This window comes from Lacerta agilis, chromosome 10 (assembly GCF_009819535.1).
Source record: "Lacerta agilis isolate rLacAgi1 chromosome 10, rLacAgi1.pri, whole genome shotgun sequence".
Taxonomy (NCBI): domain Eukaryota; kingdom Metazoa; phylum Chordata; class Lepidosauria; order Squamata; family Lacertidae; genus Lacerta; species Lacerta agilis.
This window is the reverse complement of record NC_046321.1, coordinates 1,167,357-1,238,864: the sequence shown is the minus strand read 5'-3', so window position 1 is coordinate 1,238,864 and position 71,508 is coordinate 1,167,357. Positions and strand designations below refer to the sequence as shown.

Here is a 71,508-nt window from a genome sequence, read left to right as displayed (position 1 = left end):
TCACCTGTGTGAGCCCGTTGGTGCATTCTAAGGTTCTTATTGAAACTGAAGCTCTTTCCACACTCCGTACATTTATATGGTTTCTCACCTGTGTGAGTCCGCTGGTGTAATTTAAGGTCACTATTGTGTCTGAAGCTCTTCCCACACTCCTTGCATTCATATGGTTTTTCACCTGTGTGAGTCCGTTGATGTTTATTGAGGTGACCACTCTGACTGAAGCTCTTTCCACACTCCATACATTTATATGGTTTTTCACCTGTGTGAGTCCGCTGGTGTAATTTAAGGACTCTATTCTGACTGAAGCTCTTTCCACACTCCTTGCATTCACATGGTTTCTCCCCGGTGTGAGTCCGATGATGATTATTGAGTTGTCCACTCTGACTGAAGCTCCTTCCACACTCCATACATTTATATGGTTTTTCTCCTGTGTGAATGCATTGATGTGATCTAAGGCTTGCACTGAAACTGAAGCTCTTTCCGCACTCCATGCATTTAAATGGTTTCACACCTGTGTGAGTCCGTTGATGTATATTGAGGTGTCCACTGTGACTGAAGCTCTTTCCGCACTCCATACATTTAAATGGTTTCTCTCCTGTGTGAGTCTGTTGATGTATATTGAGGTGTCCACTGTGACTGAAGCTCTTTCCACACTCCATACATTTAAATGGTTTCTCTCCTGTGTGAGTCCGTTGATGTATATTGAGCTGTCCAGTGTATCTGAAGCTCTTTCCACACTCCATACATTTATATGGTTTCTCACCCGTGTGAGTCCGTTGATGTATATTGAGGTGTCCACTCTGACTGAAGCTCTTTCCACACTCCATGCACTTAAATGGTTTCTCACCCGTGTGAGTCCGTTGATGTGAACTTAGGTTTCCACTCTGACTGAAGCTTTTTCCACACCGCATGCATTTAAAAGGTTTTTCATCCATGTGAGTCCGTTGATGTATATTGAGGTGTCCACTCTGACTGAAGCTTTTTCCACACTCCATGCATTTAAATGGTTTTTCCCCTGTGTGAGTCCGTTGATGTAAATTTAGGGTTCCACTCCGACTGAAGTTCTTCCCACACTCCCTGCATTGGAATCCTTTTTTGTCCATGTGAGTCCACTGATGTGTTCTAAGTTTTCCTCTATCAGTGATACCTTTTCCACTCTCCATACCTTTAAATGGTTTCTCCCTGTTGGAGGTCGTTGATGTGATCTATGTGTGCTCATTCAGGGAAGCATATTCCACATTTTAATTTCTGTTCCTAATTAAATGAAAGATGCCCCATCGCCTGGAATTCTGACTGTCTTCTCCATCACCTTCTTCTGTTTCGGAGGAAAGGAGATCTTTTCTGGGTTTCAAGAAAGAGAACAAAGGTATAAAGTACACATCAAGCACCATTAGCACCTTCTCTTATTTCAACATCTGCTGCATTCCCCCGCCTTGTACCCATGTTCCCAATTTTTAGGAAATGAAAGTGCAATGATTTAAAATCACAGTAATGCATCAGAAACCTTTCATAATCCTCAGTCATCAAAAAATAAATTGGCATGATCTTGCAGTACAGCCTTTAAAAATCAATTGTTTCCTCACAGAAAAGGCAGCTGCTCTGTCCATGAACAGGCCCTCTCTTTCTCCAGTTCATCATTCCTTTGGACATTTCCCATCCTCTGCATCATAATCCTCCATCCACCCCCGTTTCCACCTCTAGATGTTCATGAATCACCTGCACAGTCCCATTGGCCTCAGGAGGTCCATGTGGACAATTTTGGGTCACCCAGGTATACATCTTTTCCAGAGACTGTGGCCTGGGTCAGTCAGATAAGTAGTGACAAGGCTTAGTGCTTGGGGTCAGCTGAATGGGTGCTCAGGGAAGCTCCTGTTCTTGGAGATGGACCTCCGTCTACATGCCTCACATTGCATGGAGAGAGCAGGAGAACCAGAAGGAAAGCAGCTGCCACATGGGAATCCCAGACGGAAATACCCACCCCTATTGTTCTTTGTTATAATGATGTGCTGCCTAATCTTGTGCCTTTCTTCTGACATAGGACTACCCTAATCTGGAACTGAGAAAGCTGGAAATTCAAGGCAAATGGATAACTGTACTTAGTGAAAACGTCAAGTTTGAATATATAGTATTGATTTATTGATGGCCTTCAGTTGTGTTATTTTTGGAGCCATGAATTTATTCCTGTTCTTTCTCAAATATCATAATTATACGATGCCATGAGGTGTTAGGGGAGCGTTAGTACCTTTGGTGGGGGACATGTCATGCACCTTAAGGGGTAATTTATCCACCCTTGGTCCCCACCCTGCATTCAGCTCTCACCTGTGGCTTCCAGAAGCTGTCAACATGTAACGGGCGCCACAATCCCAGGAATGGCTTCATCCGGCTGGCTAAACTAGGTGAGGATAGCTGATGGCTCTCAAATACTTGGTGGGTTGGGGAATTCTGCTGCAGGTGAAGGCAAGCCCTGGTGGATGGAGAGGATGAGACCAAAAGTGAATCCCACAGTTTAGAAAGCAGATTCTGCCTATGCTGCAGAGGAAAGTGAAGGGTAGATGGGGCTCATCAACTGGGGAAGGGAGCCCATTGAGAAGAAAAACTCTGGTCCTAAACCTTTGCTGCCTCTTGAGTTATCTTCAGGAGAAGAAAAGGCTAGGAAGGAAACCTGCACAAATCCAGAGTGGAATCTCTAACATGATTGGATGGTGCCCTGCACACCTCCTTCCAGCAACTCCTGCAGCCAAGCTGGTGCCAAAGATACTGCTCTGCTTTCCTTGGGGCCATACCAGCCAGGCTGAAAAGGGGGTCTTGTTTTCTAGGCAGCCCAGGACCCCAAAACACACTGCCTGGGCTTCCATTGATGCTAACACAGCAGTTTCAGGCACAGAGATGAGCTCAGAGCTGTGTATCAAAGTCTCTCCGATGTGGAATAAGGAAAACAGAAGCACTATTTACATCATAGTCACTGTAAAGGTATTCAAAATATTTGTTTTTCAAAGAAAAGACCATCGAGTATCCAATGGCCCCTTGAAAGCTAATAAAAGTCTTGTGGCTGAAAATATATTATGAATCAGCTTGTATAGTCTGGTTAAGAGATTGGTTCAGACTTGACAATGCAGAGGTACTAGACTTGGAGGGGTTCGGAAACAGATATGGGTGGCATGCATACCTGTCGTATGACAAGGTCAGAGTACACAAAGATTTTCTGAACCACAGTATAAAAAGATCATTGTAGAAAGTGTGGTGCAAGTATTAGAACTGGTTCGAAGCACACTGGTGGCTGTCACCCCAAGAAGCAAATTCAGTTAAAAAATTAAACATGGAAGAGAAATGGCTAACCTACAAAGATGTACTAACAGAAGAAAATAACATACTCAAGATGCAGCCGTATGAGGAGGTAAAAGATAAATTATCAGGTTGGTGGGAATATCACCAATTTTGTTGTTGTTGTTGTTCAGTCGTTCAGTCGTGTCCGACTCTTCGTGACCCCATGGACCAGAGCACGCCAGGCATGCCTATCCTTCACTGCTTCTCGTAGTTTGGCCAAACTCATGTTAGTAGCTTCGAGAACACTGTCCAACCATCTCATCCTCTGTCATCCCCTTCTCCTTGTGCCCTCAATCTTTCCCAACATCAGGGTCTTTTCTAGGGAGTCTTCTCTTCTCATGAGGTGGCCAAAGTACTGGAGCCTCAACTTCAGGATCTGTCCTTCTAGTGAGCACTCAGGGCCGGTTTCCTTGAGAATGGATAGGTTTGATCTTCTTGCAGTCCATGGGACTCTCAAGAGTCTCCTCCAGCACCATAATTCAAAAGCATCAATTCTTCAGCGATCAGCCTTCTTGATGGTCCAGCTCTCACTTCCGTACATTACTACTGGGAAAACCATAGCTTTAACTATACGGACCTTTGTCGGCAAGGTGATGTCTTTGCTTTTTAAGATGCTGTCTAGGTTTGTCATTGCTTTTCTCCCAAGAAGCAGGCGTCTTCTAATTTCGTGACTGCTGTCACCATCTGCAGTGATCATGGAACCCAAGAAAGTGAAATCTCTCACTGCCTCCATTTCTTCCCCTTCTATTTGCCAGGAGGTGATGGGACCAGTGGCCATGATCTTAGTTTTTTTTTGATGTTGAGCTTCAGACCATATTTTGCGCTCTCCTCTTTCACCCTCATTAAAAGGTTCTTTAATTCCTCCTCACTTTCTGCCATCAAGGTAGTATCATCAGCATATCTGAGGTTGTTGATATTTTTTCTGGCAATCTTAATTCCGGTTTGGGATTCATCGAGTCCAGCCTTTCTCATGATGAATTCTGCATATAAGTTAAATAAGCAGGGAGACAATATACAGCCTTGTCGTACTCCTTTCCCAATTTTGAACCAATCAGTTTTTCCATATCCAGTTCTAACTGTAGCTTCTTGTCCCACATAGAGATTTCTCAGAAGACAAATGAGGTGATCAGGCACTCCCATTTCTTTAAGAACTTGCCATAGTTTGCTGTGGTCGACACAGTCAAATGCTTTTGCGTAGTCAATGAAGCAGAAGTAGATGTTTTTCTGGAACTCTCACCAATTACATAACATATTTATAAACAACAACAAAAAAAGGATTTGAACCAGATATACGAATTCTTACTAGAATGGCACACCAAGGATAAGGAAAATAAAGCTTAATGATTAAATGGGCAAAGGACCCAGAAAAATGGATTAAATTATGGAATTCAGGGATAAAATTTATGGCTTGTACATTATTGAAAGAAAATCTATTCACAATGATGTATAGATGGTACCTTACTCCGACTAAATGGACAAGAATGTATAAAACAGCTGGAAATGTGGTGTAGAGGAAGGTAATTTCATACAAATGTGGTGAAAGTGTGATAAGATCAAGAATTATTGGGAAGAAATTTTTAATGAGTTAAAAAAGGTCTTCAGGTACATGTTTAGGAAAAAAACCAGAGGCGTTCTTGTTGGGGATGGTTGGAGAGGATATTGTGATAAGCGACCAAAAACTGTTTATTTATGCAACAACAGGGGCGAGGATAATGTTGGCCCAGGTCTGGAAACAACAAATACCAACGGTGGAGGAATGGCAACAGAAAATCAATGATTTTATAAACAAAAGATTGTATATTTGGATTTATTCTATGTGTATATTATAATTTTACAATATACAGAAAGCAGAGATAAGCTATAATGAATGGAAAGAAGAGCGTGACTTGTCTGCCATCGCTCTCTCTCTGACCACATTTGTCAAAGAAGCAACATCTGCTTAGCCTAAGATGATTTGTCCAGCCGCGAAAGGACAAAGGAGCTATCTCCTTATGGGATAATTTCCAGTATATTACTTTTGTAACTTAAGTCTGCCTTCTGGGATCCATTTGTGAACAGAATGGGTGAGTAAACTCTTTTTATATTTTTATAGAAGACTGTGTCGTGTCTACCTTTTTATGAGGGAAATTAACAAGGAAACTTATTTTAGAGGTTTTAGCGAGCCTGAGCAAACGCATCCGCTGTGCAAGTTTCAAAAGGGGAATGTTACTCTGCTAAATTGTACAACTTGTTAACACAAGTTGGAAAGGATATAATCAAACAATATTTCCCCTCCTGCATCCCTGAACATTCCCACAGTCTCATGGTTGCATTTTTCAGGCATAGAAAAGTACGGATTTAATGTATAGCGATAATTCCTAACCTATTGGTTCACAAAGGTTCTGGTAGTTTTACTCTGTATTGTTCAAAGCTGGTGTGTTCTCGAGATCAGGGGTGGCCAACTCCCAAGAGACTGTGATCTACTCATAGAGTGATCTACCCCCTTTTGGGGGGTTCAGGTCAAAGTTGAGTTTTTTTTAGGAAGGAAGGAGGCCCATTTTTTTAGGGGAGCCACAGCTGTTCAGCTTCTTTGTGGGAAGTCAGTGATCTACCAGTCATCTACCGCAGACGTCCAGTGATCTACTGGTAGATCACGATCTACCTGTTGAACATGCCTGCTCTAGTTCAAAGTAAGGCCCAGGGGTATAAATGCTGTGATAATGATTATGATGTTCTTGTGGGGGTTTTTGAAAGTTAATTTGGAGTTCGTACTGCTATATCAGCTCATGAAATGTTATGGGTGGAGAAAATCACAGGGTTGCCATAAACTATAATCTCCCCCCCACAAACTCTCCTTCACATACAGTCTGTAAATTTGGGAAGGTGACACACCTCACCTGTGCTAATATGGGCAGTCTTAGGCCTGCATAGGCACACCCTTTGTTTAGAGCCTCCAGCCACAGGCACTGTCTTTGTGGGAATTTTACAATATACGGAAAGAAGAGATAAGCTATAATGAATGGAAAAGCACAATGCATCTTGTGGGGTAGCCTTCCGCTACCGAATGCCTTTCGTCTAGCGAGTTTTTCGTCCAGCGGGGCACCACTGGTTCAAGAAGGTTCTGGTAGTTTTACTCTGTATGGTTCAAATCTGGTGTGTTCTCTAGATCAGGGGTGGCCAACTCCCAAGAGACTGTGATCAACTCACAGGGGGTTCAGGTCAAAGTTGTTGACGATCTACCTGTTGAACATGCCTGCTCTAGATCATAGGTAAGCAAAGTAAGGCCCGGGGGTATAAATACTGTGATAATGATTATGATGATCTTGTGGGGTTTTTTTTAAGTTAATTTGCAGTTTGTACTGCTGTATCAGCTCATGAAATTTTATGGGTGGAGAAAATCACAGGGTAGCCGTAAACAATAATCCCCCCCCCACAAACTCTCCTTCACATACAGTCTGTAAATTTGGGGAGGTTACACACCTCACCTGTGCTAATACTGGCAGTCTTTGGCCTGCATAGGCACACCCTGTGTGTAGAGCCTCCAGCCACAAGCACAGTCTATCATGAAAATGGGTCCTTTGACACGAAAGATTCATGCAGTCGCTGTCATCAGATGCTGATGGATCTTATCTCAGCTTGTCAGTCACTCGGACGTTGCCTACAAAGAATAAGAGGAACAGAAATGCTTTTGAGGTGCAACTTCTACATCAGCACTGTGAGCCATCCCGCAGACTCTGCACCCCTTTTTCTGATGACAGGTTTACATTATCCTCATCCTCAGTGAACCAGGCAGTGGAGAAGACACTTAAAGATGGAAGCCTGAGAGAGGGGAAAAGGTTTCTGGCTGCTTCCTGGGTGGGATTGCGGAAACAAACAGCTGCTTCCGAGAAGTCCTCCTTGCTCCCCTCTTCCTCTCCTCCCCAGGAGGACCAATGGTTAGACGTGGCAGAATTGCTGCGTCTGGACAGGGGAGGGGCTTATGGGGTGGGGGGAAGAGGATAGAACTTGCAGGAAGGAGAGGTGGGGGGACTGGACCCCCCACTATCTAGGGATCTCTCTCGGGTCACCTGGAAAAGGTGGCAGATTCCTGGGCGGGAGAGAGAGGCCAAGGCTCTCCCACCGGAGAATCTCCGCAGCCGTCACGATGGAAAAGTTCCCTCCATGGACTGGTCTTCCTCTCCCCCACCCTACCATTGCTGCGATTCCTTGCCCCGGGGATGCTCCCCCCCACTGCTCCCCCCGGCTCCCCCATCATCTCTCCGTCCGGATTGCACTCCCCTAAACACGAGCAAGGGAGGGATTGGGGGGGGGGCGTGGGCCCCATCCAGGCGTCTCTCTCGCGCGTTAACCCTTTCATGTCCTGCATCTCTCCGCGCGGAGTCCACAGGGCCCCAGGGATGCCTGCGCGGGGGGAAAGGGGCCAGGGAGTCTTCGTGGGGACCCCGTGGGTTGGCGCCCCATGTCCCCCCTGTTAAGAAAGCCCCCTTCGCAGCACCGTGCGGGGATGCAGGCCCTGCAAACGGGGACCAAGAAAGGCGCTTTGGGGACCTGGCGGGGGGGGGGTCTCTGTGTCCTTCTCTACCCTCCCCTCCCGCCCCTTTACCTCTTTGTCCACGCTCGCTATTCCCCCTATCCTTTCCTGCAACATCCAGGGGGGTCCCCTTCCCTGACGCCCCTTCACCTTTCTGAAAGCGCGCTCCCCTAGAGCTACGCCGCAGAGCAGCAATCCGTGGTAGAAGTTCCACTTCCGAGAGAAGCAGGCAGTTTGGGAGGGGGCACTCCCCCCCATTTCCGGAACAGAAGCCGGATTGCGAGAAGGAGGAAGGGGAGGAGAAGGAATGAGTGCGCCGTATGGGGGCAGGATTTGGGGTTGTGGGGGGCGGGCTGTCAGAATGATGTGCCGGTAGGAGAGGGATTCATGGGGGGGGGGAGAGAGAGAAGAAGGTTTTCCCCTTCCATTTTCTTTCTGGGGATCAGGAGAGCGGGGGAGGGGCAGATCCAGGCAATCCAGCTGCAAAGTGCGGTTCCCCCCCACAACGATTATATTCCAAAATACTTCCCCACCCCACCCCACGCCATGAGGTTAGATCCGTCCGTGTTTTAGGTATTGGTGCACACACTGAGTAGAGGGTTGAACTCTGTGACTCCTGCGTTACGGAAAAAAATAGGGTTTTGGCTTTTGCACACACACACACCCGGCATCCAGGTAAGATTCATGGCTTGTGTCTCCGTCAGAGGTAACACAATGAGGCCGGGAAGAAAGCAATGTATCTGTTGATCTGTTTGCACGCAGAGCCCCCCCCCCCCCATGGAAGGAGGTGAAGCAGCCAGAACAAAAGATAGTAGCCCCGCCCCTGTCAGAGAGAGAGCAGCCCATAAACATCCCCGGTTACTTCACAAAATGAGTTGTACATGGAAATCAGATCACACTCCGAGTTCATGTTTTGGCAACGTTACAAGTCTGTCAGTCGGGATGCGTGACGATTCCTGCTCGCTGCCTTTTCCTGGCCAGCCTGAGAGATCATTGGAAAGGGTGGATTTCTTGACTCCAGAATCCACCATCGCAGTCGCATTTCATTCAGGCATAGAGATCTGTTCTTGGGACAAGTCTGATTGGATCATGTGCATCATCAATGTATCATATGGATAATGATTGGATCATCAATGATGTCATATCCATCTCACGGAGGTGGCGGGATTCAGGAAGAATCTCCTGCTCTGACTGGGGGAGTCAGGAGGCTGACGGGGGTCAGACAGGTGTGCTGTCTTGCTCCTTACTATTTCAGCTCAGTTTTACCGGCAGAAGTTATATTTCAACAAGAAATGAGTGGATTCATTGAGGGAACGGGGCTAAGCGAAAGCATCCGTTGTAAAGACGCAGGTTTATATACTTTGTTACCATCCAGTGAGTTGTGTTGCAAAGGCTATTTGCAGAAAGGCTCCTATTGTATCACCTGCGGCTACATGCCGGAGTTTGGGTCTGTTTGCGGAAATGTGTCTGTGTAAATCCCCGTGCATTTATAATGGCAAGACATTAAATCCCATGAGATCCACAAGCACCAAAACCATAAGCCCACATACGAGTCCAAAAGCACAGATCAAAGCAGCCCTTTATCCCTGTGTTTTTGGCTATCAAAAGATGGGTGTCTAACAACAACATGTTCTTTGTGCCCCACCCATCGGACTGGATTGCTGCAGTCACTCTGGGCAGCTTCCAAAAGAATAGAAGAAAACATAACCCAACATGAAATATTAAAAGCTTCCCAATGCAGAGCTGCTTTCAGTTGTCTATGGATCTTGCATAATGGTTTATCTCCTTGAAATTTGTGGGCGCGCATTCCACAGACCAGCCACGACAACCGAGAAGGCCCTCTGCCTGCTTCCCTGTAACTTCACTAATCGCAATAAGGGACCTGCCAAAAGACCCTTGCAGCTGGACCTCTGTCCAGGCTGCACGATGTGGGTCCCTTCTACCGGGCTGAGACCATTCAGGGCTTTCAAGGTCAGCAGCAAAACTTGGAATGGTGCTCTGAAACGGACCAGTCCATGACAGCAATAGCAGCCACAGCAGGAAAATCACTATGAATGTAATATGCACTGTGTTCCTCTGGTAGGAAAACTCCCTGGCAGCATGATTGATTAAAAAATTCTGGGACTATGGAAAAATACTATCTTCCCCAAACCCCAGAATAAGCAGGAGCTCTGGGTTTGCCCCATGGGGTTCAAGATGGGCCCACCAGGAGACTTCCCTGGTACCTACAGCCCCTCCTTCCCTCTCTTGAAATTAGGCTGGGGGGGGAGAATCTCCCATTAAATTACAGTATTTTAAGTTTTCCTCGGAACGTGCATGGGGCGGGGATGTAGTTCTGGTGAAGAAGTACAGTACTGGTAGTGTTTGGAGATCATGTGGTGGTGGTGGGGTGACAGAGTTTGGTGCAAAAAGCATCTTGAATTCTTGAGTACAGCAACTCCAGGGCATGAGCTAAGTATCAGCAGGGTAGGGGCCACGTGTAGAGCAATTCCCATGCTGAGGTCAAAAACACACACACACAGTCAGCAGGACGTCTTCAGTAACAGTTTACTGAGGTTTCAAAGGATACCATTCCCACTGGGTCCCCAGTGAGGCACAAAACTTAGCTCCTGACAGCAAAATCAGTTTCAGTAGTAAAAAAACCAACACACCGCACAAGATATCTAAGTTAGGCACACAAACCGGCAGAAGGGAGCAAGGGAGGAAAGAGGCTGGAACAACACAGGGCATTGTGTATTGTCAGGGAATGTTCTGAATCTGAATATGGGGAAGCCATTCTCTGTCCCCCCCCCCCCTTCTTTTTTATTTCAAAACCAAGGAGCAAAGTACAAACAACAAATCAAAAATCCACATTCTTATTCTGACATAAGCCTATTACATAGATTACCAAAATTGAAAGATACATAACTACTCTAGGCTTCCTTTTGCTATATGTACCTGTAACTACAACGCAGTTAGAAAAATTATATTATAAATAATATTATAGATTCCCACATGCTCCCCACTCCCCACATGCTCCCCACTGATGTGTGATCTCATTATTTTACTTCTTCCATCTTGTTGTGTTGCTATAGTTTAATAATTATTCAATTAATATTGTCTCCTGCACATTTTACCCATTATCTATTAATATTTCAATTCGGGAACAATATTTTTTCATGTATTCCTTCACACCATCCCACTCTTTGATTAATCTCTGATTCGCGTGGCCTCTAATAATCGCCATCAATTTTCCATTTCTACAAACTCAAAGAGTTTGTTTTGCCATTCTGAAAATGATGGTATTTTCTCCCCCTTCCAATTCTTTGCGATCAGTATTCTGCCCACTGCAGTTTCGTAAAGGAATACATTTTTCTTCTCTCTGGGGATGTCATTAGATATTAGGCCTAACAAAGAAGCCTCAGGCTTTTTGGTAAACGAAATCATAAATAAATTTTTCAGCTCCTCATATACCTCATTCCACAATCGTTTTACTATTTTACATCCCCACCATGTATGGTAAAAAGTTCCCACTTCCCTCTTACATCTCCAGAATAATTTGATTGCTTTTTATATATCTTAGCCAGTTCTTCCGGGGTGAGATACCAACGGTAAAACATCTTCACCATGTTCTCTTTCATCATGTAACGGGCCGTCAAGTTCATATCTACCTTCCACAACCTTTCCCAGCTTTCCAGTTGAATTGTATGGCCAAAGTCCTTCAGCGACTTTATAATTACTTCTTTGGTTGTTTCATCCTGCAGTTCCCACTCTAACAGCAGATTGTTCATACTGGAGATGGTCTTCTTTTTAGGTTGTATTAATTCACTTTGTAGTTTTGACACATTTTGCTCCAAACCTTTCTTTTTATCCTGATTAAATCTGTGTGCTACTTGATGATATTGTAACCAGCTCAGGTCCGGGAGACGAAATCCTTCTCTTTGAATTTTATCCGTTAATAACTTAAATTTTATCCGTGGCTTCTTCTTTTGCCATATTGATCTCATTATTTATCTTCTGCATTTCTCAAAGCAAGCAAGTTTGCCTATTATCGGTAGCTTTTGAAAAAGAAACATGAACTTTGGCAGGATATTCATATTCATATTAATCACCTAAATTTGCCCCCATATTGATAACTTTAACCTTTGCCAAATCTCTAATTGATTTTTAAGTTCTTTCCAGGTTGTATTATAATTATATTCAAACAAATTTATATTCTTCACTGTCAAATTTATCCCTAGATATTTTGCTTTTTGCACAATTTGTAATCCCGTTTCTTCCTCCAGTTTTTTTGCTCTGTTCGTCCATATTCTTCGTATTCCTTCCTATTGTTTCCTCTACCATTACAATCATATCATCGGCAAATGATCTTACTTTACATTTGACTCTTCCTAGTGGTTTAATTCTAATCTCCTCCTCTGACCTGATAACTTGATATAGTACCTCCACTATTAAAATAAATAACAAGGGAGATAGGGGACACCCTTGTCTTGCCCCCTTTTCTATTTTAAAGTATTCAGTCATCTCCCCATTAATTGTTAAATTTGCCTTTTGGTCTTGACACATTACTCTTAATCCAGCTGATGTCCTGGTTCCCACTTCCATCTTTTCAATTATCTTGTCTAAAAACCTCCAGGATACATTATCAAAGGCTTTCTCAGCATCCATAAAAACAAATGCTGCCTTCTTCCCTGGATTCCAGTCAAGATATTCAATAGCATCAATCACAAGTCTCATATGAGACTTGTGATTGATGCTATTGAATATCTTGACTGGAATCCAGGGAAGAAGGCAGCATTTGTTTTTATGGATGCTCATCTTCCTTCCCAGTAAGATTGTTTTTATGGATGCTCATCTTCCTTCCCAGTAAGATTCCTTTCTGATCTTGGCTAATAATTTTGTTCAACACTGTTATTAATCTGTGGGCCAGTATGTCCGCATATATCTTGTAGTCATTATGAAGTAAAGATATTGGTCTTTAATTATTTGTATTATCTTTGTTTTTATCTTGTTTAGGGATTACTGTTATAGGTGCTAATTGCCATGACTCCGAGATTCTTCCTTCCTCCATTATTTTATTTATGAGTATACTTTCAGCGGAGTTGCCACTGCTTCCTCCATTTTTTTTGGAATGCAAGGCAGTAAGGCCATTCGGGCCCCGCAACTTCCCCAACTTAGCTTTGGAAATAGCCTCGTGTACTTCCATCATAGAAACTGAAGCATTTAGATATGCAATTTTTTTAATCTCTTCTTTTGTTTATTTCTTCTGGTTTGTCTATTCTTTTCTCGCCGTCTTTGATGCTATCTGTTAATCTTTTCTTCTGTCTCTTCTTCAGTTGCCACGCCAGCATTTTCCTGGGCTTATTCGCAAATTCAAAGGATCTCTGTTTCATCCATCTTATATTATTTTGGATTTCAATGCTTAGCAACAACAACAAATGTGTTTGTAATAACTTGATTTTTTGTGCTACCTTATAATTTTTTGCTTCTTTCTCTAGTATTTATTCATTGCTCGCTATTTCTTCTATTAACCGCTCTAACTTCCTCTCATAAGTTCTCTTTTTCTTTGCAACAAATGCTCTACTGGCACCCCAAATTATTCTTGTATCAGTGTCTTGTGATTTATTGATTTCAAAGCATTCTTTCAACAATTCCTGTGCTTTAATCACCAAATTTTCATTGTTTAATAAATTTAATCCCCATCTTTAATTACCCTTTTGTTTATTTCCTAATTCTAATATCACTGGATTATGATCTGTTATTGTCTTTGGGTGAATCCCTGTTTTCATAGTTTTCTTTATTAAATTATTTGAGATCCAGATTGCATAACTTCTCCCTGTTGATTATTTGGCTTTTGAAAAGTGTGGAAGACGGATTTCCTCTGAGTTCATTGCTGTCAAGAAGAGGGGACTCTGAGAGGAACACATCCCGCTCTCCATACATATTAATGGGTTCTCCCCTTTGAAGGTCCCTTGATGTTTCTTTAACATTACATTATAACTAAAATACTTTCTGCAATCTTTCCTTTTAAAGTACTTCTCATAGAATAGAATAGAATCATAGAGTTGGAAGAGACCCCAAGGGCCATCCAATCCAACCTCCTGCCAAGCAGGAAACACCATCAAAGCATTCCTGACAGATGGCTGTCAAGCCTCCACTTAAAGACCTCCAAAGAAGGAGACTCCACCACACTCCTTGGCAGCAAGTTCCACTGTCGGACAGCTCTTACTGTCAGGAAGTTCTTCCTAATGTTGAGGTGGAATCTTCTTTCTTGTAGTTTGAATCCATTGCCCCGTGTCCGCTTCTCTGGAGCAGCAAAAAACCTTGAGTTCTTGATGGTATGTAGGGTGTCAACTCTTAAAGTTCTTCCTGGCCATGAGTCTGTTGATGTAGGACTTCCACTAGGACTGAGCCTCAATCTAATTACCTGATATTTATATTGCTTGTCTCTTGTGTGAATTTGCTGATGTAAATCAAGGGTTCCACTCTGACTGAAGCTCCTAGCTCATGCCATACATTTAAAACGTTACTTCCCTGTGTGTCTGCTGATGTTTTCCGAACTCTGTACATTTATATGGTTTCTCGCCTTTGTGAGTCTGCTGGTGTAATTTAAGTTCTCCATTCTGACAGAAACTCTTTCCGCACTCCATGCACTTAAATGGTTTCTCTCCTGTGTGATTCTTTTGATGTATATTGAGTTGTCCACTCTGCCTGAAGCTCTTTCCGCACTCCATACATTTATATGGTTTCTCTCCTGTGTGAGTCCGTTGGTGTATTCTAAGGCTTGCATTGAAACAGAAGCTCTTCCCACACTCCTTGCATTCATATGGTTTCTCCCCTGTGTGAGTCAGTTTATGTTGTCTAAGGGTTCCACTCTGCCTGAAGCTCTTTCCACAATCCATGCATTTATATGGTTTCTCTCCTGTGTGAGTCCGTTGGTGTATTCTAAGTTTTGCATTGAAACTGAAGCTCTTTTCACACTGCAAACATTTATATGGTTTCTCCCCTGTGTGAGTTCGCTGGTGTATATTGAGGTGTCCACTCTGACGGAAGCTCTTTCCACACTCCGTACATTTATATGGTTTCTCTCCTGTGTGAGTCCGTTGGTGTATTCTAAGTTTTGCATTGAAACTGAAGCTCTTTCCACACTGCATACATTTATATGGTTTCTCCCCTGTGTGAGTTCGCTGGTGTATATTGAGGTATCCACTCTGACGGAAGCTCTTTCCACACTCCGTACATTTATATGGTTTCTCCCCTGTGTGAGTCTGTTGATGTGTTCTAAGGTGTCCTTTCTGACTGAAGTTCTTTCCACAATCCATACATTCATATGGTTTCTCTCCAGTGTGAGTCCGTTGGTGGATTCCAAGGGTTACATTGAAACTAAAGCTCTTTCCACATTCCGTACATTTATATGGTTTCTCCCTTGTGTGAGTCTGCTGGTGTAATTTAAGTTCTCCATTCTGACAGAAACTCTTTCCGCACTCCATGCACTTAAATGGTTTCTCTCCTGTGTGATTCTTTTGATGTATATTGAGTTGTCCACTCTGCCTGAAGCTCTTTCCGCACTCCATACATTTATATGGTTTCTCTCCTGTGTGAGTCCGTTGGTGTATTCTAAGGCTTGCATTGAAACAGAAGCTCTTCCCACACTCCTTGCATGCATATGGTTTCTCCCCTGTGTGAGTCAGTTTATGTTGTCTAAGGGTTCCACTCTGCCTGAAGCTCTTTCCACAATCCATGCATTTATATGGTTTCTCTCCTGTGTGAGTCCGTTGGTGTATTCTAAGTTTTGCATTGAAACTGAAGCTCTTTTCACACTGCAAACATTTATATGGTTTCTCCCCTGTGTGAGTTCGCTGGTGTATATTGAGGTGTCCACTCTGACGGAAGCTCTTTCCACACTCCGTACATTTATATGGTTTCTCTCCTGTGTGAGTCCGTTGGTGTATTCTAAGTTTTGCATTGAAACTGAAGCTCTTTCCACACTGCATACATTTATATGGTTTCTCCCCTGTGTGAGTTCGCTGGTGTATATTGAGGTGTCCACTCTGACGGAAGCTCTTTCCACACTCCGTACATTTATATGGTTTCTCCCCTGTGTGAGTCTGTTGATGTGTTCTAAGGTGTCCTTTCTGACTGAAGTTCTTTCCACAATCCATACATTCATATGGTTTCTCTCCAGTGTGAGTCCGTTGGTGGATTCCAAGGGTTACATTGAAACTAAAGCTCTTTCCACATTCCGTACATTTATATGGTTTCTCCCTTGTGTGAGTCCGCTGGTGTAATTTAAGTTCTCCATTCTGACTGAAGCTCTTTCCACACTCCATACATTCATAGAGTTTCTCTCCTGTGTGACTCCGTTGGTGTTTTCTAAGGGCTGCATTGAAACTGAAGCTCTTTCCGCACTCTGTACATTTATATGGTTTCTCGCCTGTCTGAGTCCGCTGGTGTAATTTAAGTTCTCCATTCTGACAAAAACTTTTTCCGTACTCCATGCACTTAAATGGTTTCTCTGCTGTGTGAGTCTGGTGATGTTTATTGAGTTGTCCACTGACACTGAATCTCTTTCCGCACTCCATACATTTATATGGTTTCTCTCCTGTGTGAGTCCGTTGGTGTATTCTAAGGCTTGCATTGAAACAGAAGCTCGTCCCACACTCCTTGCATTCATATGGTTTCTCCCCGGTGTGAGTCCGTTTATGTTGTCTAAGGGTTCCACTCTGCCTGAAGCTCTTTCCACACTCCATGCATTTATATGGTTTCTCTCCTGTGTGAGTCCGTTGGTGTATTCTAAGTTTTGCATTGAAACTGAAGCTCTTTCCACACTCTGAACATTTATATGGTTTCTCCCCTGTGTGAGTCCGTTGATGTGTTCTAAGGTGTCCTTTCTGACTGAAGTTCTTTCCACACTCCATACATTCATATGGTTTCTCTCCAGTGTGAGTCCGTTGATGTCTTCCAAGGCTTGCATTGAAACAAAATATTTTTCCGCACTCCGTACATTCATATGGTTTGTCTCCTGTGTGTGTCCGTTGGTGTATTCTAAGGGTTACATTGAGACTAAAGCTCTTTCCACATTCCTTACATTTATATGGTTTCTCACCTGTGTGAGTCCACTGGTGTAATTTAAGTTCTCCATTCTGACAGAAACTCTTTCCGCACTTCATGCACTTAAATGGTTTCTCCCCTGTGTGAGTCTGGTGATGTTTATTGAGTTGTCCACTCACACTGAAGCTCTTCCCACACTCCATACATTTATATGGTTTCTCCCCTGTGTGAGTTCGCTGGTGTATATTGAGGTGTCCACTCTGACGGAAGCTCTTTCCACACTCCATACATTTATATGGTTTTTCACCTGTGTGAGTTCGCTGGTGTAATTTAAGGTCACTATTGTGTCTGAACCTCTTCCCACACTCATTGCATTCAGATGGTTTCCCCCCCGTGTGAGTCTGGTGATGTGTTCTTAAGTGTCCACTCTGACAGAAGCTTTTCCCACACTCCAAGCATTTAAAAGGTTTTTCCCCTGTGTGAGTCCGTTGATGTGATCTAATTTTTCTTTTATCACTAAAACGCTTTCCGCACTCATAACATTTATCTGGTTTTTCACCTGTGTGAATCCGTTGATGTTTCCTAAGATTTCCACTCATACTGAAGTTCTTCCCACACTCCCTGCTTTGGAATATTTTCTTGCCCATTTGAGTCTGCTGATGTGTTCTATGTTTTCCACTATCAGTGAAACTTTTCCCACTCTCCATACCTTTAAGTGGTTTCTCCCCTGTTGGAGGTCATTGATGGGAACTATGTGTGCTCATTCATTGAAGCATATTCCATATTTCACACATTTAGTTTCTTTTTCGAATGAAATGAAAGTGCCCCATCCCCTGGAATTCTGACTGTCTTCTCCATCACCTTCTTCTGAGTTGGAGGAAAGGAGATCCTGTCTGGGTTTCAAGAAAGAGAACAGAGGGAAAGAGTACACATTAAAGACCATTAGAACCTTCTCTTATTTCAACATATCCTACACTCTCCCGCCTCCTACCCATCTTCCCAGGTTTTAGGAAATGAAAATGCAATGTCGTCACATGATGGTAATGGATCAGCAACGTTCCCTAATCCTCAATCTTCGTTAATAAGGCAGCATGATCATGGAATACAGCGTTTACAAATCAAGTGGTTCCTCAATCGAAAGGAACACCCTCCCACCAGATGTCAAAGAGAAAACCAACTACCAGACTTTCAGGAGACATCTGAAAGCAGCCCTGATTAGGGAAGCTTTTAATGTTAAATAGACTTTTGGAAGCTGCCCAGAGTGGTTGGGGAAACCAAGCCAGATGGCCGGGGTATATTATTATTATTATTATTATTATTATTATTATTATTATTATTATTATCTGAAGAAGTGTGCATGCACACGAAAGCTCATACCAAGGACAAACTCTAAGGTGCTTCTGGAAGGAATTTCTTGTTTTTTTATTTTGTTTTGACTATGGCAGACGAACACGGCTACCTACTTGTAACTGTTTTCCAGGGTTCAGTGCTTGGGGTCAGCTGAATGGGTGCTCAGGGAAGCTCCTGTTCTTGGAGATGGATGTCCATCTACATGCCTCGCATTGCATGGAGAGAGCAGGAGGAGGAGGAGGAAAGCAGCTGGGTCATGGGAATCCCAGACGGAAACACCCATGCCCATTGTTCTTTATAATAATGATGGTCTGCCTGATCTCATGCCCGTCTTCTGACACCCAACTATCCTAATCTGGCACTGAAAAAGCTGCATATTCAAGGCAAATGGATAACTGTACTTAGTGAAAACTTCAACCTTGAATATGTAGTATTGATTCATTGATGGTCTGAAGTTTTATTATATCTGGAGACATGAATTCATTCCTGTTCTTTCTCAAATATCATAATTATATGATGTCATGGGGTGCTAGGGGAGTGTTAGTACCTTTGGTGTCATGCACCTTATGGGATAATTTATCCACCCTTGGTCCCTACCCTGCACTCAGCTCTCACCTGTGGCTTCCAGAAGCTGTCAGCATGTAACGGGGACCACAATCTCAGGAATGGTTTCAATCAGCCAGCTAAACCAGGTGAGGATCCCTGGTGAGTCTCAAATCCTTGGTGGGTTGGGGAATTCTGCTGCAGGTGAAGGCAGGCCCTGGTGGTTGGAGAGGATGATAATGACAGTGAATCCCACAGTCAAGAAGGAAGATTCTGCCCATGCTGCAGAGGAAAGTAAAGGGCAGATGGGGCCCGTCAATTGGGGAAGGGAGCCCATCGAGAAGGGGAACTCTGTTCCTAAATCTTCACTGCCTCTTTAGTTATCGTCGGGAGAAGAAAAGGCTATGGAGGAAAACCTGCACAAATCCAGAGTGGAGTCTCTAAGACGGTTGGCTGGTGCCCTGCACACCTCCTTCCAGGAACTCCTGCAGACAAGCTGGTTTCAAACGTACTGCTCTGCTTTCCTTGGGGCCATACCTGAAGGCAGGCCCTATTGGAAAGATAGGATTAGACCAAAAGTGAATCCCACAGTCAAGAAGCAAGATTCTGCCCATGCTACTGAAGAAAGTGAAGGGCAGATGGGGCTGCTCAACTGGGGAAGGGAGACCATCAAGAAAAAAACTGGTCCTAAACCTTCCCTGCCTCTTTAGTTATCTTCGGGAGAAGAATCATAGAATCCTAGAGTTGGAAGAAACCACAAGGGCCATCCAGTCCAACCCCCTGCCAAGCAGGAAACACCATCAAAGCATTCCTGACAGATGGCTGTCAAACCTCTGCTTCAAGACCTCCAAAGAAGGAGACTCCACCACACTCCTTGGCAGCAAATCCCACTGTCCAACAGCTCTTACTGTCAGGAAGTTCTTCCTAATGTTTAGGTGGAATCTTCTTTCTTGTAGTTTGAATCCATTGCCCCGTGTCCGCTTCTCTGGAGCAGCAGAAAACAACCTTTCACCCTCCTCTATATGACATCCTTTTATATATTTGAACATGGCTATCATATCACCCCTTAACCTTCTCTTCTCCAGGCTAAACATACCCAGCTCCCTAAGCCGTTCCTCATAAGCCATTGTTTCCAGGCCTTGGACCATTTTGGTTGCCCTCCTCTGGACACATTCCAGCTTGTCAGTATCCTTCTTGAACTGTGGTGCCCAGAACTGGACACAGTATTCCAGGTGAGGTCTGACCAGAGCGGAATACAGTGGTAATGTTACTTTGATCTAGATGCTATACTCCTATTGATGCAGCCCAGAATTGCATTGGCTTTTTTAGCTGCTGCATCACACGGTTGACTCATGTCAAGTTTATGGTCTACCAAGACTCCTAGATCCTTTTCACATGTACTGCTCTCAAGCCAGGTGTCACCCATCCTATATTTGTGCCTTTCATTTTTTTTGCACAAGTGTAGTACTTTACATATTCCCCTGTTAAAATTCATCTTGCTTGCTTTGGCCCAGTTGTCTAATCTGTTAAGGTCATTTTGAAGTGTGATCCTGTCCTCTGGGGTATTAGCCAGCCCTCCCAATTTGGTGTCATCTGCAAACTTGATCAGGATGCCCTCAAGCCAATCATCCTAGTCATTGATAAGGATGTTGAATAAGACTGAGCCCAGGACAGAACCCTGTGGCACCCCACTAGTCACATCTCTCCAGAATGTAGAGGAGCCATTGATGAGCACCCTTTGGTTTCGGTCAGTCAGCCAGTTACAAATCCACTGAATGGTAGCATTGTCTAGCCTGCATTTTACTAGCTTCTTTACAAGAATATCATGGGGCACATTGTCAAAGGCCTTGCTGAAATCAAGATAGGCTACATCCACAGCATTCCGTTCATCAACCAGGCTTGTAATTCTGTCAAAAAATGAGATCAGATTGGTCTGACATGACTTATTTTTCAGAAATCCATGCTGACTTTTAGTGATCACAGCGTTCCTTTCTAGGTGCTCACAGACCGTTTGCTTAATGATCTGCTCTAGAATCTTTCCTGGTATTGATGTCAGGCTTACTGGGCGGTAATTGTTTGGGTCTTCTCTTTTCCCCTTTTTGAAAATAGGGAAAACATTTGCCCTCCTCCAGTCTGCTGGGACTTCGCCTGTTCTCCAGGAATTCTCAAAGATTACTGCCAGTGGTTCTGAAATCACCTCTGCCAGTTCTTTTAATACTCTTGGGTGTAGTTCATCTGGCCCTGAAGACTTGAATACATCTAAATTAGGCAAGTATTCCTGTACTACCTCCTTACTTATTCTGGGCTGTGTTTCCCCTGCTGAATCATCTGTTCCATATTCTTCAGGTTGGGCATTGTTTTCTTTCTTGGAGAAGACCGAGGCAAAGAAGGCATTGAGGAGTTCTGCCCCTTCTCTGTCTCTTGTTCGCATTTCACCATCTTCTCCTCTAAGTGACCCCACTGTTTCCTTGTTCTTCCTTTTGCTACAGACATACTATAAAAGCCCTTTTTATTGCTTTTAACCTCTCTAGCAAGCCTGAGTTCATTCTGAATTCCACAAATCCAGAGTGGAGTCTCTAAGACGGTTGGATGGTGCCCTGCACGCCTCCTTCCAGCAACTCCTGGAGCCAAACTGGTGCCAAACGTACTGCTCTGCTTTCCTTGGGGCCATACCAGCCAGGCTGAGGAGGGGGTCTTGTTGTCTAGGCAGCCCAGGACCTCCAAACACACTGCCCAGGCTTCCATTGCTGCTAACACAGCAGTTTCAGGCAGAGCGATGAACTCAGAGCTGTCCATGGAGGGACAGGTTAATTCTGTTTCTAAGGCAGCTGTCTGCCAGCTCCATCTGGTACGCCTGCTGAGAATTTACCAGCCTGCAGACTGTCTCTACAGAGTTGTAGTAGTAGTAGTAGTAGTAATTTATTATTTATACCCCATCCATCTGACTGGGTTTCCCCAGCCACTCTGGGCAGATTCCAACAAAGATTAAAAATACATTAAAATATAACACATCAAAAACTTCCCTAAACTGGGCTGCCTTCAGATGTCTTCTAAATGTCAGGTACTTGTTTGACATCTGAGGGGAGGGCGTTCCACAGGATGGGCACCACTACTGAAAGGCCCTCTGCCTGGTTTCCTGTAGCTTTGCTTCTTGCAGTGAGGGAACCGTCAGAAGGCCCTCGGAGCTGGACCTCAGTGTCCAGCCTGAACGATGGGGGTGGGGACGCTCCTTCGGGTATACAGGACCGAGGCCGTTTAGGGCTTTAAAGGTCAACACCAACACTTTGAATTGTGCTCGGAAACATACTGGGGGCCAATGTAGATCTTTCAGGACTGGTGTTATATGTTCTCGGCAGCTTCCCCCCTGTCACCAGTCTAACTGCCGCATTCTGGATTAATTGCAGTTTCCGGGTCACCTTCAAAGGTAGCCCCACGTAGAGCGCATTGCAGTAGTCCAAGCGGGAGATAACCAGAGCATGCACCACTCTGACAAGACAGTCTGCGGGCAGGTAGGGTCTCAGCCTGCGTACCAGATGGAGCTGGTAGACAGCCGCCCTGGACACAGAATTAACCTGCGCCTCCATGGACAGCTGTGAGTCTAAAATGACTCCCAGGCTGCGCATCTGGTCCTTCAGGGGCACAGTTACCCTATTCATGACCAGCGAGTCCTCCACACCTGCCCGCCTCCTGTCCCCTCAAAACAGTCCTTCTGTCTTGTCAGGATTGAACCTCAATCTGTTAGCCGCCATCCACCCTCCAACTGTCTCCAGGCACAATTCAAACTGTTGGTGCTGACCTTTAAAGTGTCTGTGGGATGTGAAACACAAGAGCAGTCAAGTACAACATCCCTAGATTGGACATAAAAGGGGATGTCTGGACCAGCCAGTCGGAACTTCCTGTTTCTCTTGGGTGGGACAGACTTCCTCTGCATGTGACTAGAGGTGGGCAGACTTCTTCTGCATGTGACTAGAGGTGGGCATGACTTCACCTGCCCAGGTAACAAAAGAGCAGGACTGGTTTGCTATCTCTCTCTCTGACCACATTCATCAAAGAAGCAACATCTGCTTATCCTAAGATGCTTTGTCCAGTCAAGAGAGGACAAAGGAGCTGTCTCCTTATGGGATAGTTTCCAGGTGTATATTACTTTTGTATCTTAAGTCTGCCTTCTGGGATCTGTTTGTGAACAGAATGTGTGAGTAAACTCTTTTTATACTTTTATAGAAGACTGTGTCGTGTCTATCTTTTCATGAGAGAAATTACCAAGGAAACTTATTTTAGAGGCTTTAGCGAGTTGAGCAAATGCATCCACTGTGCAAGTTTATAAAGGGGAATATTACTCTACTAAATTGTACAACTTCTTAACACCAGTTGGAAAGGATATAATCAAACAATATATCCTCTCCTGCATCCTACAGTGTAATGGTTGCATTTTTCAGGCATAGAAAACTACGGATCTAATGTATAGCAATAATGTATAGCAATAATTCCTAACCTATTGGTTTAAGAAGTTTATGGTAGTTTTACTCTGTATGATTCAAAGCTGGTGTTTTCTCTAGATCAGGGGTAGGCAAACTAAGGCCCGGGGGTATAAATACTATGATGATGATGATGATGATCTTGTATTTTGACTTATTTACTGCTATATCAGCTCATGAAATATTATGGGTGGAGAAAATCACAGGGCTGCCGTAAAATATAATCCCACCCACAACTTCTCATTCACATGCAGTCTGTAAATTTGGGGAGGTCACACAGCTCACCTGTGCTAATACTGGCAGTCTTTGGCCTGCATAGGCAAACCCTGAGTGTAGAGCCTCCAGCCACAGGCACTGTCTATCATGAAAATGGGTCCTTTGACTGGGAAGATTCATGCAGTCGCTGTCATCAGATGCTGATGGATCTTATCTCAGCTTGTCAGTCACTCAGACACTGCCTACAAAGAATAAGAGGAACAGAAATGCTTTTGAGCTGCAACTTCTACATCAGCACTGTGAGCAATCCCGCAGACTCTGCACCCCTTTTTCTGATGACAGGTTTACATTATCCTCATCCTCAGTGAACCAGGCAGTGGAGAAGAAACTTAAAGATGGAAGCCTGAGAGAGGGGGAAAGGTTTCTGGCTGCTTCCTGGGTGGGATGGCGGAAACAAAGAGCTGCTTCCGAGAAGTCCTCCTTGCTCCCCTCTTCCTCTCCTCCCCAGGAGGACCAATGGTTAGACGTGGCAGAACTGCTGTGTCTGGACAGGGAAGGGGCTTATGGGGTGGGAAGAGGATAGAACTTGCAGGAAGCAAGAGGTGGGGGGACTGGAGCCCCCCCCCCACTATCTAGGGATCTCTCTCGGGTCACCTGGAAAAGGTGGCAGATTCCTGGGCGGGAGAGAGAGGCCAAGGCTCTCCCACCGGAGAATCTCCGCAGCCGTCACGATGGAAAAGTTCCCTCCATGGACTGGTCTTCCTCTCCCCCACCCTACCATTGCTGCGATTCCTTGCCCCGGGGATGCTCCCCCCCACTGCTCCCCCCGGCTCCCCCATCATCTCTCCGTCCGGATTGCACTCCCCTAAACACGAGCAAGGGAGGGATTGGGGGGGGGGGGCGTGGGCCCCATCCAGGCGTCTCTCGCGGGCGTTAACCCTTTCATGGCCTGCATCTCCCGCGCGGAGTCCACAGGGCCCCAGGGATGCCTGCGCGGGGGGAAAGGGGCCAGGGAGTCTTCGTGGGGACCCCGTGGGTGGGCGCCCCATGTCCGCCCTGTTAAGGAAAGCTCCCTTCGCAGCACCGTGCGGGGATGCAGGCACTGCAAACGGGGACCACGAAATGCGCTTTGGGGACCTGGCGGGGGTGTGTGTCTCTGGTTCCTTCTCTACCCTCCCCTCCCGCCCCTTTACCTCTTTGTCCTCGCTCGAGATTCTCCTTTCCTTTCCTTTCCTGCAACATCCAGGGGGGTCCCCTCCCCCGACGCCCCTCCTCCCCTTTCTGAAAGCGCGCCCCCCCCCCCAGAGCTACGCCGCAGAGCAGCAATCCGTGGTAGAAGTTCCACTTCCGAGAGAAGCAGGCAGTTTGGGAGGGGGCACTACCCCCCATTTCCGGAACAGAAGCCGGATTGCAAGGAGAAGGAGGAGAAGGAATGAATGCAACGTATAGGGGCGGGATTTGGGGTTGTGGGGGGCGGGCTGTGAGAATGATGTGCTGGTAAGAGAGGGATTCATTGGGGGGGGAGAAGAAGGTTTCCCCATTTTCTTTCTGGGGATCAGGAGAGCGGTGGAGGGACAGATCCCGGCAATCCAGCTGCAAAGTGCGGTTCCCCCCCACAACGATTATATTCCAAAATACTTCCCTCCCCCACCCCACGCCATGAGATTAGATCCGTCCGTGTTTTAGGTATTGGTGCACATTGAGTAGAGGGGGTCCAGGGTAAAAGGCGGATCTAGACGGATCCTCATGAATTCATATGATTTTTTCATTCAAATGAAAAAAAACCACCATGATACTGTAGACCACATCTCAGTCTATATGTAGCATCAAAAAAATCATGCATCCACTGTTTTGTGGGGCCACAATGGTGCAAAAACTTGTTTAAAAAACACGGATCCTCATGGATCCTCATGATTTCTGCATTGGGACACCCCAAACTCACCGTCAAATCACATATCATGTCCAGGGGCACAGCCTCCACCACAAAAATCTGGGATCCATGGCTTCCTCGCGACAATAGGGCGCAAAAACTTGGTTTTGAAGCATGGATCCTCACGGATCCGCACCCTTTTTGCATTGGGCCACCCCTAACTCACCGTCAAATCACACATAATGTCCAGGGGCACAGCCTGCACCACAAAAACACGGGTCCACAGCATCCTGGCAACACCGTGGATCAAAAACGTGGTTCTGAAGCGTGGATCCTCACGGATCCTCACCCTTTTTGCACTGGGCCACACCAAATTCACCGGCAAATCACACATCATAGCAAGGGGTACAGCCTGCACCACAAAAAACACGGGTCCACCGCTTCCTGGCGACACCACGGCCAAAAAACAGGGTTCTGCACCACAAAAAACATAGATCCGAGGCATGGATCCACATGAATTCATATGATTTTTATATTGAAACAAAACAAAACCACCATGATACTCTAGACCAAATATGAATCTATAGGCAGCACCAAAAAAACCACGTTTCCACTATTCCGTGAGGCCGCAATGGTGCAAAAACATGGTTCTGAAGCGCGGATCCTCACGGATCCTCACCCTTTTTGCACTGGGCCACATCAAACTCACCGGCAAATCACACATCATTGCAAGGGGCACAGCCTGCACCACAAAAAACACGGGTCCACTGCTTCCTGGCGACACCACGGCCCAAAAACGGGGTTCTGCACCACAAAAAACATAGATCCGAGGCATGGATCCACATGAATTCATATGATTTTTATATTGAAACAAAACAAAACCACCATGAAACTCTACACCAAATACTAATCTATAGGCAGCACCAAAAAAATCACGTTTCCACTATTCCGTGATGCCACAATGGCGCAAAAACATGGTTCTGAAGCGCGGATCCTCACAGATCCTCACCCTTTTTGCACTGCGCCACATCAAACTCAACGGCAAATCACACATCATAGCCAGGGGCACAGCCTGCACCACAAAAAACACGGGTCCACCGCTTCCTGGCGACACCACGGCCCAAAAACGGGGTTCTGCACCACAAAAACATAGATCCGAGGCATGGATCCACATGAATTCATATGATTTTTATATTGAAACAAAATAAAACCACCATGATACTCTACACCAAATACTAATCTATAGGCAGGACCAAAAAAATCACGTTTCCACTATTCCGTGAGGCCGCAATGGCGCAAAAACATGGTTCTGAAGCGCGGATCCTCACGGATCCTCACCCTTTTTGCACTGCGCCACATCAAACTCACCGTCAAGTCACACATCATAGCCAGGGGCACAGCCTGCACCACAAAAAACACGGGTCCACCGCTTCCTGGAGACACCACGGCCCAAAAACAGGGTTCTGAAGCGCGGATCCTCACGAATCCGCACCCTTTTGCACTGCGCCACATCAAACTCAACGGCAAGTCACACATCATAGCCAGGGGCACAGCCTGCACCACAAAAAACACGGGTCCACTGCTTCCTGGCCGCACCACGGCCCAAAAACGGGGTTCTGAAGAGCGGATCCTCACGAATCCGCACCCTTTTGGCACTGCGCCACATCAAACTCACAGGCAAATCACACATCATAGCCAGGGGCACAGCCTGCACCACAAAAAACACGGGTCCACCGCTTCCTGGCGACACCACGGCCCAAAAACGGGGTTCTGAAGCGCGGATCCTCACGAATCTGCACCCTTTTGCACTGCGCCACATCAAACTCACCGGAAAGTCACACATCATAGCCAGGGGCACAGCCTGCACCACAAAAAACACGGGTCCACCGCTTCCTGGCGACATCACGGCCCAAAAACGGGGTTCTGAAGCGCGGATCCTCACGAATCCGCACCCTTTTGGCACTGCGCCACATCAAACTCACTGGCAAATCACATATCATAGCCAGAGGCACAGCCTGCACCACAAAAACACGGGTCCACCGCTTCCTGGCGACACCACGGCCCAAAAACGGGGTTCTGAAGCGCGGATCCTCACGAATCTGCACCCTTTTGCACTGCGCCACATCAAACTCACCGGAAAGTCACACATCATAGCCAGGGGCACAGCCTGCACCACAAAAAACACGGGTCCACCGCTTCCTGGCGACACCACGGCCAAAAAACGGGGTTCTGAAGCGCGGATCCTCACGAATCCGCACCCTTTTGGCACTGCGCCACATCAAACTCACCGGAAAGTCACACATCATAGCCAGGGGCACAGCCTGCACCACAAAAAACACGGGTCCACCGCTTCCTGGCGACACCACGGCCCAAAAACGGGGTTCTGAAGCGCGGATCCTCACGAATCCGCACCCTTTTGGCACTGCGCCACATCAAACTCACCGGCAAATCACACATCATAGCCAGAGGCACAGCCTGCACCACAAAAAACACGGGTCCACCGCTTCCTGGCGACACCACGGCCCAAAAACGGGGTTCTGAAGCGCGGATCCTCACGAATCCGCACCCTTTTGGCACTGCGCCACATCAAACTCACTGGCAAATCACATATCATAGCCAGAGGCACAGCCTGCACCACAAAAACACGGGTCCACCGCTTCCTGGCGACACCACGGCCCAAAAACGGGGTTCTGAAGCGCGGATCCTCACGAATCTGCACCCTTTTGCACTGCGCCACATCAAACTCACCGGAAAGTCACACATCATAGCCAGGGGCACAGCCTGCACCACAAAAAACACGGGTCCACCGCTTCCTGGCGACACCACGGCCAAAAAACGGGGTTCTGAAGCGCGGATCCTCACGAATCCGCACCCTTTTGGCACTGCGCCACATCAAACTCACTGGCAAATCACATATCATAGCCAGAGGCACAGCCTGCACCACAAAAAACACGGGTCCACCGCTTCCTGGCGACACCACGGCCAAAAAACGGGGTTCTGAAGCGCGGATCCTCACGAATCCGCACCCTTTTGGCACTGCGCCACATCAAACTCACCGGCAAATCACACATCATAGCCAGAGGCACAGCCTGCACCACAAAAAACACGGGTCCACCGCTTCCTGGCCGCACCACGGCCCAAAAACGGGGTTCTGAAGCGCGGATCCTCACGAATCCGCACCCTTTTGCACTGCGCCACATCAAACTCACAGGCAAATCACACATCATAGCCAGGGGCACAGCCTGCACCACAAAAAACACGGGTCCACCGCTTCCTGGCGACACCACGGCCCAAAAACGGGGTTCTGAAGCGCGGATCCTCACGAATCCGCACCCTTTTGCACTGCACCACATCAAACTCACAGGCAAATCACACATCATAGCCAGGGGCACAGCCTGCACCACAAAAACCACGGGTCCACCGCTTCCTGGCCGCACCACGGCCCAAAAACGGGGTTCTGAAGCGCGGATCCTCACGAATCCGCACCCTTTTGCACTGCGCCACATCAAACTCACAGGCAAATCACACATCATAGCCAGGGGCACAGCCTGCACCACAAAAAACACGGGTCCACCGCTTCCTGGCGACACCACGGCCCAAAAACGGGGTTCTGAAGCGCGGATCCTCACGAATCCGCACCCTTTTGCACTGCGCCACATCAAACTCACAGGCAAATCACACATCATAGCCAGGGGCACAGCCTGCACCACAAAAATCACGGGTCCACCGCTTCCTGGCCGCACCACGGCCCAAAAACGGGGTTCTGAAGCGCGGATCCTCACGAATCCGCACCCTTTTGCACTGCGCCACATCAAACTCACAGGCAAATCACACATCATAGCCAGGGGCACAGCCTGCACCACAAAAAACACGGGTCCACCGCTTCCTGGCGACACCACGGCCAAAAAACGGGGTTCTGAAGCGCGGATCCTCACGAATCCGCACCCTTTTGCACTGCGCCACATCAAACTCACAGGCAAATCACACATCATAGCCAGGGGCACAGCCTGCACCACAAAAAACACGGGTCCACCGCTTCCTGGCGACACCACGGCCCAAAAACGGGGTTCTGATGCGCGGATCCTCACGAATCTGCACCCTTTTGAACTGCGCCACATCAAACTCACCGGAAAGTCACACATCATAGCCAGGGGCACAGCCTGCACCACAAAAAACACGGGTCCACCGCTTCCTGGCGACACCACGGCCAAAAAACGGGGTTCTGAAGCGCGGATCCTCACGAATCTGCACCCTTTTTGCACTGCGCCACATCAAACTCACCGGCAAATCACACATCAAAGCCAGGGGCACAGCCTGCACCACAAAAAACACGGGTCCACCGCTTCGTGGTGATACCACGGCCCCAAAACCTGGTTCTGAAGCACGGATCCTCATGGATCCTCACCCTTTTTGTTTTGGGCCACCCAGAAGTCACCGGAAAATCACACATCATAGCCCGGGGCACAACCTGCACCACAAAAATCATGTTGCACCACATTAATCACAAAAATACCCTCTCCTGCACTGTTAATGTGACCACTGGAACGTTTTTATTAGAGCCAAGAGGAGAATGTACGACTATATATTGTACCAAGATATGGTTCGTCTTCAAGAACAGATCAAATTCATGCTGAAGTATTAAAGAAGAAGAGAAATATGAATCTGCTTGTTGTTGTTGTTGTTGTTGTTGTTGTTCAGTCGTTCAGTCGTGTCCGACTCTTCGTGACCCCATGGACCAGACCACGCCAGGCACGCCTATCCTTCACTGCCTCTCGCAGTTTGGCCAAACTCATGCCATTCGCTTTGAGAACACTGTCCAACCATCTCATCCTCTGCCGTCCCCTTCTCCTTGTGCCCTCCATCTTTCCCAACATCAGGGTCTTTTCTAGGGAGTCTTCTCTTCTCATGAGGTGGCCCAAGTACTGGAGCCTCAACTTCAGGATCTGTCCTTCTAGTGAGCACTCAGGGCTGATTTCTTTAAGAATGGATAGGTTTTATCTTCTTGCAGTCCATGGGACTCTCAAGAGTCTCCTCCAGCACCATAATTCAAAAGCATCAATTCTTCGGCGATCAGCCTTCTTGATGGTCCAGCTCTCACTTCCGTACATTACTACTGGGAAAACCATAGCTTTAACTATACGGACCTTTGTCGGCAAGGTGATGTCTCTGCTTTTTAAGATGCTGTCTATGTTTGTCATTGCTTTTCTCCCAAGAAGCAGGCGTCTTCTAATTTCGTGACTGCTGTCACCATCTGCAGTGATCATGGAACCCAAGAAAGTGAAATCTCTCACTGCCTCCATTTCTTCCCCTTCTATTTGCCAGGAGGTGATGGGACCAGTGGCCATGATCTTAGTTTTTTTGATGTTGAGCTTCAGACCATATTTTGCGCTCTCTTCTTTCACCCTCATTAAAAGGTTCTTTAATTCCTCCTCACTTTCTGCCATCAAGGTAGTATCATCAGCATATCTGAGGTTGTTGATATTTTTTCCGGCAATCTTAATTCCGGTTTGGGATTCATCCAGCCCAGCCTTTCGCATGATGAATTCTGCATATAAGTTAAATAAGCAGGGAGACAATATACAGCCTTGTCGTACTCCTTTCCCAATTTTGAACCAATCAGTTATTCCATATCCAGTTCTAACTGTAGCTTCTTGTCCCAAATAGAGATTTCTCAGGAGACAGATGAGGTGATCCGGCACTCCCATTTCTTTAAGAACTTTCCATAGTTTGCTGTGGTCGACACAGTCAAATGCTTTTGCGTAGTCAATGAAGCAGAAGTAGATGTTTTTCTGGAACTCTCTAGCTTTCTCCATAATCCAGCGCATGTTTGCAATTTGGTCTCTGGTTCCTCTGCCCCTTCGAAATCCAGCTTGCACTTCTGGGAGTTCTCGGTCCACGTACTGCTTAAGCCTGCCTTGTAGAATTTTAAGCATAACCTTGCTAGCGTGTGAAATGAGTGCAATTGTGCGGTAGTTAGAGCATTCTTTGGCACTGCCCTTCTTTGGGATTGGGATGTAAACTGATCTTCTCCAATCCTCTGGCCACTGCTGAGTTTTCCAAACTTGTTGGCATATTGAGTGTAGCACCTTAACAGCATCATCTTTTAGGATTTTAAATAGTTCAGCTGGAATATCATCACTTCCACTGGCCTTGTTGTTAGCAAGGCTTTCTAAGGCCCATTTGACTTCACTCTCCAGGATGTCTGGCTCAAGGTCAGCAACCACACTACCTGGGGTGTATGAGACCTCTATATCTTTCTGGTATAGTTCCTCTGTGTATTCTTGCCACCTCTTCTTGATGTCTTCTGCTTCTGTTAGGTCCTTTCCACTTTTGTCCTTAATTGTGGTAATCTTTGTACGAAATGTTCCTTTCATATCTCCAATTTTCTTGAACAGATCTCTGGTTTTTCCCATTCTGTTATTTTCCTCTATTTCTTTGCATTGTTCGTTTAGAAAGGCCCTCTTGTCTCTCCTTGCTATTCTTTGGAAATCTGCATTCAATTTCCTGTATCTTTCACTATCTCCCTCGCATTTTGCTTGCCTTCTCTCCCCCGCTATTTTTAAGGCCTCATTGGACAGCCACTTTGCTTTCTTGCATTTCTTTTTCATTGGGATGGTTTTCGTTGCTGCCTCCTGTATAATGTTACGAGCCTCCATCCACAGTTCTTCAGGCACTCTATCCACCAAATCTAAGTCCTTAAACCTGTTTTTCACTTCAACTGTGTATTCATAAGGAATTTGATTTAGATTGTATCTTACTGGCCCAGTGGTTTTTCCTACTTTCTTCAGTTTAAGCTGGAATTTTGCTATAAGAAGCTGATGATCAGAGCCACAGTCAGCTCCAGGTCTTGTTTTTGCTGAGTGTATAGAGCTTCTCCATCTTTGGCTGCAGAGAATATAATCAATCTGATTTCGATGTCGCCCATCTGGTGAAGTCCATGTGTAGAGTCGTCTCTTGTGTTGTTGGAAAAGAGTGTTTGTGATGACCAGCTTGTTCTCCTGACAGAACTCTATTAGCCTTTGCCCTGCTTCATTTTGAACTCCAAGGCCAAACTTGCCAGTTGTTCCTTTTATCTCTTGACTCCCTACTTTAGCATTCCAATCCCCTATAATGAGAAGAACATCCTTCTTTGGTGTCATTTCTATAAGGTGTTGTAAGTCTTCATAGAATTGGTCAATTTCAGTTTCTTCAGCACTGGAAGTTGGTGCATAAACTTGGATTACTGTGATGTTAAAAGGACTGCCTTGGATTCGTATCGAGATCAATCTATCATTTTTGAAATTGCATCCCAGTACAGCTTTCGCCACTCTTTTGTTGACTATGAGGGCCACTCCATTTCTTTTACGGGATTCCTGCCCGCAGTAGTAGATATGATAGTCATCTGAACTGAATTCGCCCATTCCCGTCCATTTTAGTTCACTGATGCCTAGGATGTCAATGTTTATTCTTGCCATCTCATTTTTTACCACATCCAGCTTACCAAGGTTCATGGTTCTTACATTCCAGGTTCCTATGCAATACTTTTCTTTACAGCATTGGACTTTCCTTTCGCTTCCAGGCATATCCGCAACTGAGTGTCCTTTCGGCTTTGGCCCAGCCGCTTCATCTGCTTTGGATCTACTTGTACTTGTCCTCCGCTCTTCCCCAGTAGCATGTTGGACGCCTTCCGACCTGAGGGGCTCATCTTCCAGCGTCATATCTTTTATATGCCTGTTGTCTTTGTCCATGGAGTTTTCTTGGCAGGGATACTGGAGTGGGTTGCCAGTTCCTCCTCCAGGTGGATCACGTTTGGTCCAAACTCTCCACTATGACCTGTCCATCTTGGGTGGCCCTGCACGGCATAGCTCATAGCTTCCCTGAGTAATTCAAGCCCCTTCGCCACGACAAGGCAGTGATCCATGAAGGGGAGGGAAGTAATAGTACCATTGTATTCTGCTCTGGTCAGACCTCACCTGGAGTACTGTGTCCAGTTCTGGGCACCACAGTTCAAGAAGGATACTGACAAGCTGGAACGTGTTCAGAGGAGGGCAACCAAAATGGTCAAAGGCTTGGAAACGATGCCTTATGAGGAACGGCTTAGGGAGCTGGCCTAGAGAAGAGAAGGTTAAGGGGTGATGTGATAGCCATGTTCAAATATATAAAAGGATGTCACATAGAGGAGGGTGAAAGGCTGTTTTCTGCTGCTCCAGAGAAGCGGACACGGGGCAATGGATTCAAAGTGCAAGAAAGAAGATTCCACCTAAACATTAGGAAGAACTTCCTGACATTAAGAGCTGTTCGACAGTGGAATTCGCTGCCAAGGAGTGTGGTGGAGTCTCCTTCTTTGGAGGTCTTTAAGCAGAGGCTTGACAGCCATCTGTCAGGAATGCTTTGATGGTGTATCCTGCTTGGCAGGGGGTTGGACTGGATGGCCCTTGTCGTCTCTTCCAACCAGGGGCATAGAGACGGGCGGCGGGGGGCGGTCTGCCCCAGATTCCAGGGGAGGGCAGGGGTGACACTTGGGCCAGCCCCGCCCCGCCGGTGGCCCAGAGAAAGCCGCAGAGTGAAGCCACTCTGCCCTGCGGCCCATCCGGGGTCCACCCGTCACTGCCGCTATGGGGCTGCCCTGCGAGATCGGCGGCTTGTGGGGCTCCCCCACCCGTGCTGCTACAGCACGGACGGGGGAGCTCCAGGAGCCAGCACTCGCTTAGCGGGTTGCCCCTGGAGCAGCAGCGCCGGCTGAGATGGACTGCGCATGCTCGGATTTTTAAAGCAGCATAGACAGGGAAGCCCCAGGAGCCAGCGTTCGCTCGGCGGGTCCTGACGCATGCATCATGATGTCATGACGTCATGGCGTCATGATGTCCCGCCCCCAGGGGGTGCCTCCACGGCAATGCCGCCCCTGGATGCTACGCCTCTGCTTCCAACCTCTGCTTTTTGTACCATTGTGATTCAATGTTATATTTGTGCTCAACAAGGGAAACCCACACGACCTGAAGGTGCTGCTGTGCAATGCTAGGACAATGATTCATAAGACCACTGCCATCCCTGACTTGATTGTGGATGGAGGACTTCACCTGGCATGTGTAACAGAGATTTGGTTGGATGAAGCAGATGGGCCTGTCTTAGCATCTGGTTGTCCACCAGGTTTCTGTTATGCACAGCAACCCAGGTCATGTGGGTGGGGAGGGGGGGGGGTATGCAGTGATTTTTAGGAAGTCACTAGCTTGCATCAGGTGTCCTACCTGAAATACCCAGTTCTCTGAGTGCATGTTCTGGAAGTTGGGCAATAGGGGCAGTACAGGATTCCTTTTGGTGTACCGACCTCCCCGCTGCACCAAGGATTCCCTGCCCGAGCTGCTTCGGGTCAGGTCGTGGCGGATGTTCTCCTGGAGACACCTAGTTTGGTGGTCCGAGGGGATTTTAACATCCATGCCGACACGACCTTACAAGGGGCTGCTCGGGACTTCGTGGAAAGCATGGCCTCCATGGAGCTGTCCCTGAATAAGTTTGGCCCAACTCATAGTCACGGACATGCCTTAGATCTGGTGCTCACCTCTATGGATGCTGGTGATCTGACATTAAGTAAAAGCAAAACAAAAGAAGTGCCATGGTCGGATCACTTCCTGGTGCAACTGGACTTCTCCGCAACCCTTCCCCTCTGCAGGGAGGTGGGACCGATTTGGATGGTCCGCCCCTGTCACTTAATGGGTCCAAATGGTTTCCAGAGAGTGGTAGGGGATGCTTTATCCCATGTTGAGGGCTTTTCATCTGATTTCCTGGTGGCCCGCTGGAATGCGGAGTTAACCAGGGCTGTCTGGTTCTGAGGCGCCCTCTCCGATTGCATGGAGCCCAGACAGCCCAATGGTGTTCTCCAGAGCTGAGGGTGAGGAAACGGTCGCTGAGACAGCTAGAGCGCCGGTGGCAGAAAACTCATTCTGAATTGGACCGGACACTGGTTAGAGCTCAACATCAAGCCTACCAAGTGGCGATAGCGACGGTGAAGAAGACTTTCTTTCTTTTTTTTTTTTTAATATAATTTTTATTAATTAATATAAAGCAAACATATAATAACATTGTAGATGATAGAAACAATAAACAAATAATAAAAATAATAAAAAATATAATACAATTCATATCATTCTTAACATTCACTGTTTCCATACTTGGACTTCCCTTCTTTCATATTATGTCTTCCTTATGTCTTACATCTGTATTCCGCACGTGGATTTCCTCCCAATTTTACATTCATACCATACTTCCTATTCCTTAATTTTCCATATTCACTCTTAAAGTCAATATCTCCTCACGCCTTATAATAATTCCACTTATTAGCTAAAATTTACCAATACATTTCCCATATCTCTATACGCCATGAGATATACATCAATATTTCATAGTTTACATATCTTGTCTAAATACTCAATATATTTTCCCCATTCTTTTCTAAACGTTTCCTCCCCTTGTTGCCTGACTCTCATTGTCATCCTTGCTATTTCCATATATTCAGTCGTTTTCTGTTGCCATTGCTGGACAGTTGGTATTTGCTTTGTTTTCCAGACCTGGGCCAACAGAAGTCTCGCCGCCGTAGTCGCATATAAAAAAAACTTATGGTCCAATTTTTTTATTTCTATTCCTACCATTCCTAGAAGGAATGCCTCAGGTACTTTCTTAAAAGTGTATTTCAATATTTTCTTGAGTTCGTTATATATTTCTTCCCAGTATTGCTTTACTGGGTCACATGTCCACCATAGATGATAAAATTCCCCTTCATACATCTCACATTTCCAACAACAGTTAGTTCCGATTTTGTAGATTTTCCTTAATTTAATTGGGGTAAGGTACCAGCGGTACATCATTTTGTACATGTTCTCCTTCAATGATGAACATGCTGTAAATTTCCAACTACTATTCCATAGATTAATCCATTTGTCAAAATCTATATTATGACCGATGTCGATGGCCCACCTAGTCATCACTATCTTGACCTCCTCGTCTTTCAGGTTCCATTCAAGCAGATAGTCATAGGCCTTTGATAATATTTTTTTATTATTTTGAATAACTTCTCTTTCTAGCCATGACTTCTCTTGTTTGAAACCTTTGACTTTCTTATCTTTTAGAAAAACACTAAACAGTTGGTGATATTCTAACCAAGTTGTTACCTTTCCTTTTATTTCCTCATATGTCTTCATCACCGGAGTGTTGTTTTCCATCTCCAGTAATTCATTATATGTTAGCCAACTCACTTCCATGTTGGGTTTTTTTATAGCAAAGGCTTCTTGTGGTGACACCCAACCAGGCGTTTTCGCCTCAAACCAGTCTTTATACCTACTCCATACTTGATATAATGGTTTCCTGATGGTATGGTTTAAGAAGCTTTTGTGAACATCAACCTTGTTATACCATAAGTAGGCGTGCCACCCAAACCTATTTCCTACCCCCTCCAAGTCGAGTAAGTCGTTATTTTTGAGTCTAAACCATTCTCCCAACCAATCGATACAAGCTGCCTCATAATAAATCTTGAGGTCAGGTAGTGAGAAGCCTCCTCTTGACTTTTTATCTGTTAATAGTCTAAATGCAATTCTCGGCTTCTTCCCTTGCCAAACATATTTCGAAACGATCTTCTGCCACTCTCTGAAATATTTTTGGTTGGTTATAATCGGTAAATTTTGATAAAGGAAAAGAATCTTAGGTAGAATCGACATCTTGATGGCGGCTATCCTCCCCAGAAATGACAGGTTCAATCTTCCCCATATTTCCAACTTATTTCTGATTTCCCTCCAGAGCACCTCATAATTATCTTTGAATAAATTTACATTTTTTGTACTTAACCAAATACCTAGATACTTGATCTTCTTAACAGTCTCTATTTCCGTTTCCCTTTGAATTTGTTCTAAGTCTTGCCCATTTACATTTTTAACCATCATTTTTGTTTTACGTTTATTGATTTTTAATCCAGCCAAAACCCCGAACTCGTTAATTAACTTCAGGGTCTCTCCAATGCATTGCTGCGGCTCTTCAATTGTGATAACGATGTCATCAGCAAAGGCTTTGACTTTGTATTGTCTAATTCCATATCTAATACCTTTTATTTGCTCAGCTGTTCTTATCCTTTGTAGTAGGACCTCTAAAGTCAATATAAATAATAAAGGAGAAAGTGGACAACCCTGTCTTGTACCTTTAGAGATATTAAAATTTGGGGTCAAATCATTATTTACAATTAAACTTGCTTTTTGTTCTTTATATATCGCGTCTATGCCTCTTCTAAATTTAGTACCAAATCCTAATACTTCCAGATTTATTTTCATAAAGGCCCAAGACAGGTTGTCAAACGCTTTCTCAGCGTCCAAAAAAATTAGCGCTGCAGGTTTGTTAATCTTCAACTCTAGGTAGTCTATAATATTCAACATTGTTCGTATATTTGTTTTTACTTGTCGTTCTGGGAGGAAACCCGCCTGGTCCTGGTGGATAAAGTATGCTAAAATCCTTTTCAATCTTTGGGCCAAGATGTTAGTGAACAGCTTATAATCATTATTTAATAATGATATTGGCCTGTAATTCCTTACGTTCGTAAGATCAGCATCTTGTTTTGGAATAAGCGCAATATAGGCCTCTTCCCAGGACCGAGGCACTTGGCCTTTTTCCAAAATATTATTCATGACCTCTTTCAATGGGTAGAGTAATTCTTGGCTTAATTGTTTATAATATTTTATTGAAATACCGTCCGGTCCAGGGGCTTTTTCATTTTTCCCTTGTTTTATTGCTTCTAGAATTTCTTCTTCTGTAATCTGCCGTTCTAGTAAATCTTTTTCTTCCTGTTTCAGTGGTCTTAGTCTATGTTGCTGTAGATAGCATTTCATCTTATCATTAGATTCTTTAGGTGCTTTGTATAATTCCTTATAATAATTAAAAAAGATATTTTTTATCTCTTTTTGTTGGTCAGCTATTACGTTATTTTCAATCAATTTATTTATCGTATTCTGTGCTCTTCTTTTCTTTAATTTCCATGATAGCCATTTTCCTGTCTTATTTGCATTTTCAAAGTTCTTCTGTTTTAGTAGCTTTATCCGCCATTCTACTTCCTGATTTATCAAAGTATTAATTTGTATTTGAAGCAACTTATAAGTTTGCTTTAGTTTTGAGTCTTTCGGCTTTTCTGTCATTCGCTTTTCTACTTCCTTTATTTTGAGTAATAATTCTTCTTTATATTTCTCTCTCTTTCTTTTAAGTATAGAACTTTGTTGTATAAAAAAGCCCCTCATGACCGCCTTACTGGCGTCCCAGACCATGTTTATTTCAGTCCCCTTATCCAAATTTAATTCAAAATAGGATTTCAGCTGTTCTTTAGATTTTTCAAGAATGTCGTTTTCATCTAAAATACTTTCATTTAATCGCCATCTCCACTGTTTGGATCTTTGAATCTCAAGCTCTAACGTAACCGCATTATGGTCTGATATAGTTTTCGGTAGTATCTCAACCTTTTTAACTTTATTTGTTAATTCTTTAGAAATCCAGATCTGGTCTATCCTGCTCCAGCTTTGATTCGGTTCCGAATAAAACGTAAATTGTTTAACCGTTGGGTTTTTAAATCGCCATATATCTACCAATTCATTCTGTTCTATTATATGTTCGTAGGCCCTTGGCAATTTCCCCGACTTTATTTTCTGTTTCTTATTTGATCTGTCCATTTCCGTTGAGGGCACTCCGTTAAAGTCGCCCATTATTATAGTTTGGTACTCCACATATTCGGTCAGAATTTTTTTTAATTTTTCGTAAAATTCAGCTTTTTTCTCGTTTGGGGCATAAATCCCCACTACCAGATATGTTTGGCCTTCCATTTTAACTTCCACTCCTATTATCCTTCCTTCATCATCCTTAAATTTTTGTTGCGCTGAATATTTATTCTTAATATATAACACCACTCCCCTTTTTTTTTTCCGCGGATCGGATGATATGAATTCATTTCCTAATTTATAGTTTTTCAAAACCCTGTTATGTTTCCTAATAATATGAGTTTCTTGCAGGCATATTATGTCTGCATTGAGTTTATTTAGAACATGTGACACTCTATTCCTCTTGGCCTTGTCGTTCATGCCATTTGAATTCCATGATATAATTTTTATAGTCATTGTTAACTTTCACTTAAATATTTTTATTTCAAAAATTCAAAAATTAATTTATAACTGTAATTTGTGTCTGTTCTTCTTCAATAATTTCTCCCTCATCCTCATCCTCCTCTTCCCCCTCTTCCTCAGTCCCTTTACGAAGTTCCTTGTATCTTCTTCCAAATTTCTTTAACTCTAGTTCTGACTTTATCTTGTGCTTTTTCTCTTTATAATAAAACGATACTCCCTCTGGATACTCCCAACGGAATCTAATTTTCTCTGTACTTAAAATATTGGTTAACTCTTTGTACCCATTCCTTTTTTTCAAAAAACGATTTGGGATGTCTCTAAACACCACAATTTGCTTTTCATCGATTGTTAACTTGTCTTGTCTGGCTTTATGTAATATTATATTTCTTAGATCTATTGAATTGAAAGTCACTAGACAGTCTCCAGGATAATTCTTTTTTGGTCTATTCTGATGGGGTGGTGGTCTTATTCTAAAAACATTTGTAACCCCCTGGTCTAATTCTTCTACCCTCATTTCTAACATTTTTGCCAATTCTGTTATCAACTTAGTTCTGATGTCCTCCCCCTCTTTTTCTGGAATACCGCGAAATTTTAAGTTTAATGCTTTTTGGTTCATTTCCAAGAAAGCAAGACTGTCTAGTGTACTTTCTTGTATCTTAGAGAGCTCTTCTATCTGTCCTTTCATTTTTTCTCTTTCCTTTTTGTTTTCTTTTATCTCTTTTTGTGTTCGTTTTTGCTGTTCCTCTACCACATGTACTTTATTATGTAATTCTTTCATTTGTCCAGATAAATCAGCGGCTAAGTCTGCCAATTTTTCTCCTATGTTTTTTTCGCTTTCCTTTACTGTCTCTTTAACCTCTCGCCTTATTTCCCTTATTTCTGCCAAGATTTTTGCTAATTCTCCTTCCCCTTCTATATCTGGTTTAGAGGATCTGGTGAAGAAGACTTTCATGCCTCCATGAAGTTTTAAATTTATTTTTCTGTCGAAAGAGTGTGTTGGTAATAACAAGGTTGTGCGCTGCACATATCATCAAAAGTAAAATTCCGTTCTGGTTGCTGTTGCCAACTCCTTCTTTCCCAATAGTCCCAGGCCACAGATCGAAATCTCGCCCAACTCTTGCATTAAAATCACCCAGGAGGATAATTTTATCTTCCTTAGGTGTCTCTGATAGGATGGTATCCAGCTGAGAGTAAAAAATTTATTTCATGTCTTCATCAGCATCCAGTGTTGGTGCATGAGCGCTTATAATAGTAGCCTGTTGGTTTTTGGTGAGCTTTATTTGAAGGGTTGAGAGTCGCTCATTAATACCGGTAGGGACTTCTGACAGGAGCTTCACAAGGTCGTTTTTGATAGCGAAGCCTATCCCATGTATTCAATGTTTTTGTTCAGATAGACCTTTCCAGAAGAATGTGTAGCCTCCTTTTTCTTCCTTCAGCTGTTTCTCGCCTGCTCTTCGAATCTCTTGAAGCGCTGCAATATTGATGTTAAAACGCTGCAGCTCTCTTGCAATGATGGCAGTTCTGTATTCAGGACGCTCGTTATCTGTATTATCTGACAAAGTCCGTATGTTCCATGTTCCAAAGTTGGATTGTCTTTTACGACCACTGGGTGGTGACCTCACTGGGTGCAGTAATCCAGACAGGGAAAAGGGGAAGCAGACTATGTTTAGGCCACCTTTCCTAGCCCCTCCCCCTTTTCGGGGTGAGCAGAGTGGATCCTAAAAGGGCTGCTCAGTCATGGATACAGCTGCAGAGCTGCTCAACTGCCTCGTTCCTTGAGTCAGAACAACTGAATCTGTATCTACCACCCATGTGCCAGTTCATGACTAGGGGCTTCCAGATTTCATGATCCTGCCCCCGTTACCATTTGCCAATCACCATGGGACTTTGGGGGTTTGGGTTGGGTTTTTGGAAGATGCCTGTGCGTGAATTTGTTTTAGGTGTGTAGATCAGTGCACAATGACCAACGCAGTGTCTTTGCAGTAGGGCTCTGTTCCAATGACATGAGTAGTCATGACAAACTGGTAGATCTTATCTGCTGCAGCCTTCATCTGCCTTCACAGCCATTGTAACATACCGCTTGTTTACATCCGCCTATTCTGCCGTTGAGGACTTCTTGGATCATTCTTTGTCTAGCTCCTTCCCTTTGACCTTACCGCCTTGGGAGGCCCTGCTTCGCTCACAAGGGCCATAGGAATGTGCAAGCCCACTCACCACTGTAAGGTGATGACCCAGCGAGTGAGATAACTGAGATACATTGCGCTGAGCCCTGGTCTCATTAGACAAAGTGTTCCACCAAAAAGGCTCTGGCTCTGGTTGGGACAGCTGGATATGTTTTGGGCCAGGGACCACCAGTAGGTTGCTGTTAGATAAGCATCACCCTCTTTGGGGGATGTATTGGAAGATAATTCCCACAGATAAGAAAGGTGACAGACTGTTTAGGCTTTAAAGGTTAGCACCAAAACCTTGAACCTGATTTGATACTCCACCTGGAGCCAATCCAGCTGATGAACCACCAACTGAATGTGGGCTCTCCACAAAGTCCGAGTAAGAACTCATGCACCTGCATTTTAGACCATTTGGAGTTTCTAGAGTAGTCTCAAGAGTAGCCCTGCGTATCTATCTATCTATCTGTCTGTCTGTCTATCATCTGTCTATCTATCTATCTATCTATCTATCTATCTATCACATTTATACTCCGCCCACCCCAGCTCAGGTGTAGAGCAAGTTAAAGTAGTCTAGACTGCAGGTGACTGCTTCATGGACCACCATGGCTAGGTTGGAAAGAGACAGGTACAGTACCAATTGCCTAACCTGTAAAGATTTTAAAATGCCAGTTTGGCTACATTTGTGACCAGTGCCTCCATAGAGACAAAAGCATCCAGGATCACACCCAGACTCCTGATGGCGGGTACAGGTGACTATTGTGCATCATCAAGAGCTGGGAGCTGGCAAACCAAACCAAAATCATTCCGGCCAAGCCATTGGACCCCCATCTTTAATGGATTGAGATTCAGCCGACTCCATTTCCTGCATCCCAGCACACAGACCTAAATATTGGCCATTATATCCAGGGCAGCATCTGGCCAGGACCACGAAGCAGTAGATCCATGCTTTTTGTGGTCAGATCTGTGGTTATGTACAAGATATTTGAATTAAGGGTGAATCAGGGGTCCCAGAATGCAAAAACCATTAGGATTCGCGCTTGAAAACAACATTTTTGGTCCACGGTGTCGCCAGGATGTTGTGGATCCGTGTTTTCTGTGGTGCAGGCTGTGCCCCTGGATATGATATGTGATGTGACAATGAGTTAGGGGTGGCCCAATACAAAAAGGGTGCGGATCCATGAGGACCCGCGCTTCAGAACCCGGTTTTTGGGCCATGGTGTCGCCAGGAAGCGGTGGATCCATGATGTTTGTGGTGCAGGCTGTGCCCCTGGCTATGATGTGTGATTTGCCGGTGAGTTTGATGTGGCGCAGTGCAAAAAGGGTGCGGATTCGTGAGGATCCGCGCTTCAGAACCACGTTTTTGGGCCGTGGTGTCGCCAGGAAGCGGTGGACCCGTGTTTTTTGTGGTGCAGGCTGTGCCCCTGGCTTTGATGTGTGATTTGCCGGTGAGTTTGATGTGGCGCAGTGCAAAAGGGTGCGGATTCGTGAGGATCCGCGCTTCAGAACCCCGTTTTTGGGCCGTGGTGCGGCCAGGAAGCGGTGGACCCGTGTTTTTTGTGGTGCAGGCTGTGCCCCTGGCTATGTTGTGTGACTTGCCGGTGAGTTTGATGTGGCGCAGTGCAAAAGGGGTGCGGATTCGTGAGGATCCGCGCTTCAGAACCCCGTTTTTGGGCCGTGGTGTCGCCAGGAAGCGGTGGACCCGTGTTTTTTGTGGTGCAGGCTGTGCCCCTGGCTTTGATGTGTGATTTGCCGGTGAGTTTGATGTGGCGCAGTGCAAAAGGGTGCGGATTCGTGAGGATCCGCGCTTCAGAACCCCGTTTTTGGGCCGTGGTGCGGCCAGGAAGCGGTGGACCCGTGTTTTTTGTGGTGCAGGCTGTGCCCCTGGCTATGATGTGTGATTTGCCGGTGAGTTTGATGTGGCGCAGTGCAAAAGGGTGCGGATTCGTGAGGATCCGCGCTTCTGAACCCCGTTTTTGGGCCGTGGTGTCGCCAGGAAGCGGTGGACCCGTGTTTTTTGTGGTGCAGGCTGTGCCCCTGGCTTTGATGTGTGATTTGCCGGTGAGTTTGATGTGGCGCAGTGCAAAAGGGTGCGGATTCGTGAGGATCCGCGCTTCAGAACCCCGTTTTTGGGCCGTGGTGCGGCCAGGAAGCGGTGGACCCGTGTTTTTTGTGGTGCAGGCTGTGCCCCTGGCTATGATGTGTGATTTGCCGGTGAGTTTGATGTGGCGCAGTGCAAAAGGGTGCGGATTCGTGAGGATCCGCACTTCAGAACCATGTTTTTGCGCCATTGCAGCCTCACGGAATAGTGGAAACGTGATTTTTTTGGTCCTGCCTATAGATTAGTATTTGGTGTAGAGTATCATGGTGGTTTTATTTTGTTTCAATATAAAAATCATATGAATTCATGTGGATCCATGCCTCGGATCTATATTTTTGTGGTGCAGAACCCCGTTTTTGGGCCGTGGTGCGGCCAGGAAGCGGTGGACCCGTGTTTTTTGTGGTGCAGGCTGTGCCCCTGGCTATGATGTGTGACTTGCCGTTGAGTTTGATGTGGCGCAGTGCAAAAGGGTGCGGATTCGTGAGGATCCGCGCTTCAGAACCCCGTTTTTTGGCCGTGGTGTCGCCAGGAAGCGGTGGACCCGTGTTTTTTGTGGTGCAGGCTGTGCCCCTGGCTATGTTGTGTGACTTGCCGGTGAGTTTGATGTGGCGCAGTGCAAAAGGGGTGCGGATTCGTGAGGATCCGCGCTTCAGAACCCCGTTTTTGGGCCGTGGTGTCGCCAGGAAGCGGTGGACCCGTGTTTTTTGTGGTGCAGGCTGTGCCTCTGGCTATGATGTGTGATTTGCCGGTGAGTTTGATGTGGCGCAGTGCAAAAGGGTGCGGATTCGTGAGGATCCGCGCTTCTGAACCCCGTTTTTGGGCCGTGGTGTCGCCAGGAAGCGGTGGACCCGTGTTTTTTGTGGTGCAGGCTGTGCCCCTGGCTTTGATGTGTGATTTGCCGGTGAGTTTGATGTGGCGCAGTGCAAAAGGGTGCGGATTCGTGAGGATCCGCGCTTCAGAACCCCGTTTTTGGGCCGTGGTGCGGCCAGGAAGCGGTGGACCCGTGTTTTTTGTGGTGCAGGCTGTGCCCCTGGCTATGATGTGTGATTTGCCGGTGAGTTTGATGTGGCGCAGTGCAAAAGGGTGCGGATTCGTGAGGATCCGCACTTCAGAACCATGTTTTTGCGCCATTGCAGCCTCACGGAATAGTGGAAACGTGATTTTTTTGGTCCTGCCTATAGATTAGTATTTGGTGTAGAGTATCATGGTGGTTTTATTTTGTTTCAATATAAAAATCATATGAATTCATGTGGATCCATGCCTCGGATCTATATTTTTGTGGTGCAGAACCCCGTTTTTGGGCCGTGGTGTCGCCAGGAAGCGTTGGATCCGTGTTTTTTGTGGTGCAAGCTGTGCCCCTGGCTATGATGTGTGATTTGCCGGTGAGTTTGATGTGGCGCAGTGCAAAAAGGGTGCGGATCCATGAGGATCCGTGCTTCAGAACCCCGTTTTTGGGCCGTGGTGTCGCCAGGAAGCGGTGGACCCGTGTTTTTTGTGGTGCAGGCTGTGCCCCTGGCTATGTTGTGTCATTTGCCGTTGAGTTTGATGTGGCCCAGTGCAAAAAGGGTGAGGATCCGTGAGGATCCGCGCTTCAGAACCATGTTTTTGCGCCATTGCGGCCTCACGGAATAGTGGAAACGTGATTTTTTTGGTCCTGCCTATAGATTAGTATTTGGTGTAGAGTATCATGGTGGTTTTATTTTGTTTCAATATAAAAATCATATGAATTCATGTGGATCCATGCCTCGGATCTATGTTTTTGTGGTGCAGAACCCCGTTTTTGGGCCGTGGTGTCGCCAGGAAGCGTTGGATCCGTGTTTTTTGTGGTGCAAGCTGTGCCCCTGGCTATGATGCGTGATTTGCCGGTGAGTTTGATGTGGCGCAGTGCAAAAAGGGTGCGGATCCGTGAGGATCCGTGCTTCAGAACCCCGTTTTTGGGCCGTGGTGTCGCCAGGAAGCGGTGGACCCGTGTTTTTTGTGGTGCAGGCTGTGCCCCTGGACATTATGTGTGATTTGACGGTTAGTTAGGGGTGGCCCAATGCAAAAAGGGTGCGGATCCGTGAGGATCCGTGCTTCAAAACCAAGTTTTTGCGCCATATTGTCGCGAGGAAGCCATGGATCCCAGATTTTTGTGGTGCAGGCTGTGCCCCTGGACATGATATGTGATTTGACGGTGAGTTTGGGGTGTCCCAATGCAGAAATCATGAGGATCCATGAGGATCCGTGTTTTTTAAACAAGTTTTTGCACCATTGTGGCCCCACAAAACAGTGGGTGCATGATTTTTTTGATGCTACATATAGACTGAGATGTGGTCTACAGTATCATGGTGGTTTTTTTTCATTTGAATGAAAAAATCATATGAATTCATGAGGATCCGTCTAGATCCGCCTTTTACCCTTTTCCAGTAGAGGGTTGGGCTCTGTCACTCCTGCGTTACGGAAAAAAATGGGGCTTTGGCTTTTGCACACACCCACCCCCGGCATCCAGGTAAGATTCATCCCTTGTGTCTCCGTCACAGGTAACACAATGAGGCCGGGAAGAAAGCAATGTATCTGTTGATCTGTTTGCACGCAGAGCCCCCACCCCCCATGCAAGGAGTGAAGCAGCCCAGAAGTAAAGCGAGTTGCAACTTGTACACCCTCAGAGAGAGAGCAGCCCATAAACATCCCCGGTTACGTCACAAAATGAGTTCTACATGGAAATCAGATCACACTCCGAGTTCTTTTTGGCAACATTACAAGTCTGTCAGTCGGGATGCGTGGCGATTCCCGCTCGCTGCCTTTTCCTGGCCAGCCTGAGAGATCATTGGAAAGGGTGGATTTCTTGACTCCAGAACCCATCATCGCAGTCCCGTTTCATTGAGGCATAGAGATCTGCTCCTGGGACAAGTCTGCTTGGGTCATGTGGATCATCAATGGATCATATGGATCATCAATGGATCATCCATGATGTCATACCCATCTCACGGAGGGGGCGGGTCTGAGGAAGAATCTCCTGCTACGTGACTGGGGGAGTCAGGAGGCTGACGGGGGTCCGACAGGGCTGCTGTCTTGCTCTCTGTACTATTTCAGCTCAGGTTTTACTGGCAGAAGTTATATTTCCTCAAGAAATGGGTGGATTCATTGAGGGGACGGGGCTCAGCGAAAGCATCCGTTGTAAAGAGGCAAATGTGTATACTTTGTTACCATCCAGTGAGTTGTGTTGCAAAGGCCATTTGCAGAAAGGCTCCTATTGTATCACCTGCGGCTACATGCCGGAGTTTTGGTGTTTTGTGGAAATGTGTGTGTTTAAATGCACTTATCCCCATGCATTAATGATGGCAAGACATTAAATCCCATGGGATGTGCAAACTCATTGCTTTTGGAAGCACCATTCTGTAGCCCTGTCTGATGCATGCTTACTTAGAAGTAAATCCTACGCCATTCAGAGGGACATGAAACCCCATCAGGTGCGTGTCTATTCCCTTCTTCCCGGTTGCTTCACCTGGCTGTTCACATTCAGAGGTACCACTGTACTAGTGAAGTTGCTACTCAAAATGTATTTTGGGTGAAGGGGGAAAGTTAAAAAAGTCAATGTTGCCCCTTGCTCAGGGTTCTTGCTGCATATGGGAACCTGTTGCAGAACAATAAAGATCGTGGTCTACAGACCGCTGGTTTGCTTTGGATTCTTCAGCAGCCGGCATTCCTCTCGATCTCCTGGCCCCTCTCCTCTCCTCCCTCTGAGTCTGAACTGCTCTCTGCCCCAGACTCTTCCTGCTCACCAAACCCTGTTTCCTCCTCAGCTTGCAACACCTCCCCTCCCGGTCTGCTCCCTTTTCTCCCTCTTTCTGCTCATCACCATCCCACCACCATCCCTGGGCTCTGAGCCTTCTTCCCTTGTGGGTTCCCCAGCTGGTGCCTCCCCCCCCCCTCCCCCTGCACCCAGCCAATCCATGACAACAGCAGCAGCAGCAGCAACAGTAAAATCAGTATGATAGTAAAATGCAATGTGTTAGAACACGCAGGGGGCAGGGATGAAGTTTTGAAGAAGAAGTGGTGTTTGGAGATCATGTGGTGGTTGGGGCAATAGAGTTTGGTGCAAAAACCACCTTGAATTCTTGAGTACAGCAACTCCAGGGCATGAGCTAAGTATCAGCGGGGTAGGGGCCACGTGTAGAGCAATTCCCACGCTGAGGTCAAAAACACACACAGGCAGCAGGATGTCTTCAGTAATAGTTTACTGAGCTTTCAAAGCATACAGTTCTCACTGGGTCCCCAGTGAGGCACAAAACTTAGCTCCTGAGAGCAAATCCAGTTTCAGCAGCAAAAAAAATACACCACCCAGGATATCTAAGTCAGGCACACAAACTGGCAGAAGGGAGCAAGGGAGGAAAGAGGCCGGAACAACACAGCGCAATGTGTTTTGTCAGGGAACGGTCTGAAGTTGAATATGGAAGAATCCATTTTCTCTTCCCCCCCCCCTTCTTCTTTTATTTCAAAACCAAGAAGCAACCAAGAAGTACAAGCATCAAATTCAAAATCCACATTCGTATTCTGACATAAGTCTATTACACAGATTACCAAAATTAAAATATACATAACTACTCTAAGCTTCCTTTTGCTATATGTAAATACAACACAGTTAGGAAATTTATATTATAAATACTAATATAGATTCCCACATGCTCCCCACTCCCCTTCACCCATGTGTGATCTCAGTATTTTACTTCTTCCATCTTGTTATAGTTTAATAACTATTCAATTAATTCTATTGTCTCCTGCACATTTTACCCATTATCTATTAATATTTCAATTCTGGAACAATATTTTTTCATGTATTCGTTCACACCATCCCACTCTTTGATTAATCTCTGATTCACGTGGCCTCTAATAATCACCATCAATTTTCCATTTCTACAAACTTGCAGAGTTTGTTTTGCCTATCTAATAATGATAGGATTTTCTCCCCCTTCCAATTCTTTGCGATCAGTATTCTGCCCACTGCAGTTGCGTAAAGGAATACATTTTTCTTTTCTCTGGGGGATGTCATTAGATATTAGGCCTAACAAAGAAGCCTCTGGCTTTTTGGTAAATGAAATCTTAAATAATTTTTTCAGGTCCTCATATACCTCATCCCACAACCGTTTTACTATTTTACATCCCCACCATGTATGGTAAAAAGTTCCCACTTCCCTCTTACATCTCCAGCATAGATTTCATTGCTTTTTATATATCTTAGCCAGTTCTTTCGGGGTGAGATACCAACGGTGAAAAATCTTCACCATGTTCTCTTGTATCGTGTAACAGGCTGTCAAGTTCATATCAACCTTCCACAACCTTTCCCAGCTTTCCAGTTGAATTGTACGGCCAAAGTCCTTCGCCCACTTTATCATTACTTCTTTGGTTGTTTCATCCTTCAGTTCCCACTCTAACAGCAGATTGTTCATCCTGGAGATGATCTTCTTTTTAGGTTGTATTAATTCACTTTGTAGTTTTGACACTTTTTGCTCCAAACCTTTTGTTTTTATCCCGATTAAATCTGTGTGCAACTTCATGATATTGTAACCAGCTATTACAATAACTGCTAATCTCCTCGTAGGGTTTTAATCTTCTATCACCATCTCCTTCCGTTAATAATTGTTGGAATGTGGGCCATACTGTTTCTGTGTTCCTTTTTTTCACTGCCATGACCTCCATGGGCGGAGCAAAGGGGGTGCGGTGGGGGTGGTCTGCCCTGGGTGCCACCCTTGGGTAGGGTGACACTCATCGCCCCTCCCCCATAACTCCCAAGCCTACGAGTGATGGCCATGATGGCAAAGCTCTCTCCATTTCCCCAGGCTCGCTATAGGCCTGGGAGGTGGGGCATCACCGTTGCCCCACCGCCTGGTAAAAAGCTTCACTCCATGGCGCAGTTTGCTCACTCACCTACCCACCGCTCGGTGCTTTGCTTCATTTCTTCCTGCTCGGGCTGCGGGGGGGCACTTCTCTTGGGCCGCTGACGCCCCTCCCTGGCCCGCCCCTCGCCTCCGCCTGCAGCCCGAGCAGGAAGGTACAAAGCAAAGCGCCGAGCATGTGAGCAAGCAAGCCACGGAGCAAGGCTTTTTACTGGCGGTGGGGCAACGGCGCCTCCCAAGCCGCCCAGTAAAAAGCCTTGCTCCGCGGCTCGCTCGCAGTTTGCCGGCGGTGCCACTCCAGCGCCGTTCAGACAGTGTTGGGATCCTCTACTCGCAGATGCAGCAGCATGTAGAAGATCCTCCATTCGTGACTGCATCCGTGAGCAGAGAATCCTTGTACTGTCTGTATGGCGCTGGAGCGGTGCTGCCGTCAACCCGCTATGTAGTGTGCATGTGTGTCATACGTAGCGACGCTGCGCATGGGTGCTACGTAGCAATGCGACGCCCCCAGGCGCACGTAATGTTTGTTCATCTGGGTGCCCAAGTGGCTTCCTACACCACTGCATGGGTGACACCCACCAAAAGTATCTTTGGTTCGAGGAGACATCTATATTTTGCCCATATTTTGTATAATGACTTCCTGACTATATGATTCAGGAAATCTTTATGAAGTCACTTTCTCGTACACTAAGTACACGTGCCATCCCTACCGGTTATTCCAACCTTTCAGATCTAAGATTTCTAAATTATTTAGAGTAATCCAATCTTTAATCCATTTAAAGCAAGCTGCTTCGTAATAAAGTCTCAGATCCGGGAGACAAAATCCTTTTCTTTGAATTTTATCTGTTAATAACTTAAATTTTATCCATGGCTTCTTCTTTTGCCGTATGAATCTGAATATGTCTCTTCTCCATATTGATAACTTTAACCTTTGCCAAATCTCTAATGGATTTTTAACTTCTTTCCAGGTCTTATTATAATTATTTTCAAACAAATTTATATTCTTCACTGTCAAATTTATCCCTAGATATTTTGCTTTTTGTACAATTTGTAATCCCGTTTCTTGCTGCAATTTTTTTGGCTCTGTTCGTCCATATTCTTGACCATCACCTTAGTTTTTTCTTTATTTATTCTAAATCCTGCCACCTTGCCAAATCCCTCCATCTTTCTCAGTAGCCCCACGAGCCGCCTTTTTGCTCTGCTGCTTAAAAGGGGGCTGCGGAAGTGGAGGCGGCCCTGCCGATGCAGTGTGCCTGTGCAACATTTCATGCAGGTGCATCCCGTCGTGACGTCACAATGTGCCGTCACGACGCCCCACCCCCAGGGCGTTTTCTTGCGCCGCCCCGAGAAGCGCAGAGCCTTACTCTGCCAGTGTTCACAGCAACTTGCTAATACTTCCTATTGCTTCTTCTACCATTGCAATCATATCAAGGACAAATGCTCTTATTTTATATTTGACTCTTCCTCGTGTTATACCTCTAATCTCCTCCTCTGACCTGATAACTTGATTTAGTACCTCCAATATTAAAATAAATAACAAGGGAGATAGGGGACACCCTTGTCTTGCCCCCTTTTCTATTTTAAAGTATTCAGTCATCTCCCCATTAATTCTTAAATTTGCCTTTTGGTCTTCATAAATTGCTCTTAATCCAGTTGATATCCTTGTTCCCACTTGCATCTTTTCAATTATCTTCTCCAAAAACCTCCAGGATACATTATCAAAGGCCTTCACAGCATCCGCAAAAACAAATGCAGCCTTCTTCACTGGGTTCCAGTCAATATATTCAATAGCATCAATCACAAGTCTCACATTATAGCTCATCTTCCTTTCTGATAAGAATCCTGTCTGATCTTGGCTAATAACTGTTGTGATATTATGACATGACGAGCTGCGAACGCTGCAGCAGCAAGGTCACAAGACTCATGAGTCATGTTTCCTCTCTGTGGGAAGTACACTGGGCATACCAGCTCCCACACATGTGAGGTCATTGTAATTTACTGTTGTATTCTTTACTATCAGTCCTGCGTCAGGAGATGCAGACGCTTTTACAGACAGCTCTGAATATCTGAGCTGGCTACGCAGAGACATTCTGCTCTTTATCTACAATAAAGTAGGTTTTAGCCTTACTGGCTTGTGCGTGTTGTTTTTCAAGCTGGGAAACAATCGCATATTATCCTGGTGCCCCTGGACTCCAGAAGCCAGAGGGCACAGAAGCTTCGTCCGCCTTGGGGGTCAATCTCTCAGCTTGCCCCCGCGGGAAGTTTTTCATAACAATAACTTCATTCAACACTGTTTTTAATCTATGGGCCAGTATGTCCACATATATCTTGTAATCATTATTAAGTAAATATATTGGTCTATAATTATTTATATCTTTGTTTTTATCTTGTTTAGGAATTACTGTTATAGGTGCTAATTGCCATGACTCCAGGATTCTTCCAACCTGGAGAGCCAGTGTGGTGTAGTGGTTAAGAGAGGTAGACTTGTAATCTGGTGAACCGGGTTCGTGTCTCCGCTCCTCCACATGCAGCTGTTGGGTGACCTTGGGCTAGTCACACTTCTCTGAACTCTCAGCCCCACTCACCTCACAGAGGAAGAGAGAGGAGAAAGTGAGGCGCTTTGAGACTCCTTCGGGTAGTGATAAAGTGGGGTATCAAATCCAAACTCTTATTCCTTCCTTCATTATTTTATTTATGAGTATACTTTCAGCGGAGTAGCCACTACTTCCTACATTTTTTTGTAATACAAGGCGGTAAGGCCATCTGGGCCCAGCAACTTCCCCAACTTCGCTTTGGAAATAGCCTCATGTACTACCATCATAGAAACCAGGGCATTTAGATATGCTACCCCCCCACCTGTAAGTCCTTCCCCTGCAGATAATTTCTCTCTTCTTCTGTTTCCTTGCCTATCTTATATAAATTTTTGAAGTGGTTGATAAAACACTTGTTTATTTCTTCTCGTTTGTCTATTGTTTTCTCACTGGCTTTGATTTTATCTATTAATCTCTTTTTCTGACTCTTCTTCAGTTGCCACACCAGCATTTTGCTGGGCTTATTCGCAAATTCAAAGGATCTCCGTTTCACCCATCTTGTGTTATTTTGGATTTCAATGCTTAACAATGATGAGAATTGTGTTTGTAATAACTTGATTTTTTGTGCTACCTTTTAATTTTTTTACTTCTTTCTCTAGTATTTATTCATTGCTCGCTATTTCTTCTCTTAACTGCTCTAACTTCCTCTCATAAGGTCTCTTTTTCTTTGCAACAAATGCTTTACTGGCACCCCAAATTATTCTTATATCAGTGTCTTGTGATTAAATGATTTCAAAGAATTCTTTCAACAGTTCCTGTGCTTTAATCACCAAATGTTCATCGTTTAATAAATTCTCATTTAATCGCCATCTTTTATTACAGTTTTGTTTATTTTCTAATTCTAATATCACTGGATTATGATCTGTCAATTGTCTTTGGGTGAATCTCTTTTATTTTACATTTTTGTTATTAAATTATTTGAGTTCCAGATAGCATAAATTCTACCTGACAATTGTTTGCCTTCTGAAAAGTGTGTGAGCTGTTTCTCCAGTGGATTTTTGTATCTTCATGCATCCCTTAGCTTTATGCTGTCGACCTTTTGAAAAAAATGTATGTGGTAGTCTCCCTTTTCTAGATTTCCCTTCCCTTTCTGTCCTGTCCATTTCTAATGAAGGGACTCCATTAAGGTCCCCCACCTTAATGGGGGAATCCATTCTCAGACAGATTAGCATTCCTGAGAAGAGGAGCTGGAGGGTGGAAATTAATCCCGTTCATTTCCAGTGGTCTCAGAAGCCAAGAGAGACACAGTCACAGAGCAGATTAGACAGGAATTACCGAGGTACGAGAAAATGACAGGAGAAACAGACTCCGCTGGCCCTGAAGTAGGAAGACGGATTTCTTCTGAGTTCATTGCTGTGAAGAAGAGTGGACTCTGAGAGGAACACGTCCTGCACTCCATACATATTAATGGATTCTCCCCTTTGAAGGTCCCTTGATGTTTCTTAAACATTACATTAGAGCTAAAGCACTTTCTGCAATCTTTCTTTTTGAAGTGCTTCTCCTCTTTGAGATATTGATGGTATGTAGGGTGTGAACTCTTATAGATGTTCCTGGCCATGAGTCTGTAGATGTAGGAATTCCACTAGGGCTGAGCCTCAATCTAATTATCAGACATGTACATGGTTTGTCTCTTGTGTGAGTTTGTTGATGTAAATCAAGGGTTCCACTCTGACTGAAGTTCCTTCCACATGCCAGACATTTAAGTGGTTCCTTGCCTGTGCGCCTGCTGATGTTTTCTAAGATTTACATTTTGAGTGAAGCTTTTTCCGCACTCCATGCATTTAAATGGTTTCTGCCCTGTGTGAGACTGTTGGTGCCTATTGAGTTGTCCACGCTGACAGAAGCTCTTTCCGCACTCCATACATTTATATGGTTTCTCTCCTGTGTGAATCCGCTGGTGTATTTTAAGGGCTGCATTGAAGCTGAAGCTCTTTCCGCACTCTGTACACTTAAATAGTTTCTCTCCTGTGTGATTCTGTTGGTGCCTATTGAGTTGTCCACTCTGACTGAAGCTCTTTCCGCACTCCATACATTTATATGGTTTCTCTCCTGAGTGAGTCCGCTGGTGTATTCTAAGGGCTGCATCAAAACTGAATCTCTTTCCGCACTCTGTACATTTATATGGTTTCACTCCTGTGTGAGTCCGTTGGTGTATTCTGAGGGTTGCATTGAAACTGAAGCTCTTTCCACACTCCATACATTCATATGGTTTCACTCCTGTGTGAATCCTCTGGTGTAATTTAAAGTCTCCATTCCGACTGAAGCTCTTTCCGCATTCCATGCACTTAAATGGTTTCTCCCCTGTGTGAGTCCGTTGGTGCATTCTAAGGGTTGCATTGAAAATAAAGTTCTTTCCGCACTCTGTACATTTATATAGTTTCTCCCCTGTGTGAGTCCGCTGGTGTAATTTAAGGTCTCCATTCTGACTGAAGCTCTTTCCGCATTCCATGCACTTAAATGGTTTCTCTCCTGTGTGAGTCCATTGATGTCTTCTAAGGGTTGCATTGACACTGAAGCTCTTTCCGCATTCCTTACATTTATATGGTTTCACTCCTGTGTGTTTCCACTGGTGTAACTTAAGTCCTCCATTCTGACTGAAGCTCTTTCCGCAATCCATGCACTTAAATGGTTTCTCGCCTGTGTGAGTCTGGTGATGTTTATTGAGTTGTCCACTCTGACTGAAGCTCTTTCCGCACTCCATACATTTATATGGTTTCTCTCCTGTGTGAGTCCGTTGGTGTAATCTAAGGGATGCACTTAAACTGAAGCTCTTTCCGCACTCCTTGCATTTATATGGTTTCTCCCCTGTGTGAGTCAGTTGATGTATTTTAAGGGTTCCACTCTGCCTGAAGCCCTTTCCACACTCCATGCATTTAAATGGTTTCACCCCTGTGTGAGTCAGTTGATGTATTCTAAGGCCTCCACTTTCACTAAAGCTCTTTCCACACTCCATGCATTCAAATGGTTTCTCCCCTGTATGAATCCGATGATGTACATTGAGGTGTCCACTCTGACTGAAGCTCTTTCCACACTCCATACATTTATATGGTTTTTCACCTGTATGAGTTCGCTGGTGTAATTTAAGGTCTCCATTCTGACTGAAGCTCTTCCCACACTCCTTGCATTCATATGGTTTCTCCCCTGTGTGAGTCTGGTGATGTTTATGGAGGTGTCCACTCTTACTGAAGCTCTTTCCACACTTCATACATTTATATGGTTTTTCACCCGTGTGAGTCCGTTGATGCGAACTTAAGTGTCCACTCCGACTGAAGCTTTTCCCACACTCCATGCATTTAAAAGGTTTTTCACCCGTGTGAGTCCGTTGATGTCTACTTAAGTGTCCACTCTGACGGAAGCTCTTTCCACACTCCATGCATTTATATGGTTTTTCCCCTGTGTGAGTCCGCTGGTGTATATTGAGGAGTCCACTCTGACTGAAGTTCTTCCCACACTCCCTGCATTGGAATCTTTTCTTGCCCATTTCTGTCCACTGGTGTGTTCTAAGTTTTCCACTGTCAGTGAAACTTTTCCCGCTCTCCGTACCTTTAAATGGTTCCTCCCCTGTTGGTGGTCGTTGATGTGAACTATGTGTGCTCATTCATTGAAGCATATTCCGCATTTCACACATTTTAATTTCTATTCCTAATTAAACAAAAGTGCCCCATCCCCTGGAATTCTGACTGTCTTCTCCATCACCTTCTCCAGGGTGGACGGAAAGGAAATCCTGTTTGGGTTTCAAGGAAGAGAACAAAGGGAACGAGTACACATCAAGCGCCATTAACACCTTCTCTTATTTCAACATATCATACATTCCCCTGCCTCCTACCATGTTCCCAATTTTTAGGAAATGAAAAATCAATGTTGTCAAATGATAGTAATTCATGAGCAGCTTTCATAATCCTCAATCATCGTTAATAAAGTAGCATGATCTTGGAATACAGCCTTTTCAAATCAAGTGGTTCCTCACATTAACGGGAGCTGCTCTCTGTCCATGAACAGGCCCTCTATTTCTCTGGTTCATGGTTTCTTTGGACATTTCCCATCCTCTGCATCATAATACTCCATCCACCTAAGTTTCCACATCTAGTTCTTCATGAATCACCTGCACAGTGCCATTGGCCTCAGGAGGTCCATGTGGACCAATTTGGGAGGCCCAGGTCTACGTCTTTTCCAGGCACTGTGGTCTGGGTCAGTCAGAGAACTAATGACTTGGTGCTTGGGGTCAGCTGAATGGGTGCTCAAGGAATCTCCTGTTCTTGGAGATGGACCTCTGTTTACATCACTCACATTGCATGGAGAGAGCAAGAGGAGCAGAAGGAAAGCAGCTAGCACATGGGAATCCCAGATGGAAACACCCACCACAATGGTTCTTTATAATAATGATATGCTGCCTGATCTCATGTCCATCTTCTTACACAGGACTATCCTAATCTGGCAAATGGATAACTGTACTTGAAGGAAACTTCAACCTTGAATATGTAGTAATGATTCATTGATGGCCTGAAGTTGTATTATCTCTGGAGACATGAATTTATTTCTGATCCATCTTAAATATCATAATTATAGGATATATTGGGGGTGTTAGAGTAGTGGTAGTACCTTCTTCTTTATAATAATGATGGGCTGCCTGATCTCATGCCTGTCTTCTGACTCAGGACTATCCTAATGTGACACTGAGAAGCAGGATATTAAAGGCAAATAGATAACTGTACTTAATGGAAACTTCATCCTTGAATATGTAGTACTGATTCATTGATGGCCTGAAGTTGTGTTATTACTGAAGACATGAATATATTCCTGTTCTTTCTGAAATATCATAATTATGTGATGTCATGGGGTGTTAGGGGAGCGTTAGTACCTTTGGTGGGGGACATGTCATGCACCTTATGGGGTAATCTATCCACCCTTGGTCTCCACCCTGTACTCAGCTCTCACCTGTGGCTTCCAGAAGCTGTCAGCATGCAACAGGGGCCACAATCCCAGGAACGGCTTCTACCGGCTGGAAAACCAGGTGAGGATAGCTGATGGGTCTCAAATCCTTGGTGGGTTGGGGAATTCTGCTGCAGGTGAAGACAGGCCCTGGTGGAAGGAGAGGATGAGAACAACAGTGAATCCCACAGTCAAGAAGGCAGATTCTGCCCATGCTGCAGAGGAGAGTGAAGGGCAGATGGGGCTCGTCAACCGGGGAAGGGAGTCCATCAAGGAGGAATACTCTGATGCTAAACCTTCACTGCCTCATGAGTTATGTTCAGGAGAAGAAAAGACAATGGAGGAAATCCTACACATATCCAGAGTGGAGTCTCTAAGATGGTTGGATGGTGCCCTGCACACCTCCTTCCAGCAACCCCAGCAGCCAAGCTGGTGCCAAACGTACTTCTCTGCTTTCCTTGGGACCATAGCAGCTAGGCTGATGACGGGGTCTTGTTTTCAAGGCAGCCAAGGCCCCCCAACACACTGCCCAGGTTTCCATTGCTGCTAACACAGCAGTATCAGGCAGAGAGATGAGCTCAGAGCTGTCCATGGAGGCACATGTTAATTCTGTGACAGCTGTCTGGCAGCTTCCTCTGGTACGCCGGCTGAGAACTTACCAGCCTGCAGACTGTCTCTGCAGAGTTGTGCATGCTCTGGGTATCTCCTGCTTGGTCTACTGCCATCTGCTCTACATGGGGCTACCTTTGAAGGTGACTCTGAAACTGCAACTAATCCAGAATGGAGCAGCTAGACTAGTGACTGGGAGCAGCCACTGAGACCACATAACACTATTCCTAAAGGATCTTCCCTGGCTCCCAGGGCATGTCCAAGCACAATTCAAACTGTTGGTGCTGACCTTTAAAGTGTCTGTGGGATGTGAAACACAAGAGCAGTCAAGTACAACATCCCTAGAGTGGACATAAAAGGGGGTGTCTGGACCAGCCATTCGGAACTTCCTGTTTCTCCTAGGCTGGGACAAACTTCCTCTGCATGTGACTAGAGGTGGGCGTGACCTCACCTGCCCAGGTAACAAAAGAGCAGGACTTGTCTGCCATCTCTCTCTCTCTCTGACCACATTCATCAAAGAAGCAACATCTGCTTAGCCTAAGATGCTTTGTCCAGCCACGAGAGAACAAAGGAGCGATCTCCTTATGGGATAGTTTCCAGGTGTATATTACCTTCGTAACTTAAGTCTGCCTTCTGGGATCCATTTGTGAACAGAATGAGTGAGTAAACTCTTTTTATACTTTCATAGAAGACTGTGTCATGTCTATCTTTTCATGAGGGAAATTAACAAGGAAACTTATTTTAGAAACTTTAGCGAGCTGAGCAAACGCATCCGCTGTGCAAATTTATAAATGGTAATATTACTCTGTTAAATTGTACAGCTTGTTAACACAAGTTGGAAAGAATATAATCAAACAATATATCCTCTCCTGCATCCTTGAACATTCCCACAGTCTCGTGGTTGCATTTTTCAGGCTTAGAAAAGTACAGATATAATGTATAGCGATAATTCCTAACCTATTGATTCAAGAAGGTTCTGGAAGTTTTACTCTGTATGATTCAAAGCTGGTGTTTTCTCTAGATCATAGGTAGGCAGACTAAGGCCCAGGGGTATAAATATGATGATGATGATGATGATGATGATGATGATGATCTTGTGGAAATTTTTTTCTTTTTTATTATTTATTTACTGTTATTTTATATTACAAGGTAAGTTTTGTACATTTATGCAATTCTTCATTATATATCACTTTACACAATTTTCCATATATATTATATACATATACTTAGTCATGTACATATACATTGTATATTCTTCACTTCCCAGTTTATTTTCCTTATATATCACCCTCCCCCTTAACCCTATGACTTCCCTCTACCCGACTGTGAATTCCCTATTGATTTTATATAAGCTTCATATTGAGATTATTTTTCTATGTCATAATTTTATATTTACCTATTGTATTTTGACATATTTACTGCTATATCAGCTCATGAAATGTTATGGGTGGATAAAATCACAGGGTTGCCGTAAACTGTAATTCCACCCACAAACTCTCATTCACATATAGTCTGTAAATTTGGGGAGGTCACACACCTCGCCTGTGCTAATACTGGCAGTCTTTGGCCTGCATAGGCTCACCCTGTGTGTAGAGCCTCCAGCCACAGGCACTGTCTATCATGAAAATGGGTCCTTTGGCTGAGAAGATTCATGCAGTCGCTGTTATCGAATGCTGATTGATTGTATCTCAGCTTGTCCGTCACTCGGACGTTGCCTACAAAGTATAAGAGGAACAGAAATGCTTTTGAGGTGCAACTTCTATATCAACCCTGAGAGCATCCCATGGACTCTGCACCCCTGTTTCTGATGACAGGTGTACATTATCCTCATCCTCAATGAACCAGGCAGTGGAAAAGAACACTTAAAGATGGAAACCTGAGAGAAAGGGAACGGTTTCTGGCTTCTTCCTGGGTGGGAATGCGGAAACAAAGAGCTGCTTCTGAGAGTAGGCCTCTCCCCTCTCCTCTTCCTCCCCTCTCCTCTCCAGTAGGACCAATGGTTGGACTTGGCAGAATTGCTGAGTCTGGATAGGGGAGGGGCTCGAAAAGCTTGCAGGAAGGAAGAGGTGGTGTGGGGGTTGAACCCATCACTATCCAGGGTGTCTCTCCGGTCACCTTGAAAGCACAGCTGTCAAGTTTTGGATTTGAAAATAAGGGATCAGCAGTCTCACCTATCCTGGGGACAGTCACATGTCAGTGGTGGGAGGAGCCAGAAGCAGAAGTGGGCGGAGCAGCAATGTAAACTCCAAGCGGGCTCGGGCTCAGAGCGGAGCAAAGAGGAGGGCAGCCATGTGCTCCGTGCGATGGAGCCCCATCGTCTTCTTGTCTGATCCCATCAAAACAGGACAGGAAGCAGCAGCTGCTCAAAGGCAGCCAGGCTCCGCCCGCCAGCTAACCCTATTGGCCGGCTGAGGGGCTCGGTGGCAGCGGATAGGGGCTGATGCAGGGGGAGGAATACACCCCCCTGTAAGCGCGGGAAGCGGCTCCCACTTGCTTTGAGGGCTGAGGCTTTTCTCTCCAAGTAGGCGAGGTCTTCCCACCCAGTCCCTGGCCAGCAGGGGAGGAGCTGCTTCCATTAAAAACGGGAAATTTAAGGGAAATAAAAAATAAGGGAGAGCAGCGGGAAACTGCTTGAAATAAGGGAGAATCCCGGGGGAAACGGGATACTTGACAGCACTGCTTGAAAGGGTGGGCGATTCCTGGGTGGGAGAGAGAGGCCAAGGCTGTCCCACCGGAGAATCTCGGCAGCCACCATGATGCAGACGTCCCCTGCCATGGACTGGTCTTCCTATCTCCCCCCACCCCTGCTGTCGAGATCCACAGCATACTGTGTGAGATAGTAAGTCTGCAGTTTGAGTTTGCTAGTAAAGTGAGACTGAGCTGATGCAATCAGTCTGCAATACTTTCTGTAGGAGTGCTGGGTCTGAATGACTCAGCATTAATGTTCTGTCAGTTGATTGGCTGTCACCAATATATAAAAGGGAAACCTATCCAGCAGTGGGTGTTTTAGTTGACAATGTGGTCAGAGAGATAGAGGGAGAGGTTTAGAGAGAAGTCTTCCTGCATTCCTTAAGGTGCAGCCAGGTACTCTGCTTATTATTATAAACTGCTCCTGTATCATAGCCTGTAGATATTTGTATGTAGCTCACAATAAATATACTGCACTGAAGAACCTGGGACCCTGAGCATTTCTGCTAAAACACTGAGGGAGTGCCGCTGCCACTTCTGCAGCCCCCTTTTAAGCCTAAGAGCCCCCTTTTAAGCTCTGCGGCTCAAAAGGAGGCTGTGGAAGCGGCGGTCCGATGACAGAGTGCGCTGCCGCTCCCAGGGTGACGGAGGGAGTGGCAGCGCGTGGGAATGGTGGGAGGGGCCGCCGCTTGTCATCCCCACGCGCCGCCGTTTGCTCCGTTGCCCCGGGAGCAGCAGCACCGCACACACCGTGCGCTGCTGCTCCCAGGGGGACAGAGCGAGTGGCGGCGCATGAGGATGACAAGCGGCAGCCCCTCCCGCCACTCCCCATGCGTGGCCGGTCACCCCGGGAGCAGCAGCGCTGAGCGGACGGGGTGCTCCCTCAGCCATGCGCTGTTGCTCCTGGGGTGACGGAGGCAGCGGCAGCGCTTGGGACAGCGCAACAGCGCACAGCCGAGGGAGCACCCCGTCCGTGCAGCGCTGCTGCTCCCAGGGTGACTGGCATTTCATAGGGAGTGGCGGGAGGGGCTGCCGCTTGTCACCCCTGTCACCTGGGGCATACCGCCCCCACAGCCCCCCCTAGCGACGCCCCTGCGCTGAGGAGAAATTTGCGACACATGCTGCCCCATGATGCTCCCCTCCCTCCTCCTCTCCCGCTTCCTTGACCCCCTCCCTTTCTCCCGGAGTCTTCCTGCACCCAGAGGCTCCCTTGGTGCAGCTCTCCCCACGCCCTGCACCCCCATCTCCCCAGCCGGAGGGGCCACCCCAAGACAAGGAGGGGAGGGACAAGGGGGTCTCTCTACCTCGTGCCCATTAATCCTTTCGTGACCCACCTCTATCTGCACGTTCCAGGGATGCCTGCGCAGGGGACACGGGGGCGATGGGGTCTTCATGGGGACCCCCTAGGTGGGCGCCCCATGTCCGCCCCTGCCAAGGCGCCCAAGGGGGCAAGAAAAGACCCCTTCGCAGCACAGTGCAGGGATCCAGGCTTACGAAAGGGGGCGGGGGTCTCTGGGTCGTTTTCTCCCCTCTCCTCCCCCCCCCCGCCCCTTTACCTCTTTCTCCTCGCTCTCGATTCTCCTTTCCTTTCCTGCAACATCCAGCGGGGGGGTCCCCTCCCCTGACGTCCCTCCTCCCCTTTCCGAAAGCGTGCGCCCCTAGAGCTAAGGCGCAGAGCAGCAATCCGGCGTAGGAGTTTCAATTCCGGGAGAAGCGGGCAGTTGGGGGGGGCTCTCCCCACTCATTCCGGGTTGCGAGTAGGAGGAAGAGGAAGAGGAGGAGAAGGGATAGGTGCAACGTATGGGGCGGGATTATTTTGGGGTTGTGGGGGCGGGCTGTGAGAATGATGTGGCGGTAGGAAGGATTGAGTGGGGGGGAGGAGAAAAAGGTTTTTTCCCCTCCCCTCTTCCTTTAGTGGATCAGGGGAGCGGGGAAGGGGCTGATCCCGGCAAACCAGCTGCAAAGTGGGGTCGCCCCCTACAATGTTTACATTGCAAAATCCTTCCCTCCACACCCCGCGCCATGAGATTAGATCCGTCCGTGTTTTACGTATTGGTGCACGCACATTGAGTAGCGAGTTAGGCTCTGTGACTCCAGTATTATGGGGGGGAAATGGGGCTTTGGCTTTTGCAAACCCCCCCCCCCCCCGACATCCAGGTAAAATTTATCCCTTGTGTCTCTGTCAGAGGTAACACAATGAGGCCAGGGAGAAAGCAATGCAGCTGTTGATCTGTTTGCGCGCAGATCCCACACCCACACCCCCATGCAAGGAGTGAAGCAGCCCAGGACTAAAGCGCGTTGCAATTTGTACACCCTCCGATAGTAGCCCCACCTTACAGAGAACTTCCCCGGTTACGTCACAAAATGAGTTGTACATGGAAATCAGATCACACTCCGAGTTCATGTTTTGGCAACATTACAAGTCTATCAGTCGGGATGCGTGACGATTCCCGCTCACTGCCTTTTCCTGGCCAGCCCGAGAGATCATGGGAAAGGGTGGATTTCTTGACTCCTTGATTTGAATCATTCCGGCATAGATATATGCTCTTTGGATCTGCTCTGCTTGGATCATGTGGATCATCATTGGATCATCCATGATGTCATACCCGTTTCAGGGAGTGGGGGGCGGGTCTGAGGAAGAATCTCCTGGTATGTAACTGGGGGAGTCAGGAGGCTGACTGGGGTCAGACAGGGCTGCTGTTTTGCTCTCTGTACTATTTCAGCTCAGGTTTTACTGGCAGAAGTTATACTGTATTTCATCAAGAAATGGGTGGATTCATTGAGGAAACGGGGCTAAGCGGAGTTTTGGTCTTTTTGCGGAAATGTGTCTGTGTCAATCCCCGTGAATTTATAATGGCAAGACATTAAATCCCATGAGATCCAAAAGCACCAAAACCATAAGCCCACATACGAGTCCAAAAGCACAGAACGAAGCAGCCCTTTATCCCTGCCTAGCTAGCTATCAAAAGCTAGGTGTCTATCAACAAGGAAGGAAGGATGGAAGGAAGGAAGGAAGGCAGAGAAGAGAAAGCGCTTCCTCTTGCAGGGCAGAGAAAATATGTGGAACTCTCTCCCATAAGAGGCAGGGAGACATTGGATTCTTATCTCATTATACATGACAACGCTATTTTTAGCCATCTCACCCCTTGCTTTTTCTTGTAAGACCATTTGCAGCCTTTAGCAGCCGTCAACAGGTTTTCCACACCTATCAGCCTGGAAGGAGTTAATTAGCTAACCTGTATATATTTTACCTGAATGTATTGTTAGTCCAGAAGTATAAAAGAACTTGTTAAGCTTTTCTGTATGAAACATCTCTGTAAAAGCTGTGAACTTTGATCTGCAAGCTTTGCCTTACTAAGTGTCTGGAGATAACACAGAGAGTAACTGTCCTTGTACAGAGAGGAACTGTTGCCTAGGTCAAGAGATAGGATGGCCTTGCTGGAGTGCGCATGAACCAACTCAGGGCTAAATGTCCTTTTGCCTTATATGTCCTTTTGCCTTATATGTACAACAGGAAATGTTCCTTATATGGACAAGAGGAAGAGCCAGGGAACTGTCTATAAGAACTGTCTGAGAATTGACTAGTTTTGTATTTGCTTGGCTATCTAAACACCGAAGTACCTCTGCGTGCAGGAAATAAATCTTTCTCTCTCTGAAGCCAGCAGCCTCAGGTGTCTTTCTGCTCCCATGTTTTCTCACCGGGCGCAACCATGGGAACCCGTAGGGGCAAATAAGGCTCCAAGCCAATCACTCATTCCCACCACCCTCCTTAGTAATACCCCTCGCCACACCCTCACTATATATAAGGGTCTGGTGACTTGTGTTTCAGTGTATCTGAAGAAGTGTGCATGCACATGAAAGCTCATACCAAGAACAAACTTAGTTGGACTCTAAGGTGCTACTGGAAGGAATTTTTTTGTTTTGTTTTCAAAGCTTCATTCATAATTTCGGTTAAGGGGTTCACAAGTTGTTCACTCAGTTGTTGTTGTTTTATAATATTTGGCTGTTGTCCCAATGTACTTCTGGAAGTTGTCTTTAGGGCATCAGAAGTCCCGTCCCCCCCAAGAACAGCACATGGGGAGCAGAGAGGAGATCCTTCCATCTGGCACAGACAGAAGGATTGTAAGAACACAATGTAGAGTTCCACCCATTTACACTATGATTAATGTCCATCACTAAATCACACAAGAAAATAATTCCATTAAGACATTAAAAGAAGCACCCACAATTAAAACATGCAGCAGACAATCCCATTGAAACCAAACACCATTTAATGAGCAGAAAGAAACAGAGCAATGTGTAGCAGATAATCTTTATGCTGTCTAAAGACGACCTTAAATGGAGGGCTATCAAATGTTCTGACCATGGACATGACCAAGTCAGCATAGACATTGCTGAGAATGGAATGGGAACATGCTGGGAATCATAGAATCATGGAATAGAATCATAGAATCCTAGAGTTGGAAGAGACCACAAGGGCCATCCAGTCCAACCCCCTGCCAAGCAGGAAACACCATCAAAGCATTCCTGACAGATGGCTGTCAAGCCTCCGCTTAAAGACCTCCAAAGAAGGAGACTCCACCACACTCCTTGGCAGCAAATTCCACTGTCCAACAGCTCTTACTGTCAGGAAGTTCTTCCTAATGTTTAGGTGGAATCTTCTTTATTGTGGTTTGAATCCATTGCTCCGTGTCCGCTTCTCTGGAGCAGCAGAAAACAACCTTTCTCCCTCCTCTACATGACATCCTTTTATATAGGATATATAGAGAAACCCTATCAATGCTTCAATTGTGGAAAGGGCTTCACCCAGAAGCAAAGTCTTACTTCCCACCAAAGAATTCAGTGGTCAGAAACCCCATCAGTGCTTGGAATGTGGGAAGAGCTTCTGTCTGTTACGGAAATTACTGGGGGGGGGGCATCTTTAAATTTAACTGTTACAAATAATAGACCTTCGGACACAACTGAACGACTGAACAACAAAACTAAGTGTAAAGTATAGACCACTATTGACAAAATGTTTTCCCCAAAGTGCTAGAACGCCACAAGAAATTAAGTAACAAAATGCAACATGTGTTATTTTTATGTGATATTCTATGTCCAGCTATGTGCACTGCTATACTTGTGAATGGCCTTAAGAGGCATGACATGCAAGTCCCTTTCAGGATTACATATACCCACACATCTGGGAGGGGGATACCAGGTTATTATTTAGTGCATATCTATATAACATACGAGACCAAAGGGGGGGATATGTCTATGCCTGAACGGTAGTTAAGTATGGAGAAAATATTTGCGGTTCCCACGGAACCTAAGCAAATTTATCTCCAAAGGGGGAACATGTTGCGGAAATTACGGGGGGGGCACATCTTTAAAGTTGTTAAATGTTACAAATATTGTGCATAAATGTATCCTTTCGACTTGACAGCTCAGGGAAGTTACCTAGATTTAAAAATCATATAAAATCAACTCCTTTGCCAGTTTCCTCTATTCCAATGCTATTTTGCCCTTGAAAAAGGGACTCCAGGAAGTGCCCAGAGGTGACAATTGCTGAGCTGATTGTTGGCCAAGGAAAGCCTAATTCCATCACCAGACTTGCCCGGGGGTCCAAACATGCAAAGGAATATTGTACTTTGGATGGTGGGACTTCAGAGGTGTTTGCCTATGCTAATCTTATACCTGGGTCTTGCCCTGAAATGGCTGTTTATGCTAATCTTGAACCAAGGACTTTTCTGGACATGTTTGCCAAGGTTAAACTGGTGTAATCCCTGTCTACCCCTCCCCTTTTGTGACATGTCAGTGATGTAAAGAAGATGTATCAATGATGCTGTGCAAACTGTATCCTGGGATGTGGTGGGAAGTTTTAAAAGTCAATGTCGCCCAATCCTCTTTGAACCTGTTGCGCAATAAACTTTGATGTACGCTATTTTGCTCCGGTTGGTGGCTGGACTCCTTCCTTTATTCCGCAGGGACCCACGGGCTCTGCCCAATGAGCTGGATGACTGAGCAGCCTCACAACTAGATTTTTCCATAACAGCAGGATATATTCTGTCTTCTAGGATTATGATAATATTTTATTCTCTTGTTGATTGTGCTGTTTTAAATGTGCATTTTATATTTTCCCTCCGTTAGCAATACAGTGGAACCTTGTGTTACGGACAGGCTCCATTCCGGAGGCCCATCCATAACACAGAATTGACGCAAGCTGAAGCGCTGCGTCTGCACACACGTGTGGTGCGATTCAGCACTCCTGTGCATGCACGAGCGGCGAAACACAGAGGTAACCCGTTACAGTACTTCTGGGTTACCGCAGGACACAACACGAAAACACGTAACCTGAAGCGGACACAACATGAGGTATGCCTGTATTTTCTTCTGAAAGAACTTGAACAGCGACACCCCCCCCAAAGAAAAAATCTCGGTAAGGTATTGAAAAGTCCTTTCCCATTCCCAATATTGACTGCCTGTAATAAAATTGTTGGACTCTTATCTCCTCCTGGCTCCTGAGTATTATTGGCCAGACCTAGGAGTTTTTAAAGCCATTGGTGTCATACAACATTTGGTGCCGTGACTCAGATAAATCGAGGCTTTCTTTGAACCCACCCAGCTGTGGGTGCCTCAACCAAGGGAGCAGCGCCCTCCCCCCCAGTTCCCTATGTGTCTCAGGAAAAGGGGGGCTGCTCTGTGTCTTTTGCTAGCCGTTAAATTGCACGCTTTTGGGGGGGAGTTTTCTTTCTGTGTGTTTTGTATTGGCACTTGTGTATCCAGCTCAGCCAGGGGAGCTAGGGCTGGAGGGCCAGGTGTGTGTGTGTGTGTGTGTGTGTGTGTGTGTGTGTAAACCACCCCCCCAAGCAACAACAGCGCCCAGCTCTGTGTATGTCTACGTATTGTCTCAAGCTCAGCCAAGAGGGCTGTAAGGAAAGAGGGGGGAGTTTTCTCACTTTGTGTTTTGCTTGAAGGCTCGTGTCTGGCTGAGGGCCGGGGGCTGCAGAAATCAGGCTCTCTGTTCCTTTGCCACAACTGCGAGTTTTCTGCCCAGGACTGGTGGGCTGTGCAGCCGGGGGGGGGGGGGGCTTTTCTTTACAAGTCATTTCTTTCTATAGGCTTTCTCACTGTGGGCCTTAGTGGCAGGAGGCTACCACCTTTTGTTTTGTCTGCAACATGTCGGAAGCGCAGGGAGTCCCTCTTGTGTAACAACTCAAGCAGCAGGACGTAATGGGAGGGTCACACTCACAGGAGGAATGACCAGTGTTATAAGAGTACAAAGGGGTCCTTCTCCGGGAGGGAGCCCAGGCCTCTGGTACAGCGCAATTTGAAGCCCTTACCGGCTAGTAAAATGACAGAGACCAGACCAGAATTCTAGCGAAAAGCAAGGTGGCTAGTTAAGCCTGATCTTTATTAAAAGCTGTTGCAACAGGGTACTCCCCCCACACACAAAGGATGGGGGGGGAGACCCAGAACAAAGGTGTGCCTGCCCTTATATAGACAATTTAAATTGCCCACCCTGGAGTATTGGAACAGATATCAATATATCACCCAGGGCTAATCCTCACTCAACACCAGCAATCCAGATTCTCCCTCTCTATCTAAGGTGTACTTTACACATTAGATTATACTCACATTGTCTGACACTGCCTTCAATATTTCATTACTGTTCAGTTTTACAAATAAACACCAGAACTTCAAATACACATCTAGATTTTCAGACTGATTTCCTGCTGAGTTGATTGCTGTGAAGAAAAGAGGAACACATTCTGCACTCCATACATCTAAATGGGTTCTTCCCTCAGAATCCCTAGATGTTCCTGAAACACTCCATTATAACTAAAGCACTTTCTGCAATCTTTCCATTTAAACTGCTTCTCCTCTTTGAGTTGTTGATTTTTTGTAGGGTTTCAACTCTAAAAGTTCTTCCTGTTCAGGAGTCTGTTGATGTAGAACTTCCAGTAGGACTGAACTTCCACATACTTTACTGACATTCATAGGGTTTGGGTTACAGGTGGGTAGCCGTGTTGGTCTGCCATAGTCAAAACAAAATCAAAAATTCTTTCCAGTAGCACCTTAGAGACCAACTGAGTTTGTTCTTGGTATGAGCTTTCGTGTGTATCTGAAGAAGTGTGCATGCACACGAAAGCTCATACCAAGAACAAACTCAGTTGGTCTCTAAGGTGCTACTGGAAAGAATTTTTGATTTTGTTTTTATTCATAGGGTTTGTCATTTGTGAGAGTTTGTTGACATAAATCAAGGATTCCACTCTGACTGAAGCTCCTTCCACACATGATACATTTAAATGGTTTCTCCTATGTGTGTCTGCAGATGTTTTCTAAGATTTCCACACTGACTAAAGCACTTTCAACACTCCATACATTTAAATTGTTTCTCCCATGTGAGTCCGTTGGTGTATTCTAAGGTTTCCAATCTGACTGAAGCTCTTTCCACACTCCATGCATTCAAATGGTTTCTCCCCTGTATGAATCCGATGGTGTATATTGAGGTGTCCACTCATACTGAAGCTCTTCCCACACTCCATACATTTATATGGTTTCTCCCCTGTGTGAGTCCGTTGATGTATATTGAGGTGTCCACTCTTACTGAAGCTCTTCCCACACTCCATACATTTATATGGTTTCTCCCCTGTGTGAGTCTGGTGATGCATAATGAGGTGTCCACTCTGACTGAAGCTCTTCCCACACTCCATACATTTATATGGTTTCTCCCCAGTGTGAGTCTGGTGATGTTTATTGAGTTGTCCACTCTGACGGAAGCTCTTTCCGCACTCCATACATTTATATGGTTTCTCCCCTGTGTGAGTCTGCTGATGTCTTCTAAGGTCTCCACTCCGACTGAAGTTCTTTCCACACTCCCTGCATTCAAATGGTTTCTCCCCTGTGTGAGTCCGTTGATGTATTCTAAGGTTTCCAATCTGAATGAAGCTCTTTCCGCACTCCATGCACTTAAATAGTTTCTCCCCAGTGTGAGTCTGTTGATGTTTATTGAGTTGGCCACTCACACTGAAGCTCTTTCCACACTCCATACCTTTAAATGGTTTTTCACCTGTGTGAGTCTGTTGATGTGAACTTAAGTTTCCACTCTGACGGAAGCTTTTCCCACACTCCATACATTTATATGGTTTTTCACCTGTGTGAGTCCGCTGATGTATTCTAAGGTTTCCACTCCGACTGAAGTTCTTCCCACACTCCATACATTTATATGGTTTTTCACCTGTGTGAGTCCGCTGATGTCTTCTAAGGTGTCCACTCCGACAGAAGTTCTTCCCACACTCCATACATTTATATGGTTTTTCACCTGTGTGAGTCCGCTGATGTCTTCTAAGGTCTCCACTCTGACTGAAGTTCTTCCCACACTCCCTGCATTGGAATCCTTCCTTGCCCATTTGGGTCCGCTGATGTGTTCTAAGTTTTCCTCTATCAGTGAAACTTTTTCTGCTCTCCATACCTTTAAATGGTTTTTCACCTGTGTGAGTCCGTTGATGTAAACTTAAGTTTCCACTCTGACTGAAGCTTTTCCCACACTCCATACATTTATATGGTTTTTCACCTGTGTGAGTTCGCTGATGTATTCTAAGGTTTCCACTCCGACTGAAGTTCTTCCCACACTCCATACATTTATATGGCTTTTCACCTGTGTGAGTCCGCTGATGTCTTCTAAGGTCTCCACACTGACTGAAGTTCTTCCCACACTCCCTGCATTGGAATCCTTCCTTGCCCATTTGAGTTCGCTGATGTGTTCTACGTTTTCCTCTATCAGTGAATCTTTTCCCGCTCTCCATACCTTTAAATGGTTTTTCACCTGTGTGAGTCCGTTGATGTAAACTTAAGTTTCCACTCTGACTGAAGCTTTTCCCACACTCCATACATTTATATGGTTTTTCACCTGTGTGAGTTCGCTGATGTATTCTAAGGTTTCCACTCCGACTGAAGTTCTTCCCACACTCCATACATTTATATGGTTTTTCACCTGTGTGAGTCCGCTGATGTCTTCTAAGGTCTCCACTCTGACTGAAGTTCTTCCCACACTCCCTGCATTGGAATCCTTCCTTGCCCATTTGAGTCCGCTGATGTGTTCTACGTTTTCCTCTATCAGTGAATCTTTTTCCGCTCTCCATACCTTTAAATGGTTTTTCACCTGTGTGAGTCCGTTGATGTAAACTTAAGTTTCCACTCTGACTGAAGCTTTTCCCACACTCCATACATTTATATGGTTTTTCACCTGTGTGAGTCCGCTGATGTATTCTAAGGTGTCCACTCCGACTGAAGTTCTTCCCACACTCCATACATTTATATGGTTTTTCACCTGTGTGAGTCCGCTGATGTCTTCTAAGGTCTCCACTCTGACTGAAGTTCTTCCCACACTCCCTGCATTGGAATCCTTCCTTGCCCATTTGAGTCCGCTGATGTGTTCTAAGTTTTCCTCTATCAGTGAAACTTTTTCCACTCTCCATACCTTTAAATGGTTTTTGCCCTGTGTGTGTCCGTTGATGGAAACTTAAGTGTGCACTCTGACTGAAGCTTTTCGCACACTCCATACATTTATATGGTTTTTCACCTGTGTGAGTCCGCTGATGTCTTCTAAGGTTTCCACTCTGACTGAAGTTCTTCCCACACTCCATACATTTATATGGTTTTTCACCTGTGTGAGTCTGTTGATGTGAACTTAAGTTTCCACTCTGACTGAAACTTTTCCCACACTCCATACATTTATATGGTTTTTCACCTGTGTGTGTCTGTTGATGTCTATTTAGGGTTCCACTCCAACTGAACTTCTTCCCACACTCCCTGCATTGGAATTCTTTCTCGCCCATATGAGTTTGCTGATGTGTTCTAAACTTTCCTCTATCAGTTGAACTTTTCCCTCTCTCCATAGCTTTAAATGGTTTCTCCCCTGTTGGAGGTCATTGATGTGATCTATGTGTGCTCATTCAGGGAAGCATATTCCACATTTCACACATTTTAATTTCTATTCCTTATGAAACGACTGTCTTATCCATCACCTTATTCAGAGTGGGAGGAAAGGAAATCCTGTTTTGTTTTAAGGAAGAGAACAAAGGAAAAGAGAACACATCAACCGCCATTAGCACCTTCTCTTATTTCAACATCTTCTACAT

General features: G+C 45.7%; 3 protein-coding genes across 4 annotated transcripts in view; all 3 read right to left on the bottom strand.

The window, feature by feature from the left end:
* LOC117053903 (zinc finger protein 665-like) overlaps positions 1 to 1,233 on the bottom strand; it is a 1,598-nt gene extending 365 nt beyond the window's left edge. Inside the window, exon 1 of the mRNA XM_033162227.1 lies at positions 1 to 1,233. This exon is cut by the window's left edge and continues 365 nt beyond it. Coding sequence (XP_033018118.1) covers positions 1 to 1,160 — 1,160 coding nt within the window. The 5' untranslated portion in view covers positions 1,161 to 1,233.
* Positions 1,234 to 14,088: 12,855 nt separating this feature from the next.
* Positions 14,089 to 24,690, bottom strand: LOC117053895 (zinc finger protein 208-like). 2 transcript variants are annotated; one of them, XM_033162219.1, is made up of 5 exons: positions 24,639 to 24,690; positions 23,515 to 23,687; positions 18,827 to 18,971; positions 17,271 to 17,754; positions 14,089 to 17,186 (listed from the first exon to the last, which is right to left on the bottom strand). In XM_033162219.1, the coding sequence occupies exons 4-5, from the start codon at positions 17,566 to 17,568 to the stop codon at positions 14,329 to 14,331; spliced, it is 3,156 nt and encodes a 1,051-aa protein (XP_033018110.1). In that variant the 5' UTR covers positions 17,569 to 17,754; positions 18,827 to 18,971; positions 23,515 to 23,687; positions 24,639 to 24,690; the 3' UTR covers positions 14,089 to 14,328. The 2 variants fall into 2 exon arrangements, with proteins under 2 accessions (XP_033018110.1, XP_033018109.1); XM_033162218.1 differs by having other exon boundaries at positions 14,089 to 17,754.
* Positions 24,691 to 51,981: 27,291 nt separating this feature from the next.
* On the bottom strand, positions 51,982 to 69,906 carry LOC117054034 (zinc finger protein 850-like). The gene is made up of 4 exons (XM_033162473.1): positions 68,808 to 69,906; positions 66,356 to 66,362; positions 54,640 to 55,587; positions 51,982 to 52,012 (listed from the first exon to the last, which is right to left on the bottom strand). Exons 1-4 carry the CDS (start codon positions 69,835 to 69,837, stop codon positions 51,982 to 51,984), a joined length of 2,016 nt encoding a protein of 671 aa, XP_033018364.1. The 5' UTR covers positions 69,838 to 69,906.
* Between the last annotated feature and the right edge of the window lie 1,602 nt (positions 69,907 to 71,508).

Bases quoted from the DNA above. Each gene is read 5' to 3' on its own strand.
- LOC117053895 (XM_033162218.1), bottom strand. From the start codon at position 17,568: ATGGAGAGTGGGAAAAGTTTCACTGATAGTGGAAAACATAGAACACAT.
- LOC117054034 (XM_033162473.1), bottom strand. From the start codon at position 69,837: ATGGAGAGCAGAAAAAGTTTCACTGATAGAGGAAAACTTAGAACACAT. The intron at 52,013-54,639 runs GACTCACACAGG...CTGGCTCTCCAG, and splicing joins ACCCTTAGAAGACATCAATG to GTTGGAAGAATCCTGGAGTC.